This window comes from Python bivittatus, unplaced genomic scaffold (assembly GCF_059951505.1).
Source record: "Python bivittatus isolate LINGU-HERP-01145 unplaced genomic scaffold, Pbiv_v1 ctg000330_np1212, whole genome shotgun sequence".
In the NCBI taxonomy this organism is placed as follows: domain Eukaryota; kingdom Metazoa; phylum Chordata; class Lepidosauria; order Squamata; family Pythonidae; genus Python; species Python bivittatus.
This window is the reverse complement of record NW_028277058.1, coordinates 46,853,358-46,906,658: the sequence shown is the minus strand read 5'-3', so window position 1 is coordinate 46,906,658 and position 53,301 is coordinate 46,853,358. Positions and strand designations below refer to the sequence as shown.

Sequence of the window (53,301 nt, the reverse complement as noted above, 5' to 3'; positions counted from 1 at the left end):
TGTCCAGTCAGAGTCTAGGAAGAAACTCCCCTTTTTAATGAATTGATCTCTTTCTCAGCTCCACTCTGTAAATCTTACTTTATTCAGCCAGTTTGAACCATGTTGGATATATTGTAACTTTTCACACACTGTTCTGTAGTCTTTTCCTATCTATAGCTTTATACCTTGGATAAATCTTAATGTACTCAAATAAAACAGCTCCCAGAGGTTCAGTATTTTTATTTATGCTGAGGCTAGACTTTGAATTTTTGCTGTGATATGTTCAAGCCACGGGTGTCTGCAGAGAATGCTTAAAAAAAAAAAAAATCAAAATGGTGATCACAATGTGCAATCGAAACCCCACCTAGCTTTTGTGTGTGTTTCAGGGCTTACAGAATATAGTAACCACACTTTTTTCACCATACCTTGCAGACACACCAGTTCAAGCCATGGTTATCTACTTTTGATCATCTCCCTTTTTTCAGGAGGCATCCCCATCTCATCAATTTTACACACAAATACATACTTAAACCCAGTGAATGAGAGTGAAAAAGATGAAGATAAAGTCTTAGAGAAAATAAGGCTTGGCTCTTAGAAGGTTCCTCCCCAAATGAAACAGTCCAAGGACAACAGGACTTCTGAACCTGGGTTTGGCTCAATCATTAGAGTCTAGTAGCTCAGTAAACACACACACACACCCAATGCCAACACCATTAGTCTTTCAAGAATACTTTTTAAAAGGCTAGAAGTAGCCAAGTGGCAGCTGCATGCTAAATCTGGACTTGATGGAATGAATGCTGCAGACCCTTGGATGGGGAGAGAAGAATAAGAAGATCCCCAAGCGACTATCTTATTTTCTTATTTCAGAAACTGACATTGCAGTCAAAAGATCTTGAAACTCCTCTCCCTCCCTCCCCTTGGTGGAATTCCAACCTCATTACTCACCCACCGCAAGGTGATCTAACTGAGCATCTGTGTCAGAAAGAGAGGCTCCACTGTTCATTCATTACTAGAGATAATCTACGCCACCCCTTGCCTCTCCCTGAGCTGAAAATCCTGGCATGAGTTGTTTGGTGAAAAAGCAGTCTAAGTTGCTCTGAGTTGTTTTAAATCATTGTTTCTCAGCCTTGGCAACTTTAAGATGTGTGGACTTCAGCTCCCAGGATTCCTGGGGAATTAACCTTTTAATCAACTTCTGTTTAATTCTGTTTAACTTCTGTTTAGACTTTAGCTTCAACCTATGCTATTCAAGTTGTGCAATCTCACCTGAAGAGACCACCCTGGCCTTACTGAAATTGTTGTTTGCTTTTTTTCAGAAGTACTGATATTTGGCCCTTTAGCAGGGGCCTCCAAAATTGCTTCCACATTTCATCCATGGAGCCCTTTCTTGCTGATCTTAACCAGTGTTCCTTGTCTTAAATAAAAGTCTCCTTGATTCTTTCAGAATCCCTCCTATGCTTTTATCTGAGTTGGAACTCAGACAGAACCATCAGATCTTTAAACAATTATGACTATGACTAGAATTGATGATGGCCATAATAATGATGGCCAGTAAAGTTGACATACTGAATTTCAAGAGAAGAAACAGGAGAAAAAGATGTTCCCTAACACCATGGTACCTGGTTGAAGTACAATGTCCATACCTTCCAGCCTCAGATTGCCAGCCATGCTAGCTAGGGATGATGGGAACTGCAGTCCAACACATCTCAGTTGGAGAAGGCAAAGGTTTTTAAAAAGGAAAGAGCTTCAGAATCCAGGGGTGGCTAATGGGACAACAAACTTTTGAAACAAAAATGAACAGAGCTGAACTGGAGATGGAAGTCTTTGGACTTTTGTAGGATGGACAGTTAAATAAAAGGCAGTCAGTTTGTGGTATCCAGAGGGGCTGAATACTACAAGGTCAAAATATTCAGTTAGGAAGTCTCAAAAGGGGTGCATTTTGCCCCAAGCAAGTCTGATTGGCCCACTTTATATAGCTAACTAAATAAATGCTCCTGGTTACCAGAAGGCAGCTGGAAATACTGATTTCTACCCTGCTTTTGATCAGACTATGACCCAGATTCTAACTGGAAGGGGAAAAGGAATGAAAGAATGCCTTAGACTTTTAAATCATAACTCATTCTGTTCTCAAGTAGTTCAATAAATAGTCTGTTTTCCCAGTTTAAAAAGTATTTCTAGATTCAATATATGCATACCCTTACTGCCAAGAAAGTACGTCTGCAATGCTGTGAATAATTAAATAAGAATAAACCTCCTAAACTGAATTGGATTTATTCCTAGTATATTGCAGAGCACAGAACTATTGATTAGAGCAGGGTTCCTCAATGTCAGCAACTTTAAGATGGGTGGACTTCAACTCTTAGAATTCCCCAGCCAGCTAGCTGGGGAATTCTAGGAGTTGAAGTCCACCCATCTTAAAGTTGCTGAGGTTGAGGAACCCTGGATTAGAGCCTTCTGACTTCCACTTTTATTTCCTGAGTTACTCCATCGAATATAATAATGAAAGGAGTGACTCATTATTGTGATAAGATTCATAGTGATTATAACAATTATATTAATAGTAATTATAACAATTAGATTTAAAATTCACAAACACCAAATTTTCATATAATTGTGTGGCTATTTCCCCTTCAAACTGCATCTATGTTCAAATTACACATAAGAAAAGAACTACTTCACCCAATGTGTTAAGCCAAATGGTTTAAACTTTGTGTGAATCCAACCACTTGGGGCTAGCAAACCATGTTGCAAGATGGGAAGGAAGCTAATTTAAATGGAATAGGCAGACCTCATTGGTTCCCCAGTAAAAGATAAAGATGGTGGGGTGTCACCCACCATGGCACCCTGAACGTATCTAGCTGGAGAATTCTTAGCTCTCTACTGAGGACATTTCCCATGAGTTCAAGTTTAGAAAAAATAGAATGGAAAGTGCTTTGGACCTTGCTACCCAAAGACAAGAAATACACAATTTTACAAATATTGTGAATGTCTGTTTGCAGTTCTGCAAACGGGGAATGTTTTACTGATAAATTCCCCTGTTGTTTGCCGCATGAAAATGTGTCACACTTTAAGATTATGTATAGACCAGGCCACGTGGCTTAATTATTAATTTAACTCAATGTGTGAACCAATTGTAAAGTATAATTACATTATTACATTGATTTTTTAAAGTTGTATTTACTACAATGGTTTTTATACTGTCCAATCCAGAAATCTACTTGCTCTGTATCAGACTATAGATTTACCATCTACTCTAGAGATTGCTTAGCCCTCTTCAGAAATACAATCTGACACACTCTGGATATTTGGAGCATATCTAATGAAATCCCGTGCCAGTGACTATTCTATTTGTGATTAATTGAAGACTAAAATATCTGAGGGGCATTAAGTTGCCTAGGCATTTTCTACTGACACTTGGAAAACAGTTCGGCTAACAATTTAGCAATTTAAAGCATATTTAATTTTTGACAACTTTTGGTCATAGCAGGTAGAATGTTGGACTAGAATTGTGCAAACCCAGAATCAAATTCCTATTCAGACATGAAATTCACTAGTCATAATCTCTTTGCCTGTTCTGATTCAGAAAGTCAAGAGAAGCGAGGGGAAATCAAATATATGACCTTGAGCTCCTACAGAAAAGTCAAAATATAAATATAATATAAACAGGGACTATCAGAAACTGTAATCTTTGCCTAAAATATTGCCTACATAAAGGACATTTTTTAAAACAAATTCTGAAGCTCAACAGTTGTTTATTTTTTTAATGTGTCAGTTGGAGAGGAAAAGAAGAAAACAGCAGTAAGGACATTTTAGAAAAAAATAATCCAGAGCCTACTTAAACTGTCATGCCGTGTCACTTAAAATAATTTCGCTAAATAGGTAAAGTATTGGTCACTAAAGATTCCTCAAAGCTGAGCAAAACTCCTGGTAACTATATACATATGTTCTTTTTAAATCCCAGTTTAGCCTAAAGTCTTGGGATTTCCTCAAGAAATATGCTGCAGACTGGTACTTTGTAAATAAGCAATGCAGGCCTTGGAAAATATATTCAGCTGCCACAAAGATCAGAATCATGCAGGTAATGGTTTTCCCTGTGTCACTCTATGGAAGTTAAAGTTGGACTTTGAAGAACCAGGACAGGAAGAGTATTGAGGCTGTTGAACACTGATGTTGAAGAAGTCACATGAGAATTTCTTGGATAGCCAAGAAAACAAATAAATGGATCATGGAACAAATCAACCCAGAATTATCACTCAAGACTTAAATTATCCTACTTTGGACACAATATGTGAAGACCTAGCTCTGGAGAAAGCTTTGATGCTGGGAAAGGTGGAAGGAAAGAGAAGAAGAGGATGACCAGCAGCAAGTGGATGGGCTTAGTTACAATGGTGATGGGTGCACTGTTGGAAGACCCGAAGGAGCAGATTGGGGACAGAGAAGATTTATTTATGTGGTTGCTATGAATTGACACTGGCTTTATGGCACATCATCAATCATTTCATCCCAGGATTTCCTAGGATCTCTAGGGGGTCTCCTAGGTTAGACTTTTTCAATATCAGCCAAAGTCAACTAGAAACTGCATTGGGGTGTAGACCAAATTTGCCTACTGTACATTCATCATAAAGACAGAAATCAGAACGTTTGGGTATATCACCTTGCTCTGTTTAAATTTGATACGATAGAATAGACACAAGAACTCCAGAATATGCAGAAGAATGTACGCTTGTATTTTCTAACATGCTAGCATTAGCATTTCACCTAGATACTTGTTTCTAAGGTTTCCCAAGCATTCCTTTGTCCTTCTGCTAAAGGCCTATAATTAAGCTTATATAAAATAGTACTTGTTGTTAGGTGATGAAATTATAATTATAGCCCCTTGGGATAAAGAGAATCAGATGCTTTTGGAATCCTTGAAAACAGAAATCCAGATGTGATACTACCGTTCTTGCATCACATCTTTGGTTGTCATTCTTATATACTGTATATAATAAAATCTTGGCCATCAATCAGCATTTGAGAAGGCTTTTTTTGTTATTAATACTTGGCAAGCTTATCTTTTCAAAATGCTGTTTAAAACATTCTTTGCTAATAAAGATTACCCCCAGAAACAGACAACATGAAATCAAAATTATTTATCGCAGGCATTTACTTGATTTTAAACAAACGTTAAGAGTTAATGAATCTGTTATAGAAGACATGCTTCTGAAAAGCACATGGCCAGATCTGAGTGTGATGCTGTGTGTTGTGTTTATTTTCCAAACAGCCCACTCCGGTTGGGTTGCATCACAAGCAAATCTTGAGATTGGAAGGATTTCTAAAGCACTGTGTCCTGTGGAGCTGAAGAGGGCAGGATGCAGAAATGGCTGTTTGGAGAGTGAAAAAGGAAAAGGGAACATGAAGTTTAGCCAAGCAAAAGGAATCTGACATTAAAGAAAAAGAGGTTGGAGATATTTTTTTAAGAAACATACTGAGAATGTAACCAACTTTATTTATGCATATTTATAAGCTACCTTGTACTGTTAAATCTCTATGTATTACTCTATATCAGTGTTTCTCAACCTTGACAACTTTAAGATGTGTAGACTTCAACTCCCAGAATTCACCAGCCAGCATGCTGGCTGGGGAATTCTGGGAGTTTAAGTCTACACAACTTAAAATTGCCAAGGTTGAGAAGCACTGCTCTATATAATCAAATACAGAAATAAAGGCTATCAATAAATATTTTTTTGATTACATCAGAAGCAGTAATAGACAGCTGGCACGCAAGGTGGAAAGAACTGGTAAAAAGGGACACAGAGGATGTACAGAAATGGAATGAATTCTGCTATTTTTTTACTACAGAAGGTGTATAGTCTGTACTAGAAGTTGGGAACCAGAGTTCCATTTCTCAGCCCTCATATTCTAAGACAGAAGTGGTAAAATGCATTACCAAATGGACAACTCTGAGTTGAATTTTCTATAAAAACAAACCAAAACCTACTTAAAACGTCAAACTCTGAGTACACTTGATGCACCTGTTTTTCTTTAAAGAAAATATTTAATCTCCAATTCCCAGAAAATGAGCAGAACAATTTGGTTTCACTGGCTCAGATGACATCACTGGGTCACCACCATGTCTTCTGTGGCCTTCCCAGTCCAATTAAAGAAAAGAAGACATTATCCATTTTTGACTGACATTGTAAGACAGGTGTTTGTGTTCAGGCTGGCATTGTCATGGTAGGAGATTAGTGAACTAAGTGAAAATAAAGTGATAAGCCGTGAAGTTCTGGGGTTATCAATGGATAAAAAATGAACACTTCACCAGATAGATTGGGTGGTATTCTTACAGAATAATGGAATTATTTACACGCATATCTATCATACTGTTCTCTTTTGGGATAAGCAACATTTTGCACAGTGTAGAAATTATAAGAAGTAGTAACCCAAAGAAATTAAGGAAAAATAATCAAATCTAGTTTACACCCTTTACTTTACCTCTTAATACCTCCTATTTTTTCAATCGCTTCCATTAGTCCGTATACTGCTTCATATATTGTCCTTTGTTCTTTAAACTTTCACCTCTCACATTTTCAGGATTTTAGCAATGCCATCCAACCCCAATGTTCCTAGTCTTCTCCTTCCTTTCAGTATAAACATTCTCCCTTCATATCTTTGTTTTCCAGTTTGAACCCCATTTGTTCTCCCTAGATCACCTCAGTGCACTTCTTCCATATATGTAATGGGCTCCTAAAATTTCCCTGCATGCAAGAAGAATGGAAAATAACTAATTCAAGACCAATATTTAAAAAGGCCACTAGTGGGAACTTAGAAGCTTGATTCAAACAACTTGCTAAACCCTCAAGCCAGCTTATATCAAACAAACCACCTGCCCACCAAATTGCTGCATTCAGCTAATGTTCTATCCTCCATAAACCACATTATAGCTTAATGTGATGGCCTGGTTCACACAACATGCTAAGACAATGACTGGGTTGTAAATAAATAAATCTGTCAAACCACAAACCCCTTACTCCCATTGTAGCCTTGTTTAACCAACCAGAAAATTGCTGAGCAGATTATTTTAAGGACAATAACAGAGTTAATAAGCAAAAAGTGACCCATTCAAAAAGATTTGCAGTGGAGCAGTGGAGCAACATTTGGGAAGTTGTGGAGAATGTTTCACATCAATAGAAAGTTAATATTTAAAATTATTTACTTCTCCCCACCATTTAGTACATTCATATTCATATAGTTTTGTGTCTTTTTTCTAGTTCCTTTTATAAATTAGTGTCTCATGTGTTGTTTATTGTTTATATTTATTGTTTGCAATCAATAAAAGTTAAAAATAAAAATAAAACAAACCATACAATTATTCCTGTTGTTGTAATGTTCCTTTACTTGGTATGGGGGAATGGCAAGAACGGCACGAAGCTTCTCAGCTTCCAGAAAGCAGGGTAAGGTTAGATATGAAATTCATTGCAACTGGCTTGGACGATGCATTTACAAGCAGAAGATAGGAGGACTTCAGACAATAGAAATCCAGAAACCAAAAAGAAATTTAATATTTTTTTTTTCCTTATGCAATTGGTGAAACAGGATCCCCATACTGTGCTAAACCATGAATTGTTTTTGGCTTTGTTTAATGTGTTGTGTTGTATAAATAGTGGTTTATTAGGGCTTATATGCAAACCCAGACACAGTGGCTTCTTAAGAAACAGTTGAGCAAATCATGGCTTAGCATGTATGAACCATGGTCTATTTTGATAGAAAAGTAGCTTATAAACAATTTTTTTAAAATGGAATAAAATAAAAACCAAATCCAAGTTTAAAGTTCATAATCAAGTCCATTTGTATAGGTCTTCCTCAGAATTTGGCCCTCAAAGTGAGTTAGACTACATTTTCCAGAATTCCCCATCAAAGTTTTTCCCCATCTGGCACCCTCCTGATATGTTGAATGACAACTCACCGAATTCCTATGCAAGCATGGCCCCTGCTAAGCAACACACCTGGAAGGCTTGATCAGATGCTTTCAAGAGGCTGCAACCCAAAACTGGTTGCAGTAGCTTTCTCCCATTCCCTGCCCCCCCTTATCCATTCATACTAATTCTGTCTGTGACCTTGGGAACTCCAAGTGGCATGATGACTAATGGCATGTGGCAGAGTGGCAAACAGAGAAAACAATCACCATTGCCAGTTTATTAATCTCAGTTAAAATTTAATTGGTTTCTGTTGGGTTATTTAATGGTCAAGTAACTAGACAGTTGAATAATTAGGGTATTTAATTATGACGTGCTTAAAAACCAACCTGTCTGGATTAGGCACAGTGAGAATCTTAATTTTTCTTGATCTAATGTAAAATTGCCAGGAATAAAGGAAGAGTGGAATACTTTTGCTTTGTTATATAATGTTTAATTACTAGCTATCCTTTCATTTTTGGCACAGAACTCAAGATTAAATTGCCAACCCGACCTGGCAATTTAAGTTCTTTCAAAAAGAGAATGGGGCCATAGACTGATTTTCTATTCAGCCAGTTAAGTCAAGCATGTTAAGGAATTGTATAACATTTATGAGACCTATGTGAATTCCATCTGATCTATGTGGAATCGTGGATCTGGTATGGAAAGTCAAATTGATTCAACTGGTAAATAAAATCAGTTTGGAAATGTTACCTACTGTACTACCATTTGGATTTCCAAACTGAATAACTGATTCAGCCCAAAATAGTTGATCTGATTTGGTCTGTTGATTCAATCCAGAAAAGTGAGTTTTGACCATGTACAAATCCTATGGAATCATCAAATCAAATCAAATCAGTGACATCTAATTTAATGCCACTGAATTGATAGCTTTTTTTCCCCAGAATGTCAGTTTTGGAAAATCAATTAAACCACTGTGAATCAAATATCCAAACTGAATATTGTTACATCACTAGCATTTACCTGAAAGGGAGGTTAGGTTTATTTTTTTCCCAACTAATTTACTTTTAAAAGTAAACTTACTTTTAGTTTTTATTAGGCAAATTGAGAGGAAAGACTAGATGAAAGTAGCTGCACAGAATTTTAGGAAGTATATTTAATGGTGTGAGATTTCTGACTTAAGATTCTATGCCTGGTTTTTAATTCTAGGGCTCTCTTTGTCTCTTCTTCTACTACTCTGTCTACATAAACACTGAACTACAAGGACATTCAAAATCAGGAATTCTGTGACACACTCCAAAGGGCGGAATAGGTCTTTCTTCCCACTCCATCACCATTCTTGTCATTTCATATGTCATAAGCACCTGGATCCAATTTATTTACATTTCCTATTATCTGATCAATGTGATCTTATTTCTCTTAACGTGGCTAAGTTTTGTTTTACTATTTGTAAAATGTGTCACACCTTGACCACAACAATTTTATAAGTACTGGGTTTTACTGTGGTTTTTGTCTCTTGTTTCACCTGTTTTCTTTCTGTTTTTGAACTGATCTATGACTGCAATGAAGAATCTTGTCTTGTTTTGTATATGATATAGGTAAGAACCACCAAAATGACATCGATGCTTATCCTTCATCTGATGCAAAGGGATGGTAAAAACTACAGAGAAGGTAAAGTTTATGCCTGCTGTGAAACTCATAGGGCTTTGGGATTCTTAAGTTTGTTACTTCTTTATTGCCTTTCTAGTGCTCAATAAAACCAAGGTGGTACACTAATAAAACGATTGGTGAACCAACAATTAGAGCAGTACTTAAGTTTAGAAGAGGTATACAACAAATAAAACAGCACTAGAAACAGTGGAAAAAGCACATTAAAGGCAGTATTTTAGAAAAGACATTTGCAATCTCTTGCTGGTCAGCAGGAAGTGAGCAATGACAAGGCCGGGGACCTTTCAGTTGAGATCCCTTTCCACATCTCTGTACTAAAGACCTTTTCACATTTGCTACCAAACTTGACGACAGAGACATTTGATAGACAATTTCTCATTTTTTTCCAACAGAAAGCAAAACATTCTGTAGTGGTTTCTCAAGAGCAGGACATCCCTTTAGCAGTTCAAATGCTGCTGGAAAAGCTTAATGGAACAGAACATGCCTTGGCTATCTCATAACTAAATACCTTCTAGATCTCTACCCATGAACATCTGAAGTTCTTTTCTCTTCTGAAAAATTTCTGAAGCTTCAAAGTGAATGAGAACAAGTAGAAATAAATGCAAGAAAATGTCACTGCCCTATACTAAAGTTGAGATAATACAGCCAAATACTCCTTACTACTAGAGCAGGCATGGCAGGCAACAGTTCCCAAGATCCCTCACCATTGGTCATAATAGCTGAGGGTTCTGGAACCTAAGGTTTCATGGATTCCTGACACCTATTCTACTGTTGCAGCTGCAGAAGTTTCATGACATTCTCTTGCACATCAGACAAATGGAGCAAAATATTCTAATTTTTCAGGTTGATTAAGGGTTAAAAGCTCGAACACCAAGACCTTGAATTAAGGTTGGAGACAAATTGGTAACACATTGTATTGAGAAAAAACTGATGTAATGTACTCTATTCTGTATTCATCAGCAAAAATTCTACAGCTTTCCAAACTGAAATATGCATTGAAATGATTTACAGTTGAAAAGGATTACTTTTTCTTCTTTAAGATAGATTAAGCAAATAGAATTATGGGTAAATATGCAGAATTACACACCTTTAATAGCATTTTATATTAATTTACTATCTGCTGATTGTTAATGTTCGTGTGAGTTTCTGTTCATTGTGTCTTAATTCTGTCTTCATTATCTTATTTTATCTGTGGCAAAGAAGGAATCTCATTTACCTTTCTTTGCTTCACTTGTTTAATGAGGTTGAAATTAGTTTTAGCTGACTTCTACTTTCTCTAATTTGCCTACTTGTTCACTATAACCTTGATAGACAAGAGGACACTGTTAATTAGCATCTGAAGTTTGGCTTTCTTTTAACGTAAGTTCTTAAAACACTAGATTTTGCCTGATTAGTCATACAATTAAGGACAGACTGTCTCAGATGAGTTAGAAATTCTTGTTAACTCTTATTGATACTGATGATTCTTACTCTTTTGGCTGATTTTGTTAATTTCTGACTTGGCTTTAACAATACTGTTTAAAGTGCCAAACCAATATAATATTATCTTTATATATTGTACCAATTTAATGTTGCTGGTGGAACAACGGGATTTTTTTTCTTGTTTCTTAATATTTTATAAATCCTTGTCTATTTTTTATAGCTTGTAAATTCCTTCTCCATGTTTTTCCTTTTTCCTTTTCACTCTTCTCTCTCTCTCTTTTTTGTTTTTGTTCTTAAGTATCCTTAAAATAAAAGAAAATAACAAGAAAAAAGAAGACACCATTAATTAAAGAGGTTTCAAACAAATTTATAAAAAAGGTACATCCTGGCTCCGTTAAAGCTAACATGATGAAGCTTCCAAGCTATTTCCTTGGAAAAGTTTGGAAGAGTGTATATTATTCTCAAAAATGAACTTATTCCTAGGTTGATGCGCATATTTCTTCCTTGGGGAAGAGAATCACAGGACTGGAAAAAGTTCAAAGAGAATTGCTCCTCCATCCCACATAGGTGTATATACAACTGCACATTTCAACCTAGAGTGCAAGATTGTAAAGAGGGCTTAACCTGAGTGAGGCTTATACAATTCAGTCCTCTTAACTGGGCATGTACAGTGTGCAATGTCTTCATTACTGAATAACCTCCTCCAGATTCTATGTCAACGATCTGGTCCTAAAATTGGAACACATGGCTTGCAGCTCTGTGCCTCTCTTTTAATTTTTCTCAGCATGCAGTTACAGCTTCTGCCTAAAAAAATGATGGTAGCAACCTACTGGAGGGTTAATAAAGACTAAGCCCAGGATCACTTCTATATCTGTAGGATTTAGTTGAGAGAATTAAATGACAGGGACTCTAACATGATGTAGCTATTGCATTATATAACTCAAAACCATGTTTTCTTAGTTCTGCCACACTACAGTATATATTCTTACTTGAGGGAATTTTTGTTCTGTCCTTCCCTCTGTTTCACTTTTTGACATAGCCGGTAGCTCACAGCACTCCTGAAGATGCCAAATCTGCCATTTTTTTACCCTTTATCTTTTTTGTCTCTGTGTCTGTGTCTGGTATACTGCCTCTGGACATTGATGTTCAATTTAGCTGTTACCTCTAAAAGCCAAATCAGGTTGAAAGGCTAGAAGGGAATAGGGCGGATGTTGGGGAAAGCTCAATGCGTGCTGTTTTCCATGGTGTCCAAAGACCCCCCACTCCCAGAGCTGCTAGTTTCATTTCAATATGGGAGAAGAAACTATTTCAAGCTGACCTCTGGTTCTCCTTGGGTCCCCCCACTCCCATATCAGGCTTCCTGAATCTAGTGCTTTCCTGGGGTGTTCCATTTAAACTCCTATGATCCCAAACCAGCATATCTATTGGATTCAAGAGAATGTTCTCCATTGCTTTTCATCTGCTGAAGTAATTAGTCTAGTAAAAGGGAATGTGTGCCCAAACCCCAATTCCTGGAATAACTTTTGGAATTATATTTAAAGTGATTATTTTTACTGCCTGCAAATTTTCATCTACCAGATAATTTCAAATAGTGAACCAAAGTTTGGCTGGGGTGGGGGCTTTGAATGTTTCTCATTCCCTAAAAAAATAATAATAATAAAAAAGGCTTTTGAATAGAGACTAGTTTTTCCTCTAAATATGTCCAAGCCAGGAAAATCCTCCCTTCCCCTATATCTATCTTGAGATATATATACACTAACATATAGTTATTCATTTAACCTAATCGATCAATAGCCTGTCTTCATCTAATGGGTCTTCCATAATCCATCTCAGTTCCCAATTAAAGTTACAATGAAGAACATATCAAAGTACTTACACTTGTTGGGTACAAGAGTGGCAATGGTAGCAGCAAAAGTGGAATTAAAATAACCATTAGTAGGTTTCTGGCCTGGAGAAAATCCTTGGCTACTTTCATCTCACAGCGCATATTGTTATCTTGTTGGTTTCCTGATGAATATTCCCAGGTGGACTCCTCCAGCTTCAGGTCAATGGTTTCTTCCTTTCCACTGGAGAATTTCCTTCCTTTCAAAGATACCTCATTCAATGCATTAAGATGTCTGTGATTTTTAGGTAGGGCCAACTAATGGTTCTTCACAACCATCGCACTGTAAGTACCTAAAGAACATAGTGCTCTTTGGCTTTAGGGTGATCAGGAGAATCTCCAGGTTACTTCCATGATGTAGAATGTCTTTCCACCTTCCATTACTTTTTAAAGAATGTGAATTACACTTACAAAACCCTAAGACACAACTACTTTGTTCCCCTGGTCACACACTACCAGGTGTGTCCCAACTGGGTGTTCACTGAGCAGCGATAATTAAAACTGAAGAAAACTCACAGTTCCTCAAATTTGCTTCCTCATCTTTCTCCTTTGTGCTCTGTTGTGGCTTTTCCTTTCTTAACTACTTAGAGATTAACTTTCTCTTACTTTCTTTTTCACCCCCCTCTGCTAGGAATTTCACAGGGTAGCAATTCTTGCAAAGATTACTTTGACTTTCAGATAAAAACTGAGTCTCAGCCTACCACAGATCACCAACAAGAAGGCTAGAAGCGTCTTCTCCCCTTTAGGCAAAACCTAAGCAGCTTTCTGGGAAAGAAATCAATGTTCTTCCATAGAACAGGCTATTCCCACCCAACCACCCCTGCTGCTTCTCCAGCTCCAACCCCAGATGCTAGACAGTGTGGCAATTTCAAGGTCAGAGAGCTGCTGTGAAAATATGAATCCCTGTTGTCAGTACAAAATAATTCATTTCTTTCCTTCAGTTTCCCCCCAGCTGCTTTATTTTTGAAGAATGCATACATTTGTGGCAATTAGACTGAATGGGGGAGGCTATTCACATGGGGGGATGCATCCAGTGCTGGACTCCAGCAGTATATGGCTGCACGAAGACCTCCTGGCTGCAAGCCCTTGCAGCTTCTCACCATCTTACAAAATTCCAGAAATTTCCCACCACCCTGATCCAGGTTGGAGGAATAGTGTGACCAGGCATAGCTCAACACTGCATTCAGTTCTGCTGATGTGCTCACATTTCCAAATCATTTGGGTTCCATACTATATTTTTCTTGGCAGGTCTCTCAGTCTGGGTTTAGATGCGTGACCTGCAGAAAGGCAGTCATTAAATATCTCTGGACTGGAGAAGTTGCTACTCTGTCATGCTCCTTCCCTGCTTTCATGATGGGGTAAAAGAAAAGTCCTGTTTGCTTTAGTAGCAGCAAGGTTTAGCATGTATTGTAAGGGCTTGTTCATACACAAAGGAGAAACCTTTGGTAATACAAGAGAATGTGGCACTCCAACATACAGGACCTGTTAAAAGATTAAAAATGGCAGCCATTTTGAGTTTGCATGACAGGGCAAGTCTGATAGCTTGGGTAAAATATGAATGAAAACCAAACTCTTTATTTATAACACACACGCACACGCACACACACACATACATACACACTCATATTATATATATGACTAAAGAATGCAACCCCCTTGTATAAAATGCCAGGAAAAAAAAATCAATATAGAATCAGACCTCAGTAATGGAACTCCTAAGTTGATCAGTTTCAAGTGGCCCCCCAGTGAAATTTTAAAATGTATATATTTGCCCCCAAGATAAACATAGAAGAAATTATGCTTTTTGCCATCAATCACATCAGCAGCACTCTCAGTCCCTTTGCAGCAACAACATCTTCAGAACATCACTCAAAGAAAGTTTCATGACATGTCTAAGCAGAGGAATAAAGGTTTTTGAGAAACGGGCAGAGAAAATGCAAACTGATTTGACCTTAGTCCTGGTAGACGGTGATTTTTACAAACCAGTCCATACTTAGTGATTTAAAGCTCTTTTAAGCTGAGGATGGATGGATGGATGGATGGATGGATGGATGGATGGATGGATGGATGGATGGATGGATAGATAGATAGATAGATAGATAGATAGACAGACAGACAGACAGACAGACAGACAGACAGACAGACAGGGATGGATGGATGGATGGATGGATGGATGGATGGATGGATGGGTGTCAAGTGAAGCTTTTTCTACCAGGCAGCTTGGGAAAAAAGCTTCAGTTCACCAGGTAACAGAATCTGACTCATGAATATTATTGTGGCTCAAAAGAAAATATGGCCTCTTTCATTGGGTTGGATTTCTACAACGTGCTAAGGGAAAAACATTATGTAACGAAGCAGCCCTGAATTAACCATTAAGCAAAATAAACATGTGTTTAGGGAGGGACATCACAGAGTTTTTCCCCTAGCTATCATACTCTTCACTCTTTCACTGCCACATTTAAGTTTAATCAAAGTTTTTGTAATTGTCTTTATCTGCTGTGTTTGACTTTAATCTGCATTGTTAAAAAAAAAAAAATCTTCAGCATGGCTGATGTGTGCTGTGGCTGAGCTTGGCACAACCAGTTTTGATTCTGATGTAAAGGCTTACAATTAAGCTAATTCCTCCCTTCTCTCTCCCTCTCGCCCACCATTTGCTAGTCCTTTTATATATTTCCTGTAATAAAATGAACCTCTAATCCAAATATATCTTGGAACATGGCTGCTTTATTTCTTCATTATGAAATTCTTTACTAAATAAAATAGAATGATTGGGATGTCATAGTTATATTTTGCAGCTTCTGACGTTATCCATAATAAAAGAGGTGGATGAAAACCACAAAGATGGAAAGACTTTATTTTACAAGCTGGAAGTTCTGGACTGTAAAGAGTTATTTCTAAGTTCATTGCTCTACGGGGAGTTGAACAGTATTTTATGCTTTGTTTGTATATGTATTATTCAGAGAGCAACCCAAGGCTCAGTGTTAAATCAACAACACTTCATTTTGACTGTGGGAGAAGTCTCATAGTGCTGTGAAATGTGACTTAAAGTTTAGCTGAGGTCTTGCTAAAGGCTCTCTTATGAAAGATTCACAGGCTGTGTTCAGTTGACATGATAAGTCTAAACTCTCGATGGACTAGTGGATATGTGCTATCATCTAATTGTCTCTTCTCAGGACATATATATTATCTAACCTCCAAAGTAACCACCATTTTAGATTTTCAGAAAACAGACCCTTACCTGTGACAGGCAAATGCAAGATGGTTGCCACTATGTTCAAACTGCACAAGGTTAGCCTAAAACTCAATTAAAAAATTATACATAATCAAAGCCAAGATTGCAGTGTGTGCATGCTTGTTAGCTTCCAGTGTCATGTAGAAAACAGCAGTAGAGCCGGAGAATGGATCCACAGATCAGTCTAACTCTGGTCGGTGTCAGAATTTTTCAGAATCTTATTCCCTCCTATCATTTTTTTTTTTTTACACATTCATTGTTGCACACTCACTGATCATGGCATCCCCCAATGCTTTGTTAATATTTTTCCAAATCTGTTCCTAAACTTCAGCTGCTGCATGAAAACTGATCATGGTATCACAGATTTCTTCACCATCAGCCCTGGAGTATGGCAAGGCTGCATTCTTTCACCACTCCTGTTCCTTCTACCTATGGACTTCATAAGGTGGAAAGCTATGGTAAGAAGAAATTTAGGCATCCTTTGGAAAAATCACTGTAGGCTTATGGATCTGGAATTCACAGATGTTATAGCATTGCTAGCTATATAGCTATAGGATATGGCTACTAATTTGGAAATGGAGGCAAAATTGAATACTTACCATAAAGATAAGTAGTGAAAAAAACAGAAATCATGCAAGTGAGTAAAGCTCAAGGGTATGCACTAATGGTTGTTGGATTAAAACATCCATTTATTATTCACACCCTTCCTTAGCTTGAATAATATGTATGATTTTAGACAGTTTCCCCTAACATATGTAGTATTGCATCCAAATTTCCCTAATACATTATTTTACACAATCAACTTTCATAAATATATTCTCTTTGGACAATATTTGGTTTCTCAAATATTAGCTTCCTTGCATGAATGTGAGAAAATAATTAAAAACACAAGCAAACTTCATTCATTGCTCCTCAACTGAAACATGGCAGAAACTTTTTATGGGTTGGCTTCTTTTCTTGAAAGTTTAGATTGGGGTCCCCAGTTCCTTAAAATCTCCTTGAGTAAAGGAAGATTTCTAAAAAGAGAAAACAAAAGGAAGGAAGGAAGGAAGGAAGGAAGGAAGGAAGGAAGGAAGGAAGGAAGGAAGGAAGGAAGGAAGGAAGGAAGGAAGGAAACTTTGAGGTTATTGGCTGGTAGTTAGCTTGTCCCAACAATGATGGCTGAGTGTACTTAGTAGATTTCATGGCCTACATCTCTGAGTAAAGCTTAACCTGCTTTTCTGTGGGGTCACCATACATTCAGGGTAACAGAAGAGCTGTCCAACAAGAAAAAAGTTGCTTTAGCAATGACTATGGTCCAACCTAGTTTTATAGATAAAGTTTTTGTTCCAACTTTCCTGGCTTCTCATCAGTAAAACTCAGTTATGTAATGTACTACTAGCCTCAACACTGTGTCTCTAATTATGGATCATGATCTGGTAGCACCTTTCCTGACTAACACATTTTATTAAAAAGTATAAGCTTATGTGAGTTGCAGTTTGCTTCATTAGATGCATAGGGGAGGTGGATGGATGTAGGACTTAAATAGGAGTGAGACTGCAGGGGGAAAAGGGAGGAGAAGACAGGCTGGTTATGCAGATGCAGATTTCATGTAAGACAGGTTACAATTACCTTATTAATTAACAATTATAATGTGTATATCTGGGCATACTGTCACCTTTCTTTATGTCGTTTGGAAGTTGGTCTTGAACGGGAAGATGGGGCTGGTTAAGGAACTTTGTCCCCTTCAATACTATAATATTCTTGATTGGAGCATTTCAGTAAGTGGAGGTATGCTAGAAATTATAAATATCCTCTGATCCTTCTTGACAGCATGAACGAACAAGATCAAGTATTGAATTGTCCTCTCATTTAGCTTGAGTAGATCCTCCTGGGAAAATGAGAAGGGAGAGATCCCTATACAACTTTTCTAAGCCTTTGTCTCTGACACCATCACTCCCAGTTCTCCAGAAAGGACTCTTTTTAGCTTTCTTTCATCCACAAAGAAAATTAGGTAACTCCCTCTCCACCTTTCCCTACTCTGACTAGTGCCCATAGTTGACAATGTCTTGTCAGAGAGGCTGGCTCATAAACTTTGAAGCATCTCCACTTCACCTTCACCTCCAGGATAAATTGGAGAACGCTGAGGTAATTCCTCTATAAAACTGCCAATGCACAAAGACTCTGCCACTGAGGCTTTCTCTTACTTCATATTATTAGACAAATTCCTGAAACAATGTGCATGTATGAGCAGATAACTTTACTTCCGTGATAGAACATCATATAGCTTTCCAAGACTTAGTCAGTATATATGGTTTGGTGACACTGCCTTTGGTAAATGCCAGTTAACTAGTGGTTGAGGTTCAGTAATAACAGCTCACAGCAATGGAAGAATATTCTTATAGTTATAAAGAACATTAATGAAAATAGGGGTGTCACACTAAACGTGTCTCATGTAGCCTCTTTCCTCTTCCTGCTCTGATCCTTGTCGTTATTTTTCTCTTCCTGCAGAGCTTTGTAAATGGCTATCCTAAGAAAAACCAATTTAAGGCCATTTGATCCAAGTCAGACAGTTGGGCCTAGTGAGGAAGGCTTTTGATTAGAAGCCAGAAAACTATGACCCTTCTCTTGCCTTTAACATGGAAGCTAACTGGGTAACTTTCGGCTAGTCACTTGCTCTCAGCCCTAGGAAGAAGGTACTGGCAAGCTGCTTTTGAAAATATTACCAAGAAACTTCAAGCTTGTTTCTGTAGTCACCAGGAATCAGGGTTGTCTTGATGGATCATAACAACCCAAGTGAAGCTTTCTACCTTAAATAGCTGCACAATGGGGGAAGATACCTCCTGTTCCCAAGGATTTTCACCTTTGTCATCTCACAGTGATTTTGGCCCAGTAGCAGTACAGCTTGATTTTCGTTTTTTCCTTGTCAACCAAGCACGATCAACTGCCATTTGTTGGTTCTTTGACTGACCTGATAAAACCCCAGACTAATCTATTAGCCATGCAGGGAGCTCATCAGGAATCTGACCCAAGCCATGCCTTATTCAATCACAAGACTCAAAGAGGAGGAAGAGTGTCATTTCACAGCCAGTGGAGACTTTGATCTACCATTGTTTTGCAGATGTCTGAGCCCACATAGCGTCAATGCTAGGCTTGAGACCGTACCAAGACACTGGCTCAGCTTGATGCATTGTTTTGGAAATACTTATAAATATTAGCTCTAGAACTTCCAAATTTTTTTAGAAAATAAAAGCTGACTCTCCACTACATGTGGAAAACTAGGGCTGTCCCAAGTTATTTTATTGTTTGGCTTCCACATGACTAAGAATTCAATCTTAAGTCAACATTGATAACTGGATAATGTTCCTATGGCACATGAGAGATTAAAAAGTGCAAGATACAGGTGGCCTTGTCCTTGTTGGCACTTCCTCCCTCAGCACCTGCCTAATGATAGGATTAGCCTTAAAAATTGCTTAGAAAAGTCCCAATTGTGAAGGTGGTTTTTTTTTTCTTTAATAGTATCTCTGATCTTGAATCACTGTGAAGTACAACTCAGTTTTGTTTTTTTTTAATTGTAAAAGTATTTATGTCGTGATCTCCCAAACAGGTTACACTAAAAGAAAATACTTGAATATATCAGGTTATCAGTCTGGAAGGATATTTTTTTCCCATTTGAGATTGCAAATTTCAGTTCAGAGAAAATCGAATCACGAACTAACACAGTTTAATTGAGGTTGCAAACCTGTGTGTAACTTAGTTGGAAGTAAGACCCCTAGAATCTAATTGGACTTGATTTTAAATTAGCAGAATCTTTCTGCAAGGCTGGGATCAATCAGGCAAGCTCTCAGCAAGGCCTTTTACCTTTGATGTATTTGTATCTAAACAGCTATCCTGCTCTGCATGCATTTTCACAGACGTAGAGGTAGAGCATTTGGACTGGAAGTAACAGTAATCTACTTTGCAATTCTATAGCATGATTCTTCTTCAGTGTATTCTTTATTGTATTCCCCCAGAGAAAAAACACCCAGCACTTCACTGTAGAAATGTGGAAACAGATGAAGTTCTTTCTAAGTGAACCTGAAATAATAATAGCTTAATCAGAATACCGTTATACAGTAAACATCCAGATTCCCCAGTGCAGTGGCCGTAAGCTTCAGAAGAAACACCTTTTTTTATGTTCCCTTGAGCTTTGTTTCCACTGTGCTATTAATGTATCAGCTACAAGAAAAGAAGCTCAGAGAGGAAGAGAATCTAGTCCTTTCCTTTCTCTGAACTGAAGCCATTGTTTCATCTCCTATCAACACTTCTTGACAGAAAAAGGGAGAAAATGAATTTGAGGGAAATAGCAGGATGGAGTTTCCAAAACGATTGAGATCAGCATTTTTTTCTCCCTGATCTTTAAGAAGAGATCAGAAAAAATGAAAGTTTTCTGATTCCCCCATACCCTGGAAAACTTGGTTAATTCCCAAACAAGGATGAGCAGAGCTTTGCTGAGCTTAACTGTTTCAATTAAAGGCTGGGCAAAGTCTGTGTGAGCTATAATCTATACAAACACAAGGAAGATAATGATGGAAATGAAATAAAAACACAACAAGAGAGGATTCTTAATCCATTGGTTACACTTCAAAAACAAGACCAGATAATTTGGAAAACTTCTAGAGTAGGAATTAATACAATCTGTAATACAATACAGAAGATTTTACAACAGATTCCCTCTAGGAGGAGCTAGAGAATAAGGAATATGTTCAAGCCTGCAGTTCTAAAGTTTGTTTCTTTTATTACTTATCAAAATGAAGAAGCAGATATTCTTGGTATAATCAAAGTAAGTTCCTGGTGCATCACGTTCTCTGAGATGTTGGAGCTTGGCTGGATGACAACTTCAAGTCATGCATCAGAAGCTTGTAAAGATTTACAAAGGATTCTGCCCAGGTGTCTTTCTGATGTCCTTGGGACTGAGCTGTCCTGTATGCTGTGTAGACCATTGTCAACACTGTCCTTTCAAAATCTTCCTTCTTTAGCATCCCAGGGTAGCCTGACAGCCTGGAGCTTAATCTGCGTATTTCTGTAATATTTTTTGGAATAACATCATTACACAGAATGTCAAACATCATTGCCTTCCTGGTTGAAGCAAGTTCCTCATCTTTGACAGTGATTTTTAGGTCATCACTAATTTCCAGCTCACCTAGAAGAAACTGGGATAAAAGCACAGAAAAAAAGCTTTAAACCGATTCTGGTTTTGTGCTTATAATTAATAGATGAGGTGATAAAATGCTGTCTGGATTGTATAGAGCAGGGGTCCCCACACTCTACAGCTCATTGACCCCTTTATGAAGTTTCAGATTGTTCATCGACACCCAAACATTATTATATGAAAATAATTTAATAAATGCTACTTTAACTAATAGTACTACAAGCAACAACCACGACCCCTTGGATAGTCCCATTGACCCTTGGGGGTTGATACTGACCACTTTGGAGAACCCTGGAAGAGTCATCAGATGTAATGCTTTTTCCAAGGAAGAAAACATATGTACATAGAAATGGATAAGATGTTCATTTAGATTAGATGTCATGGATTAGAGTTGGAGCCTACCTATTTAGAAAGCTGCTTTCTGTTGAATCAAATCTATCTATACTAACTACTCTGGTAATGGATTTCTAGAGTCTTTTCCAACACTGCAGAATGGGAATTTCACTTGTTAGAGGGCAGGACTTCAATGTCTTAGGTAGCTATATGGCACTCCCAAAAGCTTACAGAAGCAGAATAAATTATGGGGGAAAGTGAATTTTCCCAAGAACTATGTATTTTTCTGTCTTTATTTTCTTGTTCCAAGCAATTTTCATGTTCATCTGTTTCAGTATGTATTGTTTGGATTGTGTTCTATTAAAAATAGTTCATTTATGCTGTATGGTACATGTACATTGTTCTAGAAAGGTATGACCTAACTAATGAGCTAAATAAGTAAAATAGCAGAATAGATTATACTTAACAAAGGGAATTGTGTAACTTTCTTGCTTTGCTTAGTATACACAGAATGCAGAATTCAGATTTTCTTATTGCAGGATATGGTTCATTATTTTTTTTATAAGTCACCCTGATAATGTAACTGATGGGCAAGGCACACATCTAATTTATTGATTAATTTTAATTTTAATTTTTTTTAAAGTACATTGGAATCAAGATAAAGAGGGGAGTGAAGATTTTGCTTCAGATGAGCTCAAACATCTCACATCTCTGAAACTGGCAGACATTTTTTTAGAATGACATCAGAAACCTGCACAGTAACTCCACAAGGTGGCAACATTTGTGATCTTTCCCATTTTTTGTTGCCATGAAGTTGTGTCATCTTCTTGAGCCATTGCTCAATGGTCCCTTCCCCAAAAGGGCTGGATTTGGAAGTGTACTTTTGCTCATACTAAACCTCAAATAGAAGATCCACATCATCCTGAGACTTCTGAAGCACCGGGTTAAGAAGAGCTGCTGAGGATCTCTTCACACGTTGAGCTGACGGGAAAAACATAGCTGAGGAAGAAAGAAGAGAGGATGGGAAAGAAGCGGTTAATGGATACAGTATCATAAGCTTCCTTCCTTCCTCATTTTGCCTGGCAGAACTTCTGTGCCTTTCAGAACTTAAAATAGGGGGGAAAAAATGTTGAACCTGTTTTTGTTTGGTGTGTTTTAAAAGCCAGCACCTGAGTTCTGCTTAGCCTTAGCTCAAGCTACAGCCTGCTTGTCTCCTAAAACTATTGTTCCAGTTTCCAGTAGTTTCATTCTCTCATTGGCTGACACCATCTCCCATAATACTAGAACTAATAGCAATCCAATGAAACTAACAGAAGATTTAAAACAGATAAGAGGAACTACTTTTACGTATAGCATATAATCAACCTGTAGAATATATTGCCCCAAGAACTGGTGTTGTCCATCAGTTTAGCTGGCTTTGAAAGGAGACTAGACAAATTTCTAGAAGGCACATCTAACAAGGGTTTCTAGAGGCATGGAGGCAGTCCAGTTCTATATACTAGGTACAAGGAAGCCACAATGGGAGAGGAGGGCTGCTTTGATTTCTTAGATGTCTCCATGTGAGATAGCTAGATTGGCTCCAGCAGGCATATTCTCATGTTCTTTGGGTCTTATGATATCTGATCTATTTTCTTACTTCTAGATGTGAATATTAAGAAATGCATGAAGACATTATAAACCTAATATTTGTCAGACTCATTAGGTATGTCTAGGTACTGTAGATCTTCATAGAGGGAGTTTGCTTTTGATAAAGGCTTGATTGAAGCAACATGACCCCCTCACTTCTAAACTTTACACTACACTGGTTTTTGCTACCAACTGCTGGAATGCTTGGTATGGGCTGTGGAAAGTCCTGATGCTGTTCTTCAGAGCAGAAGGGGAACAGGACATTCCTTGTGTACATTGGAGGTGGTCATGGATCCAAAGCCACTTCATTCCTCTGGCACAGCCTTGGATAAGATCCACAAATTACATCTTATATTAGATCCACCAAATTATACTATAGACACAATAATTTTTAGGGCTGTGCATGAATAAACATGATTGGAAGAAATGCTTTGGACCTTAGGTAAGCATGCAACCTTTCTGCTATTCATTTAAGCATATGTATCCTTTATTCAGGCATAAACACACACACACACACACACACACCTTAAAAAAAAACAACTGCTTCTTTGTAAGTAAGTTGTATTTAAAATGTGGTCGTTTAATGATTTGCACCAAAGACTAAAAAAAAAAAGTACATGGCTGCCTTAATGAATAGTAGTACTTGCACCTCTACTCAAAGTACTTCATAATTATTTTTGAAGTGTGCAGAATCCTAATAATTTTTCGTTGGTTTCAACAAGATAAAATATATAACCAAAAAAAAAAAATGCTGATCCTTCCTGTAATGAGCCAATGTTCACTGGTCTAAATCCTCACTCTGACCCAAAGGAGGACCTGGAGTGGGAAGTCATCTACTGTAGCAGCATCTTCTTTACTAGATAACATGATGTTATCAAATGCCTTTCTCACTCTACTCTCAGCCATTCTAGAAAGGATCAATACCCCTTCAGGGAACAAAGGATGCTCCTCAGAGGGGACAAGGTGGACAGTGGATCCAGACCAGCAGTCATCAGAAATTTCAGTATCTCTTCCTGAATAAGCTCCAACCAACAGGTAATTCCTCATTTTATTGCCACAACATTCCTGTAATGTAGACTTCAGACCTAGTCTTCAGACCAGAGTCCCCATTCCTATATTTCTTTCAGCACTGCTTTCATCTTTGTCTACATTCAGTTCCTTCTGTCTGTGACAACTTTCTACATTGCAAATCAGCACACGAAACTCTCCTTAATTGTTTGGCAATTAAAACTTCAATCACCCAGCAGTTACAATGTTTATTTGCTAATCAATTGCTGGCAGTGATCCAGACAACAGTGATCACATTAATAATTTTTCAAACACCTTTCATGCAAATCTATGGCCAAGCCTAGCAACCATTTTGGCATCCATTTCATAGACATCTGACAAAGCTCTTCTTCACACTAATGTATGTGTTAGTCTTTACCATCTGACATAATTCTTCATTGTTTTGAAAGGGAATGCTGTGGTAGATCTTTTGCTTGTGCTGGCCCCAGAATATAGACTTCACTACCATTTCAACTAGAACAGTATGCAAAGTTGGAAGTTTCCAGGAATTTTTCCTTAAGCAAGATAAAGAGTACTTGGAAATTCAAAAGTCTAAAAAAGCTGAAAAAGTTTGGATTCAAATACATAGATCGGTACAGAGGATTTTAAAGATTAATATTCAGTTGAAGCCAGAACGTTTCCTTTTAGGACTGATGGATACACAGTCAGAAAAGAGTCATGGTAAATTACTTCAATATATGATTACTGCGGCGAGATTATTATATGCACAAAGATGGAAAGATTCGGCACTAACCACTACGGAGGAATGGTTGGTGAAATTGACAGAACTTGCTGAGATGGCCAAAGTGACTTTTTTCATTAGAGAAAGGTCATTATTGACATTCATCAATGACTGGAAATCCCTTATAGAATTTTTGTGTAAAAAGGAAAATGATTTTGTGACTTACAGTTTTGATGATTAGAAAGAATAGGTTATAGAAAGAAGTGAAATATGATGTCATCTTAGAGAGAGAAGATTGATTAGAATTGTTGTATAACTGCTGAAAGGAAGATCAGAAGCCATTTCTATATAATATACATACAGAATTGATATATATATATATATATGTCTGTGTGTGTGTGTGTGTGTATGTGTGTATACACACACACACATGTATATATGCACGCACACACACACACACTAATGTTTTCTGTTCTTTCATTTCCTTCTTTTTAATATCTTCTTTTCTTTTTGCCTTTTCTGTTTTTCTTTTCCACATTTACTTTATATTTTTTCTTTCTTCAAACATATTTATTATCTATGTAAAATCTTTCAATAAAACTATTTTTTAAAAAAGGAAATTCAAAAGTCTGCACACTATTTTGTAAACCTTCAACTGGTCTAGTAAACACAATGTCTTAATAGAAATTTGGAAATTTTTTGGCTCATGGTCAGCAAAACTTCCTTCCTTCCTTCCTTCCTTCCTTCCTTCCTTCCTTCCTTCCTTCCTTCCTTCCTTCCTTCCTTCCTGCCTGCCTGCCTGCCTGCCTGCCTGCCTGCCTGCCTGCCTACATACATACATACACACACATATATCAATTCTATATATATTATATAGAAGTGACTTCTGATCTTCCTCTCAGCAGTTATACAACAATTCTAATCAATCTGTTCACTTCAGTTAAAGAGGACGGCTCTACTGACACCCACAGAGAATAGTCGTTCTCTTTCAACATGCCTTCAGCTAAGTCACCTTTCTTGCTGTTAAAGTCAGCATTGTTCCTGCATATGGCCCACTTGAACAGCTACAAAGATAAAAAGGATGGCTTAAATTAAGAAAATGATGTCAGAAAAAGAGTTAATTCCCCCCTTCTTCTCAGCAGGTTGGCACTGCTGCTGCTGCTACTTTGAATTAAAGCAAAACAAAGCAAAGCCAGTATCACAGTTTTGTCTTTCTAGAGTTGGCTTCCGAGTAATCACTTCTGGCTTTGGAATACCTCAATTCTAAAACTCCAATAACACTATGAAGTAGGTAGACCGGAAAAGAAAAATCTAGGGCTGAGTCAATATAATGGGTTAAGCCAAAACAGAAAAATCACATGAAAATGTTGCATGTTGTGTGAACCTAGCCTTGATTCTTCATTTTCAGCCTAACATGCTAAACAATGCATATTAAATTATAATGTAATTTTTTTAGTTTTGCTTAGCATGCTATGTAAACCCACCAATGTGGTTTAAAAACCATGATTTATGACATTGTGTTCATATGTCTAGCCCACATGGCTTATTCAATAACCCCCCAAAGCTTGGCCAAATGCATTGTGCAAACATAGCTGTTGCCTCCTTGGGCTACATCCAACACTTTAGGCCACACTGGGTCTCCAATAATTTACTCACACTTCTTTATATTTCAGGGTTATTCAAGGCTGGTCTTGCTCTTCTGTTCCAAGTCATGCAGTATTCTGATATATCCACTTCTCCCTGATTTTTGTTTCCCATTTATTCATAAGCTTTCTGGCTTTGTTTGCCTGCTTGCTTTTTGCCCCACGTTTTACTTTTCTGAGAATGAAGGCAAAAAACCCAAACCCAAAAACAAAACCCAATCTGAAATGGAGAAAGATGGGCCATTAGAACTTGGCCAAGTGTTTGTCAAAAGTCATGCACAAACTTTTTTGCTGACTCGGCTCCCTCTTACATTGCAACACGAAGTGTTTATTCAGTATCCATGAAGAACATGGCTGTATTAATGGGATTTGCTATCCCATTCTTCCTCCTCTGGAGAAGTTTATATAAAGCAATGATTTCTTCTCAGTGTGTGCTAATTTATTTTAATGATGCAACTGATTTCTGTAATGTACAGTTGACTTCCGGTGAGGATTTATGGTGAACCAGGTGTCCCTGAAGGAGCGAGGACGGCATTGCAGTGGAGATTGGTGGCCAGATGGCAAATTCTGGCCAGCGAAGTCTCTCCAGAAAAAGGAGAGATCGTGCGATTGCCCACTTGTACTCCGGACAGCTGCTCCTTGCGAGTAGACTGCAGGACCTGCGAGTCGAGTGGTTGGGAGTCGAGGGATTTCAATCAAGCTCACAGCCGTAATGTAGCCTATATGGACATAAGGTTCACCAAGGTTCGTTTATTAATCACTTTTGGAAATTGCTTTTTAACTGCTTTTCAGTTTTTAGAACCTTTGGATTGACATGTTTTATAGTACTGGGTGAGTTTCCTTCAATTCTTAGTGAAAGAAGTTTTAACTACAAGTTTAAGGAATTAAAAAAGGAAACAGAAGATTCCTGATCCATTATAGAGCTGGATTTCACATGCAGCTAGTTTCAAAATCTAGAGTGCAGTCCTTGATCACCAGAATCAATGGAAGCTCCTTAGGAACCACAATGGATAGGATTTAGCTCTGCTTTGTCTATTGTGAGTTGTAGTGGCTTTTCCAGAATCTCAGGCAGAATTTATTCAGTCTCCTACTGCTTTGCTTGCTGACCCCATCATATAGATTTTTTTTAAAATGGGAAAAGACAGAATCTTAGTCCTCCTAAAGATAAAACATGTGTATCAAATGAACAATAATGCTACTTCTTCTTGATGTTTTTATGGTGGTAGTCCTACAATATTCTAATTATTTTGTAGTTTTTGTTAATACTTTGCAGAAATAATGTCTTGCCTTTTTTCCTATCGGTTGCTATCCTACTGGTTGAAAAAGGATTTGCTTTCTCAATTGATTTCAAAAGAAAAAAAAAAGACTGAATGGTTGAATATGTACTGTTAATCAAACTCCATAACATAAAGTAAGCCAGAACAGAAAACAGACTGATTGCCACTAACCTGCAAAGCATGCCCTAATTCCCAATGTGGCAATAATTTTAACCAGGTTTTCATTGAACCAGAACCCAACCTAACCCTAACTTCATACAAATTGCAATAAGAATATATAACATTAACCTAACCCTTAACAAAAAGTAACCAGAACAGAAATTTGAGACTGCCACTAACCTTAACAGTGAGCCCTTATTCCTATAATGACATTCATTTTAACCCAAGATTTCAATGGACTGGAACTCTAACCCTAACCTTAATTCTAACCCTAACTTCACATAAATTCCAATAGGAATGGGGAGTGTTAACCTATCTCCCCCTCAAAACAAACAAACAAACAAACAACAAAAAATATCAAGCATAACAGAAAGCTAAGAGTGCCCAAAGCCTTAAAAACACATCTTAATTTTTGCAGGGGAAGAAAGCTTTTGAGATGTTAGATTTTGACACAGCACTAGTTTCTCTTGTATTTTAGTCTGACCAGTTGGATCAGTCTCTCTGGGTCCTGCTTTGAGGGAAGGTGAACTACAGATAATAAAAATAATCTCTCCCGCTAACGCTGGACATGGTCCTTACATATTGGTAGATTTATATACGGCTGCTGGGCCAGAGGGAGATAGCAACAGGTTTAGATGGATCTTGACATTGCAAAAAGAGTTTTAGAAGGCTGAGAGGGTAACTATTCCTGTGTTGCTATGCATCCAACTATTGTTGTTGTTGTTGTTCAGTCGTTAAGTTGTGTCCGACTCTTTGTGACCCCATGAACCATATCGCGCCAGGCCTTCCTGTCCTTCACTGCCTCCCTGAGTTTGCTCAGTTTCATGCTCATTGCTTCAGTGATGCCATCTAACCATCTCATCCTCTGCCGTCCTCTTCTCCTTTTGCCTTCAATCTTTCCCAGCATCAGGGTCTTTTCCAAAGAGTCCTCTCTTCGCATTAGGTGACCAAAGTATCTGAGCTTGAGCTTCATTATCAATCCTTCCAATGAGCAATCAGGGTTGATTTCCTTTAAGATTGACTGGTTTGACCTCCTAGCAGTCCAGGGGACTCTTAAGAGTCTTCTCCAGCACCACAGTTCAAAGGCATCAATTCTTTGGGGCTCAGCCTTCTTTATGGTCCAGCTCTCACAGCTATACATTACTACTGGAAAAACCATAGCTTTGACTATGCGGATCTTTGTCAGCAAGGTGACGTCTCTGCTTTTTAATATGCTATCTAGGTTTGCCATAGCTTTCCTCCCAAGGAGCAAGCGTCTTTTAATTTCATGGCTGCAGTCTCTGTCTGCGGTGATCTTGGAGCCCAAATAAATGAAGTCTGTTACTGCTTCCATTTCTACCCCTTCTATTTGCCAGGAATTGATGGGTCCAGATGCCATGATCTTAGTTTTTTTAACGTTGAGTTTCAAGCCAACTATGTAGATGCTCAAAGGAATGATCAGGAAAAGGCAAACTCATGAGCAAGCACTTGTCCTATCACTGAAAAGAAAGGACAAGGGACAGGAGAAAGCAGCAGATGGAAAAAGAAACAATCATAAAGAGGAGACAAAGAGATGAATGAAGTGTAACTGTGGTTTTCCTTTTGGCCCATCTTTTTTTGAACAGTGTTTGTGATATTATAGTGAGTGATTTCACTGTAGTGTTTCTAACCCTTGTTGGTGGATGTAACTTACTCAGAGCCTTCATTAACCAAAGTAAGTAAATAGCTAAATATTTTTAAGTGCTTTTGGAGAATGTGCTTGCTTTATCTCCATGGTAGATTAAGATCTATGAGCCAGGGTGAATTATCATTTGTTGGCTAAAGGCCATATTCAACTTTTTTGAGGGGCTGAGAGCCACAGTGTGGATGAACAGGACCCTGCAGGATGTATTTTGAGAACTTTTTGGTTGTTTTAACATTTCTATGCTTGTTTTAAGGGGGTTATCCACAATTTTCATGTGTTTTCTACCTAAAAAAGACTAGGCCATTATATCATCAGGTTTCAGAAAGGATCCCGAGGGCCCCAGAAGAGAGACTCAAGGTCTGCAATTGGAGTTGCAGTTGCCTATCTCTGTAACAGAAAAACTAATAATGATAAAATATTTTGAAGTGATAAGACAGGTAAAGATATTGGTGGTTGGTTTTCAATAGTAGTCAGTTTATACTTAGACTAGATATAGCCATACTGGTTCCACCAGGACTGCAGGCATGATATTTATACAGGAAAGGTGCCAGAAAGCACAGAAATAATGCTATGAACTGTACAATCAAAAGCAACACAGAGGACATGGTCTGCAACAACAGGGCAAAAATAAAATTCTAATGAACTTCCTCAAGGACATCCATGGTAAACTATTTGCGATGAACAAAAGAAGAGAATTAAGTGAGAGGAGCAAAGAAGAAAAATCTGAAGGCAAACAGTTCACAAGATGATATTAAAAGGGAAGGGCAATAGAAGCAATGTCTGCATGTTCAGTGATGCGTATATGCACATGTGTGTCTTTCCTTCAGACTTTCAGCTGCATTTCTCAAAAGATTCCAGCTCACAACAGGGAGCCTTTGGAGACTCATATAAATGGGAAGTGGTACACGCATATAGTAATACATAAATATCATAAAGAAGGATTTGCACTAAATAAATAGATGAGTGAGATCCTGAGACTTCCAACTAGTTATTACAGAAATGATTACTGATGGGTTTTGCCATTCAGGGAAATGGGAGAGGGGAATATTTGAAAAGAAAGAGAAAGAATGGAAGAAAGGAGGGAAGGAGTGAAAGAGGACTGCTCCACATTCTCAACTCTAAGCATTGCTGCAATCTGGAGAAATAATTTGAAAGCAGAACTTTCCAAACCTTTAAAATAGCCAACTCACCTTGGCTGTATAAGAAATAGATGTGCTACAAAAATCTAATTAGAGGGGGTGGAAGTTACAGGGCATTTTGCTCCATTTCAAATCCCACCATTATGGAAATAAAGGGTGTGCCATTTTCCAGGCTGTCTTGGTAGAAAAAAGAAAGCAAAATGCAGCAACTAATCTCTTCAGAGATATACAACTAAAGAAAGCAGAGCAGAAGCCTTTTTATCTGCCCTATTGTTCCACCCAATCTTCTCTTCTGCTTTGAGGTGTCAGAAGAATTGTCAGCAGACAAAACATCCAGTTTAGTCTGATTCAAGTAGAATCAGTCCTATTTTTCCCCATGTAAGAAAAGAAAGAAATGAATTCTATAAAGTAAAAAAGCACATACTATCAATCTTGTAAGTAATCTGCTGGAAAATGTTTATGAGAATTCAGCTTTTATATTTTCCAATATTAAAAAATGTATCTCAATAATTTGCTGAAGCCCAAATTTGGCTGGGTATTGTGTTTGGAACAGACCTATAGAAAAGATCATTATAGGCTTAGACAAGCCAAAAGTACTGTATGTCCCAATAGGCAAAAAACTTCTGTAAGGGCATGGTATATCATGTTTTAAAATGTATGCAGCTGTTAATTACATTGACTTTCCATTAATACCAATTATTAAAAGTTATCAACTTTTCCCAATGATTTCAGTGGGACCTCAATACAACTAAATACAAGTTAAATACAATTGGAGTCTAGTTTTACTTAGACTTCCTTGAAATTCTTGTTTGTTGCCAAAGTTCACATAAAAACCTGTCATGCCATTGGTGAATTCTTATTCTTAATTCTTAATTTTCAAGTGTTTTTCTGCTCCTGAATGCTGAGTGAAAAGCATCCAAGTTGTCATTTCAATTCAGTGACTACTGCTGTAAAACTTCTTGGTTCAGAAAGTAAGATGAATTTCCCAGTCTTGTTTGTCCAGTTTTGTTTTCTACTTCCAAAGAATTTTACTTCTTATAATCAATTCTGAAATTAAATTATATCCTGTAGTTTTCATTTACCCTTCTAATATGGAAATATTAGAATGACAAAATTCAAGCAGAAATAGCTAACTAACTGGAAAATGGTGGTGGTGTGACAGTTCTGATAGTACCTCAGAAGAATCGAAGAAGTCCAACTTCCTATTTCTGAAACAGACCAATGTATTTACCTTGGGAATCCCATGAACAGAACATAAGAATAGTATCACCCTAATTTTATTATATTATGTTAAACAGCAGGTTTTCAGTGGTATTAATTGCCCATCATAATTAAAGCTCCCTGCAGCCAAGCTGACTAGTAGCTATTGATAAGACAAAAAACAGATAGTTGTTTAATTTACTTGTAACATTATTTAAAACTGATTACTATCAACATAGCATCAGGGAATCCAGTAAGTTCATTGTGGACTTTGTGTGTGTACTGAATCATCTAGCAATCCATTGCTTGTGATAACCCTAAATGGTAGTATCTTGAGAGATTAAACTTGCTGCTTCATTTGCTACTGGATGGCAAAGCCCATGCATAACTCATAAGCTGCCATGAGGATAGGTGAAAGGATAACTTAATATTTGGATGGCCTAATGAGGCAGAAAGATATTGGAATAAGGTCCCAAGGTTTACATCTGCAGATGTAAGGTCAGGAGGAGTTCTGGAGATCTGAAGGTCAAGATTTCAGAGAGGTCATGCCTGATAGGGAAGTTAAGGAATTAGAAATACCTGTGACATTCGTTGGAAAGTCAGAAGTGGAGTCTGATGTATGTGGCTGAACCAATAGTTCAAGCCAAGACGCTTTATGAAATTCTAGCACATTTGTTCAGATCTCCTACTGGATCCAATATTATTCCCCTATGGTTGTGCTTAGAAATATATCCCTTTGCTTTTCTTTTGGAAATAAAAAATAACCCCTTGAAGAGAATGTGAAACATACTATTTCTAAATTATAACATATACCCAGAAAATATTTTACCCATTCTGTACCCTTTTTTGATAAATTTATTAGCTTGGAAGAAAGCTAGATTAAGAGGTCAAGAATGTCACAAATCCACACACACACACATATAGAAAGAGAGAGAAAGAGTTGTAAAATATTTTAGATTCACATTGTATTTATATCCAATCTTCAGATTTAATGATTGGCTGTTTTTACTGCATTCAAATAATCTGTATTTTTTTTTAAATGTCACTGTCATTTGTCATCATTCCACAAAGAATGCTTTATGCTGAGCATTACAGACATCTGTTTTTAATCTAAATTACACTGATTCACCTAATCCACTTAAAAAAAAACTTGTAACAAGTGCTCCTTCTGATATTTAGCACTAAAAATGTGTGGTTTCCCATAATACATCACAAACAAAAGATTGTTTAGTTTAAAAAATATACACAAATCAGAAAAAAAGAGGAGGTCAATTAAGATGACCAGCTGTAAGGAAAACAAGGCTTAAAAGAAAGCTTGAAGGACTTTGATATCTTTAGCCTTAGAAAGAGAAGTCTGAGAGAAACATGGCTGCAATGTCTAAGGCAGATACTTAAGGAGTTGTTCAACAGAAGGGTCAAAACAGTCCACATGTTTCTACAGTCTGAAGTGCTGGACAGGACCAGCTCAAGAAATAATATTAAATCACTATTCTCACAAGGACTGAGACTCACATATTGTACTAAGCCATGATTTTCACAAAAATCGTTGGAGATACAAATCTCAATCAGCTGGTTTCATCAGTTATGCTAGCCAGTCTTCACTAAACTTGGGCTTGCTGGGTGGGAAATTCTGGATACTGAAATCAAGAGATGTGGAGGTTGCCCACATTGGGCAAAGTTATATTAACTCAGAAGCCATGGTTTAGAAACAAATGAGCTTGTTTCATACATCACATAGCTAAAACCAAACAGAAACGTATGGCTATCCAAGAGATATAACATATGATGTATTGGACCAGATGTCTCATAAATCCCCTTTAAATCTGTAATTCTGTGAAGAGATTGTCTTCAGAGATTCAAGTCAAGCAAAAGTAGCTTTTAAAAAACAGGGACAAATACAGGCTTTACCCTAGGCCAACATTCCCTTGAAAACTGTGGATTTAGGATTGGTCTCAAATATTCTGCTAAGAAATGTTTTACTTCTTCATTGTAGGAAGTTCCACATAGCAAGCACAGAGCCAGAGCCAAAAAAAGAGATGAAATTATGCCAGGACCTTATGAACACCTGGGAGGGTTGGTTTAACCCAAGGAGCCTCAAACTCATCAACACTCCCAATGTATGAAGTGGATTTTCCTATTAACGATCAGCAAAATGAATAATCTGGGATTACCCTTTTCAATACCATATTCTAAACATTACAAGAAAGCTTGCAGATGCAGCTGAATCTCATCAGAAATTAAATAGGAAATGTCTTACTCCATTTTTCCAAAAGAGAGCATGAACATGGAACTATGATGACTCCCAATCAATGACCTAAATGACCTTTTTAGTGAAATTATTTAAATTTTTAAAATAATTTTTAATAAAAAATAATAAAAAATTAAATAAAAGAAAATTTAGGAAATGTACATTTCCTACAAGATCCAGTTTTTCTTACATAAGACAAAAGCCGCATCAAGTGTTACCTAATTTGGTGTATTTTATCAGGTCTGCATTTTTATGCAACTGACAAAATTCACAAATTCACACCTCCCGGACTAATAAGCAGATCAAAATGCAATTATCTTTTGGGTTATGAACTTCCCTGTGCTTTGTAATGCAGCACTTGATTTAAAAATTACAGACAGAATGGTGAAAGATATTGCCAAAAGATCATATATTAGAGGAAAACACATAAAAAAGCATAACTGGTGAACGTTGTTACAAAACTACTAGGTTTATAACCCTCTTGTAGCTAGCCTTGAGGCACTAGTCAAGCAGGCCACCCTCCATATATAGAACAAATAAAATTAAATGAATAATACATATACCATGCCATAAATTTATAGAATTAAAGGGTTGGAAAAGATTTTGGAGACTATGGCCTGGACATCAAGTCCAGTGGCCCAGTGCTACAGGAATTTCAGTACAAGAAATATGATTTTCTAGCCATCTGGTCATGCAATATCTTTTCCTTCTGTACATTATACAACCAAGTGATTAGATTCTGAGCTACAAACATAGTAAGGAACACTTTATCAAGTCACTGTGTTATTTTTATTTGGCTAACAAAGAAATACATATGCTTTGCTTCTATAGTCTCTCTCTTTCCCCCCACCCCCCTCCACACACACCCTTGGGCCTATCACTGAAAAAGCACCAACACAGAAATACAATTCTGGACAACTGTAGCAAAGCTCTGTCTGTCATATCCTTACTTATTTACCTACAACATTTTTCTGTAATCTCATAACTTTTTAAAGCACAATAACTACATGCATAATATCATAATATATCCAAAGCAACCAAGCAATGTAGTCCCAATCCTTTACATTTTACTTTTCTTACTGGTAGAACACAGAAAATAATTTCTTAAATAGATCTTAATCTAATGGCAGGTTTATCCAATTGTCCTCATTCATCCATTAGCTCTGACCAATTGATTTCTGATTAAAAGGAAAGGCCATGTTGTTACTTTAGACTCTAAACTGATCCAGGAATGTGTAGCTGCACAAGGCAACCTTTATGTCATACTGCACCATCCAAGAAGCATTCTGACACTAAGAAGGACAGTTCAACTTCTGTTCTCCCTATTTTTCCTGCCCAGCCTGTTCCCCTGCCATATGAGATCAGGCTACAGCACTGTAGTTCAGAGGCTCTTCCAGGGAAATACAAATCACTGTAAAGCAGCGTTTTTCAAAGTGGGCTGGCCAGTATGCTGGCTAGGGAATTTTGGGAGTTGAACTCCATGCATCTTAAAATTGCCCACTTCAAAAAACACTGCTATAGAGTAAGGATGTACTCTCATCTTGTAAGGCATACTGACATTTTTAACTTTTCTAAAATGAACCCCAGGTTTATGCACAGTACCAAAGTGGCCCAGAGAAGATGGCATAGCTCATGGAAGACTACCAGTAATATTATCACCTGAGGTAGAAGATGACGTCCCTGACAGTGCATAGCACAGGACACCACCTTCTCCATTCTGCAGTATCTCAGGGCAGAAGCTAAGAATTCCAGTTACATTTGGTTTAAAGAAAAGTTGAGAACACTATGTGTATTAATTTCCATATTAACTTGGTCAATAACTGTTCTGTTGGGTGGATTCAACAGCAACCGCAGCTGAAACAAGCATTTAGTCATTCTAGGTTCCCTCCCGTACCTTTACGGCTGGCAGATCCAGCAAGATACAGAAGGTAAATGCTGGAGGTGAGCTGAAGAGGGTGTGTGATTGGGGCAGAAACAGGCATAGACTAGGGGAATCAGAGGCCTGGAGGAGTGGTCTGGATATCTAGAGGTGTCCAGTATGCCAGAGATTTCCCACCCCTGGTTTAAAGGAACTTAATATAGCAACCTTATTGAAGCTGACATCAAGAAAGGACACTGTCTGAAAATCTGTGGGCCTAGTATACACACAAACACACTTGAGTCAGAGCTGGTGACTACAAAGCCAAATTCATGTAGTTTTCTAGGCAACATTTCCAAAAGTGGTTTACCAATGCATTCTTCCTAGTCTGACTGACTGGCCCCAAGTCACCCAGTTAGCTTCCATGCTAATTCAGATTTCCTCTAGACCAGCATCTTAACCACCAGACCAAGATGGTTCATCTCATCTCATCTCATCTCATCTCATCTCATCTCATCTCATCTCATCTCATCTCATCTCATCTCATCTCATCTCATCTCATCTCATCTCATCTGCATCTGCATCTGCATCTGTATATATACAGATATAAACCCATACCCAGAGATACATTCCTCATTTATTATTCAAATTATAAATGAAAGCAGAACTGCCATACACATTTCAATGCAATGTGCTTAAAAGCAACCCAGTTTAAACAGAGAGCTCTTCAATGCGTTTAGGCTCAGCAAGGAGTGAATTCAGTTCCGCAGCCAACAGATCTTCTGTCTATGTGAACCAGCCCTGAACTTCCATCAAAAAGTTTGGCATAAAATTGCAGTACACACCCAATCGTTTTAATCCTCAACTTCCAAAGCAATTGAGGGAAAAAAATACATTCATTGCTCTCTTATTCCTTTATGTATTTATTTGCAGTAGATAAAGAAAGGAAAAGTATCCGATTGAATGGCTAAAGCAATAAACAAGAAGAAAAGAATCTACAAAAGCAGTAGACGTGATTTGGAAAAAAAAAACTTGTTGGATAAAGTATCAGCGTTGTATGCCTGCTTTTAAGCAATAGCATGTTTATATTTATAACTCTTACCTCGGTTCCACCTGGAGGGCACAATTCCATGAGCATTATAATACAGCAAGAGCAGAAACAGTATCTTCCGGTGCATCGCAAGTTCTCCAAAGCAGAGATTTCTCTGCTTCTATCTGATTTCTTGTATGCCAGGGGACAGCTGGTTAATTTTTCTCCTCTCTCCTCCTTTTGCAAAATGTGATGAGTATAACAGGGTGAAGTAGCAGCACCTCACTCTAGACTAATTTTCATTGGGGTCAGGGAATTCATTTGCACAGAAGGGCTCTATTTTATATCCACATCTGGAGTGACTCATGACGCATGCAGGCTTGCTGGCAGCTGGAGGGGTATAAATATCATTACATTTTTGTTTTGGGTTATTTTTTTTTTAGTAGTTCAGTTCCATTCAGTAGTTGAGCCAGCTGGAAATTTCCCTTGTGTCAACAGACAAAAGTAGCTGTATAAAAGAACACTATTAAATCTTCAAGGCCACTACCTCCTATGCACATATTTCTTGGTGACGCCTGTCTTCTTGAATGAGGCATTGACAGTTCTGGGATGCCAAACCAAGGGACTGGAGCATATTCATTGAAAGAATGCTGTGTACTTACAGGACCAATTTGTTTTACTGAGCACATGATGTGGCAACTTTGCCAAGCAGGTCAAAACTGGGTGGATGATATGAAAAAGTAAATCCTCGTGTAGACGGAGACACAAGATTTAGCTGTGGATGGAAAACTAAGCCATCAACTAATCAAGATCACTTTGGCATTCTTACTACATGTAAACCAAAGAATGGGAATGACATTTTTAGGCCTCAGTGATTTCATGTCTAAGACATATATAAAGGGATGCTTAATTCCTTCCCATTACATTCAGTAGGACTTGTTTATTTTGAGTTCAAAATCAAAGAAGGGTGCAGAAAGCAGTGGTGTAGTGGTTAAAGAGGTTAAAGAACAAGGGAGATTCATGTTCATGACTACCCTTAGCTTTGGTGGTTCACCTGGCAATTTTGGGCCAAACACTGTCTCAGCCTAGTCTACAGGTTTGTTATTGCAAGGAAAAGTGTAAAGGAAGGCAACGGTATTTGTGACTATCATTCCAATAGACGCCATTGATCAAGCAGTCAATAAACTGTGTTACAGTCTCAGACCAGTCCCTAAGATTCATTTCATTTTATCCTCTCCAGTAATAATACAGAGTAAAAAATGTGACTTAAATAGCATATCATAAAATCAATGTAAGCTACAATAATAAAAAAGGAAGATCAGTACTTTCTATCTTCCCACACTTTCTGCTCCTCCTTGCAATGACATTATGCCAGATAAGTTGCTAAACAAAATGTTGGTGCCTGACACATGTGATGGAATGGAATTATGAAGGCCAGGCTCAGAGAGATAAACATTTTCTTAGCTCCCCAGAAGAGCGTGGGAGGAACAAGAGGATGAGTCTGGGACCTTCCTGAGGAATTCACACTGTTGTGGCTGGCTGACTTTGGGATCTGGGGTTTCAGTCTGGGAAGATTCTTGCTAGAGGTTGTAGCTAATAAACATAATTGGACTGAATTTGCACTGTCTCTTGGAGTTCCTTGGGGTAGGCCTGACATCAATCTTCCCAGACTCAAACCCCAGTTCCCAAAGTCCTCCAGCCACAACAGTGTGAATTCCTCAGGGAGATGCCAGTCTCATCCTCTTGTTCCTCCCACGCTCTTCTGGGGAGCTAAGAAAATGTTTATCTCCCTGAGCCTGGCCTTCATAATTCCATTCCATCACACACAAGATTTTGGAGTCTTTTTTTGCAGGTTGTTAGTTTACAAAAAAGTCATCCAGAGCATCTGGAAATGTTTGTATTATGGGACTACCATCATGCTGTGCTTGCACCTATAGAACAGGCAATTGATTGAAGATGTGTCATCAAGTCATTTTTATTCCTGGCAACCACATAGACAATGACAATCTATCCCTAACCTGTTCTTTCAAGTCTCCCAACGGTATACTCATCAGCACTGTAACTAAGTCCATCCACCTTGCTGCTGGTTGTTCTCTTCTTCTCTTTCCTTCCATAGAAGCAGCAAGACAGTGTAGAAAACATGGCCAAGTGTTTATATTGTACATTCAACACACAAGTCCTTGTTTTACTCTTTATTTGTCCTGTCTCTAAGTAGAATGCTTCATATGGAACACAACACAGCACTTGGATCCTTTCCTTGAAAATGTGATCTGAATTGTTTCTCACAGAGGTGCCTCACTTCTTAAACCTAATTCCATACCAGAGAGGAACAGCGCTAAGGGTTTAACCACAACAAGGTTGATGACAACTGGACTATAAATGCTTTAGCCAATGGCAGTACTTGGGCTGGACTTGACTGGGCTCTGAGGCAGAGGTAGATGTGGTTGAGTACTTGGATGGGAAATCCCTTCATTGTAGGATGGACTGGGAAATTGAGAAATATCCTTGAAGGCTATAGTAAGCCACTTCTCTACTGTTGCCAAGAAAACTGCATGGTTGTGTTCATGTAATTGCCAAGAGTCAAGCACAACTCAAGAGCACCTTCAACTTTATCTTTAAATGGACAATACCTTCATCTTATTTTAACTTCCACTCTGCCTGACACAGCTGGTTCTCTATCAAGTTTTCTTTGCAATTTTAAAACTTCAGAATTAATGATGCAGCATGACTATGATTGTAAAGAAGGGAAGTCAAATTCAGTCAATTTTCTTGGACTTATGAACACATGCCCAGTTCTGAAGAACTTTTAGAACTGCAGCACCTAAAAGTTAAAAATGGGGGGGGGGGACTTTCATTGTTAAAAAAGAGGGAAGCAAAGCCAATGCAACTTTTCCCTTTAAAGTGTTCACTTCTCAAGCCATTCAAGTACAGCCTACGCTGACAGAGTGAACAAGGTAGATTTAGGGTGGTGTTTAATTCCATTCCAGGCTTTGAATGATGGAAAGACATCTTACATATCCTTCTCAACCCTATTCCACTTGTTTCCAGAGGTTTGAACATCTAACACTGGATACCTTGTACAGGAAAATGTGTGCTGCCTTTCACTCTTGTCTTCCAGAAGCTGACAGCACAGACTCTGCACGTAGCTGGAAGGGTGTGGACAATGCCATGTAAAGAGGCAAAATGACTCTTCCAAGAAAGAAGTGAATGAATCTTCAGTCTGTCAGTGCAGCAGTTGCTCAGCTACTCTGAGCAATATATAATCTTGAAGGGCAGTTTTGTCGAGGGAATTGTTGGTGAGTAATTAAATGAAAGTACTGGAAATATGAAGTTGTGATGCTAAGAATATCACCAAGGAAACATTTATCCTTCCATATTTCCAGTCAAAATATAATATCTGAGTAATTGGCCCTGAAAGTCCTGTGTTAGTAGTGCAGGATATGCCATATCAAACTCAGAAAGCATACCTACTTAGACACCTCAGTTCTGCTGCTGAATCTAATCAGGTTTGAGGTCTGTAAGTTTTCTAGATGCCACTTGAAGTCCTTTGTACACAGGGGCTGTGCTTGTACAACACACTTAAGCCATGGCTTGCTTAATTATGGTTTATTGAATAAACTACAATTGGCTGGGTTCACAGAACATGTAAAGCCATGATTTTCTTAATAATGGTTTATTATGTCCTGCGTTAACTCAATATGCTAATTCAAAACAAAGCACAGTGGCCACTCCCATAGGGCCTAGCATGTTTCATGAAACCAGTCAGGAAGTTGGTTTATATCAAGTCAGATTATTTGTCCACTTAGTACAGTATTATCTAGTATAACTGGAGCAACTGTGCAAGATCTTGGGCATAGATCCTTCACATCTGAAATCTGGAGAGGAACAAAAGAACAATCTTGCTGGATCAGGGCAAGACCCATCTTAGATCTACCATTTTATTTTTCATGGTGGCCAACCAAATCCTTCTTAGACACTTGTAAGCAGGAGAGAGATGTACCCTTTTCCAATCATCATTGGCCTGGAAATTTGAAGGCAAGTCACCTCCAACCAAGAAGTAACACATTTTTTTAAACCAATCCAATGAATCCAATCCACTTTTGACATCATGTATTTTTTAAAGAATAATTTTATTAAAGGTTTTGAATAAAAAAATAATACAATTTTTTTCTCCTCCTCTTAGCTAATAAATATAAAACTCTTCATCCCATAACCCATTTCTTAACAATAGGCAAATCACCTAAGTAATGTCTTCTTCAATCCAGTTACCAGCAAAAGATCCAAACAAAGCTCTAAGATTTTAACATTACTTAACATATATAAAATTCAACATCCCAACACTTAACTAAACAAAATCCCATTTAAAGGACATGAAATGGTCCAAATATCCTAATATAAACAAAATGAAATAACCCAAGTTTAACATGACAAAAAAAGAACATTTCTCCTCTACAAAAGACAAGCTCCAATACACAACATTCCAAATAACAACTTATCCTGTTCAATATCTCCACTCAAAACTATAAGCACATCCACATTTCATAAATACAAAATAATCCCAGTAATCCTAATATAAATCAAAGACTAAAATTTAACATAACAAAGAGAAATAATTTCTCCTTTAAAAAGACAAATTCTCCAAACTTCCTTACTTCGAACAAAGAGAAATAGTTAAATGCAAAGCCAGTTTAAGTATTATAAAATTAGGGTAAGTAACTATAGGGGAAAAAACTTTTACATCATATTAAATGTAAGCAAATCCAGTATACCACATTTTTCTAATTAAGATATCAATAATTCCAGAAAGAACCACCCAGAATAACATCATATCCCATTTTATCCCTAGTCAACTAAACCAACTTTACAGTCCATTTTCCTTTTATACAGGGCAGTCTTTCTCTGTAATCCATTCAGATGATTATTGATCCTTGTTACAAATTTCTTTAGCACTTTAAGCAGTCTCTTTTGTAAATCTAACAAAAGGAAATTATTCCAATTGTTCTCTGGGATTATCATTTTTATTTCCTTCTTGACTTTTAAAACCTCATCCAGTTTTCTCTCTATATCTGATGACAAATTCTTATTCAGAGTCTTGTTCATATTTTCCTCAAATAAATTTTGCTGCATATCTCGTTCTGTAATATCTTCATCTGGGAACAAACTGTTCTCAAGAAGACACAACATAGCTGACATTTCATGGTGCAGGTCTCTACGCAGTTCCTCAAAGATGTCTCTAAATGCCATTATAAGTTGCTTGTCTTATAACTTCAATCTCAAAAACAATTTTTCTTTCCCACAGACATACATTTATTTTTTAAAAAAATTAATTTCAAAGTCTTAATGTTCAAAGTCCCAAACTCTTGAGTTTTCTCAGCCCTTAAAACTTTTTGTAGCCAAAACCTTGTCTTACTTTTTGCTGTTTATCTTAAGTTCTTAAAAATTATAAAAATAGATCTTCATATTATTATTACTGAGGAATGAAAGCACTCACCCAGCATCTCCAGTCTTGTCACTCTGCAGATGTCTAACTTCTTTGAAATAGTTAACAGGCCATTTCCAAAAATAGTTAGCAAGGTAAGTGCACAAAATTAGTGTCCTTTGAAAAGCTCAAAGGAGCAAATATGATGACTTCCCCCATCTCCTGGTTTCCCCACCCCACCTGAGATTGCTGTCTTGTGGCCTCTTTGTGAGGAAGAGGAACAACTGTAAGGAGAAACAGCTTGGGCGATCCTGTGTCTCTCTCTTTGATCCAGAGAGGATCGTAGGAGCCAGTCTGCTTCAGTTCCCTTGTAAAATGCTGCAAACATCAGCTCCGCTTCTCTGCAGAGCTGTCTTCAGTTCGCCATCTTCCCCAGAAGCCCACTTTTGACATCATATAGTAAAGAATTCCACAAGTTAGTTTTGTGCTGTGCAAAGCAATGCTTTCCTTTGTTCTAAATCTCTTTCCAGTCAGTTTCATTGGATGGCCCCTATCCATAGTGTTTGGAAGAAGAAGAAAAAGTTTTCAAACCTTGGACCTTTTCATGCAAAGTAAGACTTCCATCACTGAAGTGTAGTACCTCTTTCTAAATTTTTCTGAGCTCACTGGCAAAATATTAAAGCCACCGTTTCTTCTGTTTGTTTCAGAAGTACGCTTTATCATTTCTTTATTAGAAAGAAGCAGTTAATATTATATTGCAGTTGGTCATGGTGGAATTTCATTTTCAATTCACTTTCCCTGAACTTGCCATTTTGGATTTCACCTGGCATCTCTTTAAATAAGTTGTCAGCTGTTTTCTTTAAACAAAAGCCTGAAACGATTTTGTACAGGCTTTCATTCACAAGTAATTGTTATGGAAACAATAATGGTACAAACACATGTTCATTCTTCATGCTTATTCTGTATTTTAATTCATAATTGCTTGGCCTTATGGGTATTGTGGTCTTAAAGATAAATAAACAGTAGCTCATTGCTCTTTGGAAATATAATATGTAAGATGTAAATTCCTTTGTGGCCCCAATAGACCATATTGGAATGGTAATGTACCTGAAAAATGTTTAAGAGAACTGGCATTGTATATAAAACATGGACATCCTAAATCAAAGTTGACAATTATTTGGAAACTGGGGATAAATTTCTAAGATCCACCAAGAATGACTACTTCAGACATTTGATAGCACCTACTGAAGACAGAGCCTTGGCGTTTCCTTCTCTGTGTCTGAACTCTTTCCCAGATGTTTGAAAATTAGGAACCACACTGTGATTTGACCAAGTTACAGAAACAAAAGTACAGCCCTTAATTGGCTTGGAAAGGCTACTATATTTGGGAGGAACTGGCTTTCATTTGGAAAAAAAGTTTAAGAGTCAGATTTTTTGCCATCATCCTTCATGGGGACACCTTTCTTCAGCATCAATTGCATTCTAATATATTTCAATTGTAATTACGACATTGCTGTTTCCTAAGGAGCAGATGCATAGAACCATCACTGCCATGACAAGTTAGGGATGGTGAAAATATTCATTTAGTTGGAATTTGAATATAGGATTAATAGATTTACTTTTGGGGGAACCTGTATGGTGGAGGTGGATTACCCCTTGTTCTGCAAGCCACATGACCACAACAGGTTCTTAAAATTGTACCATTGCAATGACAAAATGGCCATATTTATTTTATTTGATTTTTATGTCCACCCCTCTTGCCAGAGCAATTCTGGGTGTCAACAGATTTTAAGGATTAAAACAACAATATAAATAAATGCAAAAACAAACAACACAGAGATTTCAGCAGCATTTGTTTGTTTGTTTTAAATTGGGGGTGGAAATAGAACTCTGAGAATTGTGTGTGAAAAAGAATCATTTTTCACCAGAAGGCCTGATCTGGTAAACTACACACCCAGGATTGCTGCTGGTGGTCAGTATGAAAGCCATTAACACAATTTCTCCTTGCTTAGTGAATGGGAGACAGCTACCATTTAGATGTATTGGCATTATTGTAGCTGGCTGTCTATGCTAGTCTCCCTGAAAATTTCGTAGAGTTACTAGAACTCATCCTATCAAATATGACTTGCATATTCAATAATATTAACACCTGCTTAATCTCTCCCTGTTGACCAAGCCATATCATCTTGAAGAGTCATTGGAAGAAACTCATAGGTTTCTTCCATATGGTCAACTAGACTTTTTTAAAAAAAGAACTGAACCACCCTTCCCCAATCTGTGTACCTTCAGATGTGTTGGGCTACAGCTTCCATAACTCCCAATATGATTGGGTGATATTCATGGAATCTGACATATCTGGAGATGTATTTTCAATAGTCACTTCATACATTTAAATTTGAGATACCATGTGCTGATTAGTCATGGGAATGAACTCAGGACTACAGATATTTAGAATATCACTCCAGACCCCAGTTCAATAAACTTCACATCAGTGTGAGTCAAGTTCAGACCTTTATGAATTTGGATCTAGCTCATACTGAGGTACACCCAGCGCTTCAGACCAGCCATCTCTGTGTCTTAGCATGGCATTCATCCTAACGTATTTAGTAGTTAAGACAATTTAGTAGGTACTGAGAGCCCCTTATTGGACAAAAGATGAAGCCTTGTTAATGTGAAGACATAGATCTCAATCAACAGATCCTGGATAATATATATATATATATATATATATATATATATATATATATATATATACTGTCTTGACATAGCCATATTTCTTTTAATACTTACCAACAGTTTGGCTAAAACACTAACAGAATAGACAGGGATGAAGATTCCCACTCCTCCAATGTGGTATTGCAGCCAAAAGGCTTTTTTTTCATTTTTTTTTTTTTTAATGATTCACATTTTTCCAAAGAAAGCAAAGTTGTTTGTAAAATAGATGGATGGCTATAAAATCCCTTTATTTATCAATCGTTCTACTCAACTATTTTCTCTCTGCATACAGCTGCTTGAAATAAAGATTATACTGAAGGCAGGCCAATAACCTTTATGATATCTAAGGGTCTGGAATGCCCTTCTCTGTCTAGAACAGGAAATTTGTCAGTGCTGCCTGTGGGGTACAGCTGAAACAGTCTTGAAAGTTCCAACAGAGGAGAATTTATCAAAAAGCGCCTGACCACTCAACTCACTACAGCACAACCAACACAAGCTATCAAAAAGATAGCACTATCATACATCAAAAACATCTTAGAAACAACCAACAGATTATTACAACCACACGGCATCACCATAGCACACAAACCAACTAAAGCCCTCCAAAACATCTTAAGTAAACCAAAAGACCCAATAGCCCAAGAAGAAAAAACAGGAGTCATCTACAACATACAGAATAAGGACTGTAACAGCCATTAAGTAGGACCGACAGGCAGAAGACTAGCAGAGTGCATCCATCAACACCAACTAGTGGTCAGAAGACATGATGAAAATGCCTTAATCTCACAACACATGGACAGACTCAACCATAATTTCAACTATGGGAAACTGCCAGCATCTTAAACCAAGCTAAATCCAAAAACGCAAGAGAATTCCTGGAAGCTTGCCATTCAGACAAATCAGCCATCAATATACACATAGAAATAAACCATATTTACATACCATTCAAAAGAGACAATAAAAAAGCTAAGAAGGAAATAAAAAGACCAGAATACATCCTCTCCAGCAGCCAACACCCGGATAAGCAGGGATTAATACCTGGCAAACAATCAAGAAGAAAACAATACCCTAATCAAGGAACTACCAAGGAGAAAACCACAACCCTACCAACACTGGCAGGGCAAGCTACTGTATATAAACAGGGAGCAAACCCCACACTCACTTGCACTGATGAAGTTACCTAGTTGGGTAATGAAAAGTCTGCAAGCAAACAACCAAGCTCAGAGAGCACCAAGGACTCCACAGTCTTGAAAGTAACCATTCCTATGTAAGGTTCAAAGAAGCAAAGCTTAGGGGGAATGTTCCTCCTTGTAGTTTGATTCTGTTTAAAATACATTTCTTCTTCCAGGTTTTCAGTCCTCTTGGATGATGTGCAGGTGCTGACCTTTCCAAGGCTAATCACTACACTGATTCTCTTTCTCTTCTAAATTAATTTTGTAAGCCACCCTGTTATTCTTTTAGGACAAGTCACATATAAATCCTAATCATAATAATGAGGATATTAAATGCTTAAATTCCCAGCATTCTAACCAGAATGACCAAAGCTGAGGGATGCTCAAAGTTATCTGAAGAACTATAGTACAAACACTGACATGCATATACATATTTACTGCCCATTTCATGCATGCAGTAAACAAGGTTTTGCCCAAAAGCTTATGCTGCAAACTTGGAACTTACAATCTTCACACATATCCCCCATGGGCTATTTAATCACATCACAGATAACATTACTCTGACACCACTTTAGGTATATAACTGGAAGGGGTCATTCTGATCTAAATTTCATTTAGATATTGTTGCTGAGATCTCGCACTCTGTAAAGCTCACCGATGCCTTTGGGATCTGTGATATTTTTATCCAGCAAGGAGGCAGCAGTATCCCTTGCCCAGGGCTATGGAAATGTTTGAAGCTGATACTCGCTATTTTGAATCCTAAGGAAGAATCCCAGGATGGTGAGCCAAACTGCATGCCAAATTCATACCCCTGACTGCTAAATAAAAGTCAGCATTGCTAGTAGGATCTTACAGAGCATCTGTGTTCCAGAATGAAGCAGATAGTAGCTCCATGCCACAAACTGCTGCTAAAACCATGAAGCAAGGTCAACAATGCAAAGAATTTCCTGCTTTCCTGCCTGTTAAGTCAGCAACTGCCATGCCAGATGTCCTCAGAAAGGAGAGTTATGATTAGTTCTTCAGAACAGGACCACTGTGTCTTTTCAGTAAACAGGACTACACAGTGCCACTGAAGCTTTTAAAGAAAATCAGAAGGAAGAGGGAACCCCTAAAGAAAATAAGATTTAATCATATCAACCAAGAATAAAATTGATGCCATGTCCTGGAGCAGAGAAAAGGCTTGATGGAGAGAACATTAGATTGTGTCAAGAGGGCTTAGAGAACACAAAGTGGTAACATCTCTGCTTCATGGAGTTAACCATCTGTGCCTGATTCAGAAAGTTGTGTAACAAAACCAAAGTACAGTAATGCTACACTTCCAGGGTAGAGCTGTGATACCCTGGGCCAGGCATACACTGGAAAAAGTGAAGCCCAGAGAAACTGCCATTATTTGTGCCACTAGCATAATAGTATTACTCATAGGTTCCTGTGAGTCTTAAAGGCCCATGAACAATTTAAGTCACAAAGCACAAGCCTTGAGGACCGGACATAGTTTGCTCTAAATGCTGGATGAGAGGTTTACAAATGGATGGTACCCTGTTAACTGGATGACGAGGGGCATTTGTACAACAAAACCATCATCTGGAAGCACTCTTGAAATGATCTCAGGACATAACGGAATATTTGACGTCTCCTCCCATTCACTGGTTTGAATACCAGACACCTTTCCCCCTCCCTTGCCTTCTCCTTTGTCTTTATTTACCATCTTGTTTGATGAAGTCTTCTGGAGAACTCCAAAGATTCCACAGTATTTGCATTTTTCAGTTGGCCTGTATTGGAATGTATTGTATTCATCTTGATTTTGGAATCTAATTTATTTCACTACATTTGCTTGTCTTAATCCTGGGAGCCAGCTTTTCTGTTTGGCTCTTCCCTTCATTAGCTAAACTCATCTACATTGCCAGTCCTTCTCTAAAAGTACTGTTTCTTTAAAAATTTGGAACATGGTTGAGAAGAAGCTACAATTTCCCAGCCAAGAACAATACTACTGTCTTCTCCCATGGACTTATGGATCCATGGAGGCAGCTGTGTATGGGCTTTCTCCCTTTCTCATCTGAACTTCAAAACAAGCTGAACTGAATGGTTGACAGTACTACTCTGTCAGCTCTCTACTCCTGGCACCATGTTCCACAAAGCTGAACAAGCATGCATGCATAGAGGAACAATCAATATGTTACAAGCGATGACTTACCAACTGAGAAGCAATCATATTGAACAAAGCTATGGTTTCTTCGTTAATCAAGATTGCTATTCTTCTGAATTCCTAAAACTCCCTGCCTCCCTCTTCTGAATTCCTCAACACTCTCTTCAAAGAGAAGGCATCATCATCATCCTATAATTTATCCTCCCTGAGCCAGTAAAATCAACAATTCCTCCTGTCCTTTCCTTTCCTTCCCTTACCCTCCCCTACATTCTGTTTTCTAAACTCTTTTAATTATGTCTGCTGACCTTGATGTGCAGCATTCCTTTCTACAAGCCTCACAACTCTCTGTAATGAAGAAATTCCACTATAAAGTCACACCAGGGCTAGTCTGTAAGACAATGAACTTTCAGCCCCACACCATACTTCTGTTTGCCATAATAGAATGTCTCCGTGTTCCTCTATGGCAGTGTTGTCCAAACTTAGCCACTTTAAGATGAGTGGACTTCAACTCCCAGAATTCCCCAGCCAGCCATGCTGGCTGGGGAATTCTGGGAGTTGAAGTCCACTCATCTTAAAGTGGCCAAGTTTGGACAACACTGCTCTATGGAATACGATGTTGCAAGTAGAGCTCTTAAGTCTCTAAGACCTCAAATGTCACTACAACCATCCCATTCTTGCAGCTCTCACTTCATATTCTGCAGGAAAAGCATTTCTGACAAGGATTTGGGCTTTCTGAGGACCTGATCAACAGGGCTGCTGTATTCCATACATTCTAAAGCTGAATTCTACAAGCAAAGAAGCAAAAGAATTGAGAGACAAATCAGACCTTATTTTACCACATGCTTAAAAGCCAGTGTAATTTAAAAAAATGATAGCACAATCAGGGTCCCCCTGGTATTCCCCAGGATCATAGTACACAAGGTAGAACCTTACTCTTCTTTCCCCTGCCCCAATCCATATGAAAACTCCCAGTACCACAACTTGACCTTTTGAAAACGATTGCTCTTACTGAATCTTATTGGAAGGGGTTTTTTTTTTAATGCCAAATGCCATCAGAGATGGAAACAGATTTCCTTTAGTACTGTATTTGTGAATGATAAAAGATTAAACTTCTCATCTCTGTGCTCTGCAGTCTTAATGAAAAGTGGACCCCCTCTATGCCTGGAATTTTATTTCTTTTATTGCTAGCGAAGTGATAAATGTAATCCCTACCTTGAATCTCTGTACCCTAAAGGATGTGTGTGTGTGTTTATATATTCTTTTAAAATAAACAAGCATCTAGGACAGGGTAGGTAACCTGTGGCCAACCTGGCATAACTACCAGCATCCTTGGCAACAATGGTTAATAGTGAGGGATGCTGAGAGTAATAGCTGAGCAAAATCTGGACTGCTACAGGATATTCCAGGTTTTTCAAATAGGTGTTTGAAACATCATCTTTCTCCATGGCTGGAAAAATCAGTTTTTATTGTGTAGAATAATGAACTACAAACTTAGTTAATGTGGCAGACTGGCCCTGAGGTGAGAAATCCAGCAGTACACTTTCTTCACTGTGCAACAGTCTACCACATAGAAGGAAACTTACAATAAAATGATGTTGTATTCAATCGTAAGTTGGAGGATTTTAGAAGTTTCAGCTGGAGGAAAGAGATCTTGCTTAGGAATGTTAGTCTGAGCAGAATCCCTATTATACTCATTGATACTCCAGCTTTCAGCTTCTTACAAATGAAAATGTAATTGCAGAAATGGTTCCTGGAACATGTTAAGAAACATCGAAACATCAAAAATAGGTGTGCCTCAATTTTATTTCAGAGCCTCCTCTGAAATAGGAGTGAGAGAATGAGGGAGAGATCATACAAAATATGATCTTGGCTAGTTTGAAAGTGAAATTAACTGTAAATATTAGCCAATTGGAAAAAAGGATCAATTTCAATCATGCACTTTGAAATTATAAATTAAAGAATGGTGATCCTTTTTTTTTTCTTTCTCTCCTTCAGTTTCATCTGATACCTCATACTGATATTGATCCCAGTGAAAAACACCAACAAATAAAACTATTTCTCCATCATTGTAGGCCAGATGAGAAGGAAACTTCACTGGATTCACAGATTATAAACCAAACAATTCATTATTTCATCCAGACTTTGCCATGAAGAGTGCATCTATACTTCTGCTTTTAATAGACCGAAAACTGCAAAGAAAAAGAGATAAAAGAAGCAGTTCAAGCATATGTTGACATTTTCTCCAGACAAAATTGGATTATTGCTACTGAAGCCTTTCATTTGTAAAAATGTTCATATTAAAGAAAAAAGAAAAAAAAAAGGCCTCCTGAGCAACATAGAATGAAGGGAGCCCATGCCAATAATTGAATGAGAATGGCTGGAAAGTTTACCAAAGGTGGACTCAATTTGTACTCCCAAATTCCTATAAACTCAGGCCTTCTCAGAGACTGGAAAAGGCCTGAACTGCTTCCAGCCTTTGAGGCTCCTAGTCATAATAAAAAAATAAAAATGACAACATAGGAAAAAAAACCCCACAACCCTTCCTGCTCCTATTCCCCCTACATTTGCTTTGTAACTTGCTCAGCCAAAGCTTTGGATGCAGCTTTAAACATTGGACCCCTTTAAAGACTGAAGCCAAATTGCCATGTTTATTGTGACTGAAGAGGTAAATGATTAAATGCATAGCAAGCATTCGTATTCACTCTAATTAATTGACTGATGTGATTAAGACCATTTTGTCCTGCCCTCCCCTAGCAAAGTTTCAGGGTAGAAAAATCTTGCACGTGGAAAAGAAATGCCACTCCATCAGTGGGAGGTTCTTATGGTAAATAACCTGTGATAGATAGACAGATATAACAATTAGAAATTACATTTATAAAATAAGCTGATCAGTACCACAGCTGAACATAGGCTAAATTTTCCCCATACTGTTTACTGCTAAAAATCCTTCCCCCTCATTGTTATTTGTCTTGCATATTTTTAATGATCTCAAGAGCCAGTTTGGTCTATTGGTGAAGGCACCAGGCTAGAAAGCAGGAGACTGTGAGTTCTAGTCTTGCCTTAGGCATGAAAGCCAGCTGGGTGACTTTGGGCCAGTCACTCTCTCTCAGCCACCAACATCAGGCTCAGGTGAGAAGCTGGTCAGTCAATTCATGTTGCAACCAATGGATCGACATTCGGTTGACCCGAAAAAAGTGGACCCTGCACCTGCAGGAAGATGCTAGGAAGAGGAAACATTTTTTTTAAAATAATCTCTGAATTCTGAAAGCTGAATTGGATGAGCAAAGGAGAGTCATGATCAAATACTCATCATTTTGCTTTCCTCTGTGTATCAAGATACTTCTCACAGTCCCATTCTTTTCTTTTCTTTCTTTCTTCTGGTGGCAGATAGGTAGGCAATAAAAGCAAGGAGGAAGAGCAGAAGAGTGTCAGAGACCAAGGACCACACCCCACACACTTGCACATCTCTGCAATTTGATACAATGTGAAAAACTGCTGCCCCACATGAGAAGCCAGGGTATTGCAGTTTCACAGCTAAGAATCTGCTCAGGTTGACCATTTTCTGAGCTGAAAAAGGCACGTAACTGGCCTTACAATCTCAATGGAACTTTACCTGAGAACAAGTTTTATCTCAGCTGTGTTTTGGATCTATCTCTTCACACCCAGTTTCTGATGTGGCTTCTGGTTTGGCCTTTTGGTTGAATCTCTGATCCTAATTCCATTCGATCTAGGGCCCCATTTCCCATTTCATGTAGATACCCATGGCCAAGTTATGATATAGGGCCAAAGGCCTCACTAATTGACAGCAGACCATCTAATTGGGATGTATCCCTTGGTAGGGGCTACGGAATGCCAAAGCTTCTCCTGTTTTGTGTGGTTGCTAATGAGTAATCTGTCTCAACAACAATAGTTTTGTTATTATTAGAATGTTCCATGCTTCTGTAATAATATATCCTAACTCTCTTGAGATAGTTTACTTTCCTCTAATTAGATATTACATTTTTTTTCTTTTTTTCCCCAGAGGACCAAACACACCTATTTTACCTTTTTTTTTTAAAAAAAGAAGAAAATCAGAATTCATGATTTGCAATCATTTTGGTGACAGTACTGTATCTTGGGGAGGGGGCTGTCGCTGAGACCAAGAAATGGGTCTCAGGGATTCATGTAAGCTAAGCATTATAAGCTAAGGGTTGTCTTCTGCTGCCTTATTACCTAGGTTGATACAGCATCATACATAGAGAAATCCCCTTGCAAAATAAACAAATTAAGCCCTCTCCTTTAAATGGCTTCTTGATCTGTTGTTTTGACTAAACATTTCTGTAAATGCTACCATCGGTAAAGTTTAAGAAGTTCCAGAAAGCAAATAATTTATTCTCTTCACTATTTTCTTGTCTCACTGCATAACGCTTTAAGGTGACTTTTTGTCTCATTGTGCTGTTTGTCAACAAGATAAGATAAATTTTACTGCAGTCATTTGTTTCCTAGCATCCTGAATGACAAAGGGTAGATCATGTTTTCCAGCTAAAAAATGTTGCTGTTCAGGAAATGCTGATGTATTCATTATAAATTATAACATATCTGAAGGATCCATTTGTTCCTTGGATTTTCTGCAAATTGCAAAATGTTCTCTGAGTGATATTTTAAGGAACATTGTTTTAATTTTTTTCAACCCAATGGAATGTTGGAAAAAAAAATATGT

General features: G+C 37.8%; 1 protein-coding gene across 1 annotated transcript; it reads right to left on the bottom strand.

Moving 5' to 3' along the window:
• Positions 1-19,676: 19,676 nt before the first annotated feature.
• Positions 19,677-37,479, bottom strand: FAM180A (family with sequence similarity 180 member A). The gene is made up of 3 exons (XM_007431357.3): positions 37,226-37,479; positions 22,480-22,580; positions 19,677-21,249 (listed from the first exon to the last, which is right to left on the bottom strand). Exons 1-3 carry the CDS (start codon positions 37,299-37,301, stop codon positions 20,896-20,898), a joined length of 531 nt encoding a protein of 176 aa, XP_007431419.1. The 5' UTR covers positions 37,302-37,479; the 3' UTR covers positions 19,677-20,895.
• Positions 37,480-53,301: the final 15,822 nt, after the last annotated feature.

What these genes read in the sequence shown, in the direction of transcription:
- FAM180A (XM_007431357.3), bottom strand. Translation starts at nt 37,301, where the DNA reads ATGCACCGGAAGATACTGTTTCTGCTCTTGCTGTATTATAATGCTCAT. An exon ending in GCCCTCCAGGTGGAACCGAG is followed by an intron (nt 22,581 to 37,225) that starts GTAAGAGTTATA and finishes TTTCTTCCTCAG; the next exon opens with CTATGTTTTTCCCGTCAGCT. An exon ending in ATGTGGATCTTCTATTTGAG is followed by an intron (nt 21,250 to 22,479) that starts GTTTAGTATGAG and finishes CTTTTATCCCAG; the next exon opens with TTTCTTCTAGGTGAGCTGGA.